This window comes from Trichoplusia ni, chromosome 8, assembly GCF_003590095.1.
Source record: "Trichoplusia ni isolate ovarian cell line Hi5 chromosome 8, tn1, whole genome shotgun sequence".
Classification (NCBI taxonomy): domain Eukaryota; kingdom Metazoa; phylum Arthropoda; class Insecta; order Lepidoptera; family Noctuidae; genus Trichoplusia; species Trichoplusia ni.
Window position 1 is genome coordinate 8,453,559 of NC_039485.1, and position 64,782 is coordinate 8,518,340.

At 33.8% G+C, this 64,782-nt stretch overlaps 1 protein-coding gene across 4 annotated transcripts; it reads right to left on the reverse strand.

The window, feature by feature from the left end:
* Window positions 1-358: 358 nt before the first annotated feature.
* LOC113496454 (homeobox protein abdominal-A homolog) lies at window positions 359-43,549 on the reverse strand. Of its 4 annotated transcripts, none has more exons than XM_026875683.1 (3): window positions 42,009-43,549; window positions 35,706-35,738; window positions 359-4,599 (listed from the first exon to the last, which is right to left on the reverse strand). In XM_026875683.1, exons 1-3 carry the CDS (start codon window positions 42,607-42,609, stop codon window positions 4,202-4,204), a joined length of 1,032 nt encoding a protein of 343 aa, XP_026731484.1. In that variant the 5' UTR covers window positions 42,610-43,549; the 3' UTR covers window positions 359-4,201. The 4 variants fall into 4 exon arrangements, with proteins under 4 accessions (XP_026731484.1, XP_026731482.1, XP_026731483.1 ...); XM_026875681.1 differs by having other exon boundaries at window positions 35,706-35,753; XM_026875682.1 differs by having other exon boundaries at window positions 35,694-35,738; window positions 42,009-43,548.
* Window positions 43,550-64,782: the final 21,233 nt, after the last annotated feature.

Here is a 64,782-nt window from a genome sequence, read left to right on the forward strand (position 1 = left end):
TTGATGTATATCCGTGTTGCCTACAACCGGTATTTGAAAGAACGTTTTAGTATGTAAGTAATAGCGTTAGTTTTTCTGTACCATTTTGTAAGTATATAGGACCTTTGGTAGTTGCTGTTGTGTTTGATACACAAAATCGCTTCGATCAGAAATCTCCAATGGTGGTAGACAGGATCTTTGTGGATGAATGAAACTCAATAGTCGTTCTTTAAAAAATGCAAAAATACAAAGACAGTTATAGACGTATTTTCTTGCTAAGATTGAGGTTGAAGACATAATTATCATTTTTTTGGTTAACTTGCATAAGTACGTTGTTGATAATTGGAGTGGGGTTTCTAACACAACAAAATCAAAAAGCCATAGTTTTATTAACTCTTTATTCTCTTGAATTTTTGAAATTAATATTACAATATTGAATGCGGGCTTCATATACAATCACCCAACTATTTGCTTATATAACACGACATAGTCACGTTAAATCGTACCATTAGCTCACACTTGACCACGTTAATACAGATCACCAATGTACTCAATCGAAGTTCAAGCTAAGTTAGACGGCAAAACAATATTCACTACATCCATTCAAATAAGACCTTTCCGTAACAGTCGCGTACGACTCACAACCATGTCGGAAAGAACAAAAACTCTTGAACTCTGCACGCTTAGTGCTTACTAGATATCAAGTGTCCTTTTAACATGGTCAAATTGTACAGGCATACGACACATCTCAATACATAAATACATAACATAAAACAAAAATATAAACAAAAAATAATGCGCCACATAAAACTTTCACGACTATTTACAGTTACTTAAATTTAAGACGATTTTAATTACTATATTCAAAAATATAGATATAGGTACATAGATACATAGCTACATTTATATTAAAGATAAAAATTGATCGTTTTTAGGATATAACAACTAATAAACGGAAGTCTTGTTATTCATAAACTTATAAAAGAACATCCAAAATGGAAATACTATAACTTGGACAACGCAACAAAGATTAAAACGAAACGAAACAGACATGACAAAACGAAGTATACAAAGATGAACATTTTGGAATTAAACTGGGAAAAGACGAGATAAACTAATGTAAAAGTTATTTTTAATTAATATTAATATTGATATATTTAATGTTCGGTTAGGTATATTAATACCTGCAGTCTACAAAACACTAGCAATATGGCAAGACAGCATTATGGATGGAGGACATATATAATCTATTTAGCAAATTGCTCATTGTTTCACCGTGAATTACAGTTCTTTATGAGGCAGAAACAATAAAGTGTACCTGGCATAAATCATCGGACGTACATACCTACACACGAATCGTTACTATGTTACAAGATTTACCTATTGTTATACACGAAACTTAATTGATAGTTAAAAGGAAGATGCTTGACACTTCGAAATCCGTCATCTTTTTGCACAGTCCCAACAATAATTGAAAACAGATAAAACAACCTTGTTCAATCCAGTCATAACAATTTATTTCGTATACACACTATGTGTATTGTTTAATATGTAAGTTCGTTTTCGTATGGGTTTACAGTGTGTACGTCTCAGAAGCTATTCACCTTCCAAATGACCGTCTACAATAGATACTAAATAATTTTTAAGCGCTTTTTTAATTCAATTACTAACCATCGGATTTACGCTTAACTTTTATTACAAGTGTCTACGATATTTTAATAACTATGCGTTTTATAATTTATAAAGCCTACTTAACTCGAAGTTACTTAAGTACATTTTGTTCGATTTTTCTTCTCGATTTTTTTAATATATATTTAAAAATAAGATGGGATAAAGTTATATTACTAACGACAACCTTATTATGTACGTAATCTTAAGGGGACTACGGGTTTAATGAATTAATGTGGGCTTGAAGTTATTGCACTCGTACTAGGGTAAATTTAACGGGAAATTATATAAAATCTCATAATCTACCTACTTATCCATTGCTTTAGGTGCACAATATTGAAATATAATTATTAATTATAAATAATTACTGTAAAGTCGCCGAGATAAATCGAATAGACATAATTTATCCAAATTAGTATTCTGATGGCCATTTTTGCTCATTCAGTGAAGATATTGTATCGATTATGGTCTGTTTTCGATGATATTTGATGTAAAACGATTTATTATTAATCTATAAATATTATCAAATGATTTGAATTTCTGATGATAATATGTTATGACCAATTTTTTGGCTAAATCTGTCAATGTTGACACATTAGCTAACGAGATGCAAAAGCTTGTTTTTACCAACAATGATTACGACTTGACCTGTTAATTAATTTTATGTAGATTTATAGAATGTGGTAGAGACACACCTATTTTTATTTGTTTTATTATCTATCGACGACTTAAATTTCTCCTAATGATATCACGACATAAAATATTCATGTTACCAATACATACATTTTCGTGTAGCAGTGGACAGATAATTCAGAGGATGATCTTTATAAAAATTAAGCGAAGACTCCAATTTTCAATACAGTTATCTATTAATTTATCTTTTTAATTCTACCCTGACATTAATTTACGTATAATGGTGACTATCAAGACTAAGTTTTAAAATTCTAATTTTTGCTCAGTTATTACGTATAGAGTTAGAAAGAATAGAAATGTATAAACAGTTTTTTTGGACGCGGAACGAATAACTCAATGTTCGTGTTAATAAATTATTTTAATTATGTATTTTGGCACAACGTGGAATTGAAAGCGAATAAGGTGTGTGGAGTAATTTCAAAATCTGCTATGTTAAGAAGCTCACGTTTTCGCGAAAAGAAATACGCGGATATTTTCGAGCTTCATTCAAGCTCCATTTTGTAATACCGTTTGTAGGCATTTTATGTATGAAATTACTGGGCTGGAAAATTCAAATGTGCATATGGCTACGTAAAATTGCAGGAAACATAATTTCGCCACCGTTTCGCACTCGACAAACGGTGTCTTTTTTAACTTTCGTTGAAAAATAAGGAACTAACGACATCGACTTTGCGCCTTGATAATTTGCGACAACTGCTCATTCCGCCGTACATTGGGTTATGTTGTAGGTACCTAGTCTTAGCAATACTTCATACAAAGTCGAACCTATTTACCTATGTATAATACACTTAAACTACTCAACTTTTAATATTACGTGTAAAATTTATATTTAGTCACATTATTGTAATTTATTATATGTATCATCGTTACGTATATAATTTTGAACATCAGATGACTCGGGATTGGTGGACAACACGCCTTATGCAGTACCGATCCACAATCTTGTTCGTTTTGTTCGTTAGCTATTTCATGGACATGGTATTTTAACTAGAATTATCAAAAAATACCGTCTACATTTAAATATTCGTAATTATTGAAGACGAAAATATAAAACACAACGCTCGTCATGACGAAGACCTATTTGCAATTGTACTTCCATACGTATTTTGTTATAAATATACATTTTAAGTTCTTATGGAATTAACTACGCAGGTATTTTTATTAATATTTGTCGATAATATTACACTATAGAAATCAATGGATCAAACCAAACAACAATTTATGGACTTAAACTACTGAAGTGAATCACAATCTGGTCAAAAGGAAAAAAATAAAAAAGTAAGAAACTCTTTTCAAATCAACTGATAAAATACAACAAATTTTACAATCATAAAAAAATGTGACCATCAAAACATAACCAGCCCGCTAACAGCGGACAAATAATAAAATATACATCAAAATGTACATAATATAATATCTATTAATAAAAAATATAACATAATGGATTAAGAGTAAGTGGTAGCAATAAATACTATGAGATTCACAGATTTAAAATCTTAACTAACAATACCGAAGTTCACTCGGGCTCCTATTTAAACCTTAGAGCGATTCTAACACGTTTTTGTATATTTTAGTAAAATATTATTGCAATACAAGGTGTGGTTATGGCAACAAAATAAATGCTTAAAGCAAATCACCAGCCTGTCCACCCAGCGAACGACACCGAGGCAAGTCCTTCGCACTAAAGGAACATATTCATAAACCGAGAGGCCGCTCTCCATAACGAGGGCGACGCCGCCGCGAAAACATAAAACTAGTGGATACGAATCGACTAACGCCCGCAGGTCCGTATGGACGTAACACTTCCTTTCACACTATATGATACAGAATCAGTCAAGATTTCCTAGGGCGCCACGACACCTTACGTAGGGACCTTGTTCACTTTGAGGAGGTCGTTGGAGCCCTTGTCGATGGGCATCTTCATCGGGTCGTGGTGGTGGGTCACGTGGTGCCCGTGGTGCTGGTTCTCCAGCTTGGCCTGCTTCTCCTGCTGCTGCTGCTTCATCCTCTCCTGCTCCTCTCTGTCCCTGCGGGCTTGCTCGTTGATCTCTTTCACGGCTCGCAGCTCCTTCTTTAACTTCATGCGTCGATTCTGGAACCAGATTTTGATCTGTCTCTCTGTGAGGCAGAGCGCGTGTGCTATCTCTATCCTGCGCCGGCGTGTCAGATAGTGGTTGAAGTGGAATTCTTTTTCTAGTTCTAGTGTTTGGAACCTCGTGTATGTCTGTCTGCCCCGCCTTCGTGGACATCCGTTTGGACCTGGAAACAAACAAAAATCATAAATTTAGTTTTATTATATAAATTAATTCAACTTTTTCACTATAAAAACAACGTTAATCTGTAATAAATTATAAGTTACAGTTAAATCGGAGCTTTAAAGAAATCATTTATTGCATCATATATCACGTTTCTGCTTCGATTCGCAAAAGGCTTCAAGAGAAACCATTAAATATCACTTTTATACCATTTTAGATTTTAATGGCTCATTATTATTTTATTGAGCACTAAAGTTAATTTTAAAGTTATCTGCCACTGCGACCAACCTCAACGTGAATTAATCAGAGCGGCCGAGGTCCGTAGTCCTTAAGGAATGGATGAGTACCGACTCTGCTATGTCCCTTAAGATTGTGCTTACAATAAAAATAAGTAAAAACAATATCGTCAAAGCAAAAAAGTAACGGAAAGGGTTAGAAGCCAACGGTCCGCGAACAATAGTGTCCTTTCTAAAAAGAAATCGCTACAAAAAACTCAGGGATGCGTAAAGAAGGGTTGCGCAACTTTCTAATGCTTTGTAAGGTGTCCCTTTATTTTGTTCCTGTATAAGACGTTTTCTGAGAAATCGTGAAAGTTTACCCTTTAACGTCGCAATACTCGCACGTAACACATTTAACATTTTAACGGTTCATTTAACTTTCATAATTTTACCTACGTAAAAATTCACGAGCGGCGAATTCTTACATTCAACATACACCTCGTAAAGTCGAGTATACATAGACGGGTAAATACCGAGTTCCACAAAGCGATCGGGTCCCAAGACTGGTTTTCGAGTCAGCCAATAAATAAGGTAAGATAAATAGCCTTCCCACCGTGTATAAAATTGATAGCGGACCAACAGTGTCTTGGAATGCTCGGCCGTGTAGGCTGGCCTTAGTTACCTGATCGCTTTAAAAAAATATAGATGCGATACCGCTAATGGGTTATTTTAATTGGTGTACAAACACTTTTAGTTGTAGGGCTTTCAATTGAATAAGGTGTTCTTAAAAATGTAACTCAATTAAGTAATTACTAGAAAATTATCATCATTAGTCATACCATGAATTTGTGTCTACGTGTTATATTCGAAATTTATTTATGGAGGGTAAATAGGGAAATTAATTTATTTTCTTTTTCGTGTTTTAGTTATCATATATTACGAAATTTATTTATTGAAATGCTCATGTTTATTTATGCAGAGACATGATAAATTATTATAAAAAGTATCGTTTAATTAAAATTTAAAAGTCTTATTGATTCGTAGCAAGCTTGAATGAAAGTAATCGCCGGTAAACCTTTAAAATCTTACGAGGGCATGCTGTAACCCAATATTTTATGTAAGTAAGGCGCGTTACAATGTAAATTTATGATGATAAAAAAATTAAAATATCATTCCTCTTTTTCGTTTTGTTCATTACAATGTAAAAAAATATGCAGGAACTTTATAAATCATGTGTCTCACTCGAAATTCTGATACCACGTTTACATGAGCAATAAATTACCGAAACTGCATTTTTACGGCCGCAATAACATTTATGGTTCGTGCTTATTTCAACAAAAACTTAAAAACTGTTTAAAATGTCATAAACAGACAATGGAATAATTATACAAGTGTGGTTAGACGAGCAAGGATAGATAACGCTTGTGTGATAGAGCGAGAGAGCAATAGACATTCTAATTTTAAAAAGCAAAGATGGAACCCAAATCACAATACACGCATCCCAATAATGCGATTACAGAGAAAGGTCGTAACTGGCTTAGGATGATGCGTCAAAAGATCCTTATGCTTTATGGAGTAGAGTCCAAAATCAAATATCAGGAGGGTGACTGTGTCTGTTTTTTGTTGGGGTCGGTGATATGTTAGGCAGGTTCACCCTTCGCACGGTCGCCATGACAACGGACGTTAAGGCACCTCCCGTCAGCTGGCTTCCATTATGCTCCAGCGTATTGTTGTCGCGAAGAGGTTTGACTATCGTCGCATTGTACCTGTAAGCGCTCGTCTTTTTTAATGGGAACCGCCAAATGGTTCCCATAGATATGTGATAACAATCAAATCAAATACAGCACAGGATATAATACATCAGCCTCATTTGCATTGTTTTTCTGGAGGTAATTTGCGGCTGATCTGATAACATTATATCTGTATAAAAGGATTTATTTAATGTTTTATTTGTGTGTCTTGATAATATATTGTTGGTACCTAATCTCGAGATTAGAAAAAGAGGACCGTGAGTTAAAAAAGACACTGGCCACGATATATCTCTGAGAGCGAGGTATAGCATTAATTAGAGCCGTACATTGTGGGCCGACACCGGCGCGGACAATAAACATACTGCGACATGACCCGGCTCTTACCCTGCCTTTTTTCTTCGAAATAAATCTCACGGAATGCTGCTTATTTATTATTTTATTTAACTTGCCCGCCTTTGTACAAACCCGTTCCATGTATTTGATTAATGCCTACCCGTCGGATTGGGATATTAAAGGTCTGATTGTGAATTATAACAGAAATTTTGTCCAGTAAGAGGATTATTTATGGAACAAGTAAGCGTTGGTCAGTGTCTCGGGTTTGTAGAAGTCGTGCAGTTAACCGAGGCGGGGAAATGTAGCCGAGAGATGTTTTATCTCAGTGAGGTGCTTGATGCCTTCCTTAATGTGAGACGAAATTATGTTTGGCGCGTTTGAGTGATGCAAGTATGTGTAAATAATTTGGAGATAAAACTGGATCATATAATTAAATGCTGGCTATAAAGCTGACTGTAAAAGAAATCGATAGCATTATTAAGTATAGCTTATATCAATTAAACGAGCATTAAAAGCTTTAAGGGCTGTAGCGGCGTGTCGGCGACACCGCACTTTATTGGCTCGTAATTCGCGAATCGTCGTAAACTCTCGTGTGCGTTCGGGACGCCATCTTAAAATAGTTCGTGTTCGAAATTCAAATGTAGACTCTCTTCTATTGTTACGGATCGATGTTTGACGTTTCGTAGTGTTGTGATGTGCTGTTTCCTGCGCTTTTAAGCGCCAAACTCTTAGATGCGGAATACTGTTTTGAATACAATGAGTATCCTTTGATCTATTTTAGTTTGGAATCACGCTTCACGTAATTTAATTATGAATAGTATCTATAATATATGTAAGTACTTAGACACTAAATATTCATAACACAAATTATTACTTTAAAGTAGTGTTTCGACGTGATTATCTTCGGTAGTAGCGAAGATGAAAAAGTAATTGCTTTTTAATATCGCATGCGTCTTAATGCGAGATAAAGTAGAAGTGTTTAGCATAACGATGCGTGATAATCAATTTTCTTGGATCTATTGTAATTATCGTTCCATATCCGACTAACAACATTATTGGCGCTTTTCTTTCAATGACTATTTATTAGAATTGTGACGAAACACGCACGATTGCAATTAAAGACAAAAACTTAACGCAAATTACTATAATTTCGTTTCGGTATAAACAAATTAATAGGTCATAGAGCACTGTTATCCGACAAATTAATTAAACGTTTGCTATTTAAAATTAGTTAGGAATGGTAATGTATACGAAGCTTGACATATCTTTCGTTAATTAGTATACATTACGCTAATTGAATCTATGTTTCGTTAATTAAAAGATTAAAACGCACTATTAGACAAGATTACATTGAACGTGGATTTTATAGCTGAAGTTTGAACTAGTTTGACGTCAAATACCTATTACGTGTAGTATTTTTTTATTTTTGTCAAGTACTTTAATCATTGCAATGTCCTGTCGACAATGCTCGAACGTAGTACATTGCCTTGCGTCAGGGCTGCCAAAAACAAAACACAATCGCCAAATCTGTGACCAGAATTCCAACGCATCCATTTGTTTTTATCAGATGTTTCGTTTTCATCGCTAAATCAGGTTTCTATGAGGTATGTAGCTCAGAATTTATGTTATGCGTTGCATGTGTTCTAAAATTCGTGGACTGGTTATCGCTATCTCGGTTGTATCAAAACGAGATGAGAAACGGTGCCCTTTGCTCCGTCTTGGGCACCCACCTGAGTTTAGAGAATTTCATATTGATGCTGAACAAACATATTAGTTTTTAAAAGAATAATGATTTTAAATATGCTAAATATGTTCCATAAATAAATTGTTACTTTTATTTGATAATTGAGCATATTTTTATGTACCCATTTTATGTGAATTGATTTCGTTTAAATCAATTTGTCCACAATAACATTAAATTTATGGAAATCCTATTTTCAGATTCAGTTTTTCATAATGTAGAGCCATTTCATTTATATTCACTGACTTGGCGTATAGGTAATTGGTTTAATGTTTACATACAAAGTCGACAAACTCCAAAATACTTATCTTCAATGTCTGTAAAGGCAAGTTAAGTAGCGTGCCGCTGTAGGGAACAACAAAGGGGGACTCACAAACATATTTTCCCTATCTCAAACTCCTGCAAAGTTTGTCTTTGACACAATATCATAAGTTTGAGCCGAATAGAGGCACAAAACTCCGGAACTGTTGTCTGCCATGTTAGAAAAATTATATAAAAGTTTTCAAGCTTCGACAACATTATGTTTGAACTGTTTGTTGAGCCGTGTCGTAGCCAGCGGCGACTAAATTGTAAACTTAAACTGCGATCGTTTTTTCTTTCTCATTTTGAGCACTCTCCCAATATTTTGTATTTAACTTTTTTTATTTATAGGGTTGCCAAAAGCATTTACAAACGGAAACTTCATGTCCAGTTAAAATAAATAATTGTATAATAAGCCCGGAAACCACATAAAGACACAAAATTTGTGGAAAATTTGGATACAGGAAATGTTTATAATTCCATTCCCATTATTAGCATTAATTATATATAATACGTATTCGATTTTTTATTATGTGACATCCCTGTGGCAGTTGCGCGCACGCACATTGGTGTGTTGAAGCGAAACGATCTTTGATCCAGGGGCGGCGCGCCTTGCTGACGTCACCATTTATTCATCCCGATTAACTGACTGTTAACTTAGTACTAAAAAACATGCATTATGTAGGCGTGCTATGTGGGGGAGATTTGATCAAATTGATTATAGAATAACAATGCCTTTGGGGAGTGAACACTTTTTAAAGTAAACAAATTAATATTTGATAGCGGATTTTATACGTTTGGGGTTTTCTATAAAATGATAAAGTTCAATTAGTGATACATTTTCGAATTCGAAGTGAGTATTTTGCTTTCAAACACTTTTTTTTATTGATAATTGAAGATCTTAGTCTTTCGACGCCTTAAAGTATTTTATAAGCTCCAAAAAGGTTTACATGATAAAATAATTCGTAATAATAGTGTGAAAATTGCAGCGTTGATTTCTTAGCTATCTTTCACATAAATATAAATATGTTTTTCTCTAGATTACCTTATATAAAATGCTAAATAAATCCCTTAATTAAGTGCCTACATTCAAATGAGGAGCGTAACGTGGATATAATTAGAATGTTTAACATGCAATTAAAACTGTCGTCACCTTTGACTTGGAAACGGTGAATGAAACAAGTTCTACATTAACACTACCTGCTAACGACAACATATTGTAAACATTATTACTCTTGACTCAAGAACGAACACACTTCATGTGACCACAAACTTGGTTGTGTGCTGTTTAAATGGTCAGCTAGAGACTAAACATGCTGACCACATTTTTATAAATATTCATTTGTTTTAGTTTTGTAAAACGAACGGTTCATCGTTGCTCATTTTTTTCAGATATGAAAATCTTTCGATGAACTGTTTTTCAAAATTGTCTGATATTTTTTTTTGTGTTTGAGAACTCTATATTTTATTCATTAACCAATTTTCATAAATTCAAGTGAAACTTATATTCTAGAGTATGAAGGTACTGTGTAGGAACATATTTATTGTAATTTTGCAACTAAACAAGTACTTGGCAAACGAGTATACACGACACACAAATTTGCATAATTGCAAAGGTTAAATTAAATTACATAGATAATGTATTCATTCGCGACAATGTAACACAAGCGCGGTGATCGAAAATAGGACAGTACTTTGTTTTCTCTTAGCATATTCTAGCGGCCTTTGATCTTTTCAAAGATGAAAGTTTCTGGTAAATACATATCTTGTATTACAAGAAACAAAGAAGATCACAAACTGGCCAATGTAGGCAACTCCGATACAACATTTAGAATTGTAAGTATTCTAAAAGTATCCAGTGAAAATAGATTGGTAGCAATGATACTACTTCTATGGACATAAATGTTTTTCCTGTTATGTAAATTTGCAATTTCTGTTCGAGGCATAAAGTTTAAAATTGCATTTTCGTTCGTATTTCATACTTCAGCTTCTAAGATTAGATTGTAGGCATTGCTCATCATTTAAAATTAAAATAGAAATGACGTAGTTACTATATTATGGCTCCTACCTATTATTTATGGTCGGACTTTGACGACTTAGTTAAACGGAAAATAACTGTGTTAACATACCTATGTGTATTTTATACGTTTTACAAATGTTTGAGTTTTACTTTGTGGCTTTTTTTATTAAAAATATACTCAGGTAGGTATGTACTAAAATGTTACTTAAAATTGTTCATATCTGCTAGAAGACACACAAACTTCAATCTTTTGTTTACGATACAATGTAACGCGTCGAGGTTAATGAAAAACAAAAAGAAAACAGCTAATTACTGTTCTCAGTTATTAATTCAAATATAATTAAACAATTGACCGTTTTTATTCAGTAAGTGTTGACACTAAAATAATTTACAAGTTGAAGTTTAAATTGCAACGTGATTAAATTAATTAATATTAATGAGTAATTGATCTCGTGTTTGCAATTTTTATTTGAATAAAATAAGTATTAGAATTGCTATTTATTATGTGAAAACAGTCGCCATTAAGTTATTATAGGACTAAAGTCTGCTCCACGTTATAAAGTTGTGTGAATGCATATTGCATACCGAGCCATGCGTTTATTGAATAATTTATTTTTACCAAGAACTGAGAATATTTGTATTCAATATAGTTTATTTACATTGGGATGTGTTTAAGTATAAATGTTTGAAAGGTCTTGTTTTGTAGAGTTTGATAAGTTAATCTGTATTATTGAATTGTTATTTGAAAATTTTACTAATTTTCTTTCGGAGCATTTCTCAACATTTTGTCGAAATCGAAATAGAACAAACAATATTGTTTACGGAACACTATTTAAGACAAATCTTTTTGTCAGTCTCTACATTCTACTTCAGCTTCTAGCTTAAACATTTTTGATAACATATTTTGTACGACGACGAAATATTTACAACATATGGGACCCATCGTAATCCCGATTCGCACATGACCGGTTCCTTATGTATTGACTTGTCCCTTGAGAGCCATCACAAAATATAAGCAAGGGTTGAAATAACATGAGCGTAATTTTATACATGAAACTTATAAGAACACTTTTTGTATGGTAGAGCAAAGAAATCTCGACTCTACAGGGTTGGACGAAAGTTCAGAATTGAGTGCGAGTTGGGGATGCTAGGAAGTATTGTGTTTTATCATCTTATACTACGATATTGTCTCGTAGATAAATTTCGCGATTGTCAGAATAGTTTGATTGAAATTTATCTCATGTGGTTATCAACATCGAATTATTTTGGATAGTAATTTCATTGAATTTCTTTATCCATATTAAAGCACTATACAATTCTGACCTAAAGATCCTGAAAACCTAGATAGCTATTACATTTAGAATTAAAGCTTATTCTTGAAAGCATAAAAACACTATACAGGTCGCTAAAACTCGAAGTCACTTAAGCCACAAAACGGTCTCTACATTATCCTTTTTCGTCTCAACAGAGGGCTATTCATGGTCATGCATTCACACTATTATATTGTTACTTGTATGTATAAGAGTTAAGTGCAGCTGCGTCCTGCAAACTAACAACCGCAGACAACCTGATTTAAGGCAGGCGGGTCGATGGCCCGCTCTCTCCACTTAAGACCTCCACAATAATGTGTGTCTTGTAGTTATGCGAGTCATATTGATTTGTAGAAAATGTTCAGTAGTTATGTCATTGAAAATAGTTGTAGTTTATTGCAATTCTAGTTATTATTAAAAGTCATTAAAGTTCAATATCGTGTGAATAAAATCAACGTTCCATTTATTTTATGTTGCGATATTTTCTAGTATTATCCATTTCAACGAATGATTAACACTTATCTTTAATTGATCGTCAATATTATTTTTCTTCAGTTAATTCCAAGTCGTCTGATCGTTAATTATAATTATTTTTTCCAGATAATCCTACAATTACTCAAGATTAGTACGAAGACAGCTTTTTACTTAACATTATTTTTTGTAGAGCCAAGAAGCTAAAAAACTTCGTTCCATCTGTTCGAGTTATCTCCAAGCGTCCCTTCTTCGTGGAAGACGATCGATTGCAGTAGATACCCCATATATTATTCGCAGTTTTCTACGTGTATCTATACAGAATTCAAGGGAGATGTATTGGGTAGTTTTTACGTAATTGAATAAGAACCGACTCGCTTTTCTGTGGATCGGATAGTAGGTAGCATTTTCTTTCTAAGACGAAGGTCACTGTGAAATATCTAAATAAATAGAGTATTTTGACGTAAGCAACGTTTTTCAGGCGCTTTGTTGCAAGTAAGATCTTTGCAATGAACAAAAGAATAGAGTGAGAGAACATTGAGACGGTCCGTGACCTAAATCTCTTTTAAGAAATCATGTTTAATTTATCAAGTAGTATCAAACCTTTTTGGAGTAGTCCAGTAGAGTTGTAGGTATTATATATATATATCTAATGTCTAGTTTACCTTGAGAGACTCGGATATTTAAATGAGAACAAATTAGATTTTATACCTTTGATAACTTGATGTTCAGACTTTCTATACCTTTCTAATTACTTTGAATAGGGCTCTTGGAACGGTTTTCATTAGAATGCTTTCAAAGATAACTTTATAAGCGTAAACAAGTACCAAGTCTTAGTTGTGAATAAGAAATATTATAAAAACTGCCAGCTCAATGTGAAGAGCTTAAAAAATTAAAAAAGTAGAGTTCGTCAGTTTTAAATGGTGTTAGTTTATTCATGTTTATTGCATGAATTTCATTCGATTTATTAATATTCGTCTTATTTTTATTGAATTACACTTTTATAAGAATTGAATCAATAAATTTCTTAACTCACAATCTATTGTTTTATTGAATTCAAGCTAGTTTTATTACGTAGCTTTATCTATGGATTTGCTTGGCTTAGATTGGAAAATCCAAGAAAAACAAATGGGATTGAAAGCGTCGTAAATAATTTTGATCGTTTCGCATTGCTGATATGAACGATATTAGAAGGCAAGAGATATATTTAATAATTATTTTAATAGCAATAACGAGTCTTATTTACGGTAATTAACAGTTATTTAGCATAATTAACTTGTGATAATTATGCGTTTCCCTGCCTAAATAATAAAACCGTATAAACATTATCTTTGTATTTACAGTCATTAAGTATTTTGTATGTCAATACATATACATTAAGTGCAGGTGTGTTAAGGTTCGAAGAAAATACTTTTACTGTGCGCTTTCTGTTTTTATCTTTACCTAAATATTGTGTCTGGAATTTAATTTGCTGATATGATAACGTAATAATAAACAAGCTAAAGGAAGAAAGTTGACCTTTGTATTAATATTTTATGTAACAAAATGAGTATTTTTTTTAGTGTGAGGTCTATTTTTACTAAATAATGACGTTCATTTTTAATTAATGTTCTATTTTTTATAATAACCCATTCCGAAAAAACAATAACTCAAACCTTTTAAACTTCAAAAATAATCTACAAAGAGTGCTTTTAACGCCCTTAAACACTAATGAATTCGCGAGAATAAAGTATAAATTATATTCTTAGTTATGCATTCATAGCTTACATGAAGTAATTAAAAGGGTACATTGCATAAAAATACACAGGGAATACTAATCACCCAAGCTTCACCGCGGGAATACAAGACTGTATACAAATGACAAGTAATTACAACTGTATTCGTTTTTTCATGTCGGTACTACAATCAATACTATTTCTTACCGTTCCTCTCATTATAAACCAGTAAAATCGCATTAAAAGATAAAGAAAAACACACAATTACGCCTAGTCAGCAAAAACCATCCAGTCACATGGTACTTAGCAATAAAATACGTATAAAACATCACGTAAGTAAATAAACAATAAAAACCGATTATCGTCAATGAGTCAATTATGCGTAATAATAAACTGTTCATATATACAAAGGAGGTTTGCAGATTGCTTGTACATAATCGTATTATTATAGAACGCTATTTATTAAACTCGATCGTACATTGTGGACATTATGACAGCTATTATTGAAATGGATGACTTTATTCAAGATAAATAGGTCAAGCGGTATCGCAAACGACATATAATGTTCGATTTAATTAGTCTGAATGTTTCCATTATCAGGTTACCTATACGTTATTGTACCTATTTTAATATCTAAGCAGAAATACTTTATATTAATTAAGTATTCCTTACATCTTCATGTTTGCTACGTCGGTTCCGTACTCGACTTTTTGAGGTAGTTTGTGTGTCTTCCATGTTTGTCGGCAACTAAGTTTTTAGTGCATAATGTATGGCTTCTGGAAGTTGCTGTAACTTTGTACTTTATAATGCAGAAGTTAAAGTGTATTTAGGTAGAGACTACGGTGGTTCGTCATAGACAAAAATAGTCACAAATAATTATTGGTACAAAACGTTTTCTTTTTTGTTATTTAGCTATGTAATACGTTTCGGTCCGTTTAATTTTTTTCTCATAGTTTACCGATATCAAATACGTCAAAGAGAATTTTAATAGCATAATATTTTTTAATTCGATTAGAACAAATATTTATTTTCCAATCGTAACCTCTAAAACTCTCTGACGATCTCGTTATACGAGTTCCAATTCTTGGAAGAAAGCTAGTTCCAAACAAAAATACTAGATCAGTCCCTGTATTATGTGTTCTTCAAGCCAGATCGTTGCGATCGTCGAAGCGAGATGGCACTACACTCCCCGTAGCGGTATCTCGCTCACACAACGGCAACGCTCCTGCTGTTAGATTTCATAGTAGGCGAGCATTATTACGACTTATCTTATTTAGCAACGATTACATAAATTGTTATTGCTCGTATGATGCATTTCGATAATAAAACCAGTTTGAAGTGGCCGGCTGTTGCTATATACCTTCAGATCTAGTTCTTGACAGTTTGCTCTCAATCATAATTATGATACAACTACTTATACCCCGTTCCACTGGCCTTTTAAGTTCCATGTAATAATATTTCAAATAGAAAATTGTCTGTACAGTTCCATGTTTTATTTTTTCGTTCGGATTATTTGTAGAGTCAGATAGCTGTTAATTAAAAAAATAATTACTAACTTCTTCAATTTTGTGATTAAAAAGTTAAACGATGTCTCGGGTAGCAACATAAATAGAAAAAGAGGCAATTCAAACACTTTAAATTCAATGATAACGCACATAAAGACATATCATAATAATTTTCCTGTAAGAAAAACTGGCTCTATCGTAACGTTAAGGATTAAAAGTGAGAAGGGAACGTTTCGATTTATTGTTATTGTCAACAGATATGGGAATATACGAGGCCCAAACACAATGTTTTTATCTACGAGGATTAAAATTCGAAGAGCACATTCTATAAATTGGGCCATTACTCTTTATAATCCTGGCCATATAGAAACAAGATGTACGATGATTTTAAACCAATTTCGACGGTGGAAAAAAAAACATGAAACAAAAGACGACTGTAATGTGTCCTTGAAAGATTTGAACATCGAATGCAGATTAACTGACCTACTGAGTAAAACTGTTCTAGTTGTATACTAGATTTAATCTCACTATACCTACGTATATTTGTACCCATATGTGTATCAACATTCGCACGAATTGTAATTCAAGCGTCCTATTTAGCTAAAAGACGTAAATGGTTTTACTTTTCTTAAAAGCAATGGATCATGTCTGCAAACCAGTAAGTTCTCGGTAGCTTAAAAACGAGTTCTTTGGTAAAAAAGTAATAAGGTTGCAAAATCGTCAAACGAAAACGCTTCTGGGGAACACGCGCGGACAATTATGTATAATTTTGTAATTTTTTGGGCGTCTTCTGTTTATTTTTTATAATTGGTTCGTAGCCGAGATGAGTTACTAGAATTATTTTCTTGTTTGTTTTTTCGTGTTAGATTTTAAATATTTTTGCACAGATTATTTGTTATTAAACTATAAAGTAAGTAAGGGTGATTATTTATTTCTGCTCTCTTATGTGCTTTTTGTGTCATTTTTCGTGAACATTTTTCGCTTTTCTTTCAATTCCTAGCTTTTATTAATTTCATCGCACAACTGACACTGCGAGCAAAGTGTAGCTATAAAAGCAATTATTTTAATGCACACTGAACACTCACAAACTCGTCATTGAGCAATGTATTGCGAACTTAATTTAATATTTTACATTCAAAGTGCTCACTAATTGCCACAACAACGCCTCGCCCTAGACAAAAAAAAACTGAGTGGTCGGTGCATGTGTGTGCAAGTTATAATTACATTGCTTCAAAACGCCAAATCCCACAGAACGTAATTATACAAAGTCTGCACAGGATGCGCGCCCACCTGACAAAAGTCACAACTACAAACACTACCCAGCCAATTCTAGACTCTATTTTGCACGCTATAAGGATCTTTTTTCCACAGGAAAATAACAATAGCGAATTTCCAGCAAGGATTTCCCCCTTTAAGCTGCGTCTGAAATATACGTTAGCGACACAAATAAAATAGGTGCAGTCTACCGCCCACCGCAATGTAGGGATTAATTCGCTTTGCCTCTGATGTTTTAATTAAGAACTTTTTTGCATTCCTTTAGTACTGAGTCAGGAAAATTTGTCTGACTCTACAAAATGCAAACATTCCGTATCTTCAAAAGGACTTCTTTATTTAAACATAAGCCCCAAATGTTTGAATTATAAGTCCCGGAAACAATTGACTTACACTGCTTTAATTTTTTCGTCGTCATTATTTATATTAGGAGCCCACGAGTTAACACTATAACAGGATGTTTGAACCACCAAATTGCTTCGCTAAGTACCTACATACTTCATTTCCTATTAGATATTATTTGTGAGTATTCGTGTTTGTAGATAAGCCGCTCGCTCGTGAACACTCGTGGCTCAGAAAGCGTTATTTTGATAATATATTAATGTGAAGTGGCCGTATATTCTCATGGCAAGAGGAGAGGGCCGTTTTATTTTTGAAAATGACTCCATCAGTCACAGATAACGTTCCAGGGGCGTCACAAAAAACTGTAATGCTTCGTATTATGTGTCACGAACAATTTTAAAGTAACTAAATATTGTACAGCTGACTTCTCTCGTTAATATTGTCATGTTCTTGTGTCTCAATTGATATACGCAGTGCTAATGTTACATCCAATGACGTTGCGACTTTAAAATTATAAGACGGTCACGAATAAAATAATGAAAATGTAGTTTAAAATTAGCTACAAAACATAACTCACAGAAAAATATTATGAATGAACCTTTGTTAAGTAGCAATAAGGAATTGTAAAATGAGGACCGTGCACAAGAAATAAATGTGTTATAACCAATTACGGTTAATACAACAGAGCTTTATTGTAATTAAAAATATTATCGTCGCATATATTAAGAAATATTAGCACTTAATGCCATTGTACGTTGTAAAAATCCCGAAGAAGTTATGAATCACAGTGACGCTCGATGTTTCTTGCCTCCGATTGTACGGAGCGATGTTTTCCGAGCAAACATCGGTTTTATGTCTGGCATTGTGGAGCACAGAATACAACGGCACACAGCAGTCCGAGCGCACATTATTGTATTAGGTATATCGGTCTCACAATAAAAGAGCTTTTAAAAACATCGTGTGGTATCTCTGCGGCCATACAGACGGTCGTGTTACGCGTTGTTTTGAAAGCGCATAGACCGATTACGATTACGTTTCCAACGAAGTGTCGACTTCGGGTTACGTTTTATACCGTCATTTGAATCTCTCGCTCGGATGTTTGGTCCGAAACGCTCGTTCATTAGCATTTTATGACTGATACGACCGATAAATGTGTAATAAGACGCATTCAGCGGGTCATATGATGTGATAGACGTCCCGGCCCGGCACGCTGCCACACACCAGAGGAAGTTTAGTTGGCACTACGTTATTGATCCATAGTCATTCACTCCGACGCATTCTGATTCACTCAATGGAATTATTGTACACTGCACTGCAGATGCTCCGCCGCTAGTTTTGTTTGTTTTATGCTTGTGGAAGCTAATATTCGAGTCTAATATCCCATATAACTCATCAAACATGACTCATATATGTTGGTAAAATATTTGCAATACAATTTATACCTGAGCGTCATATATTTATGATTCAGTTAAAAATGGAATTTCGTCGGAAAGAAATTGAGCATTAAGAGCAAATTGCCAGGCTTTTAAAATAATTCAAAGAAGTAAATAAACATGAAATTTAAATTGTAATAAAATCATCGCCACTTCACAGGTCGCATGTTGCATCGTAATTGCTTCATCGTCGCGTTTGAGAAACATGCAGAAATGAACCATTCATATGCTTTGAATTCCGTTTCATATCCGTTCGTTCATTTCGTAGGTAAATGTAGAGGGTGTGCTGAAATATCAGAAGGCCCTTTGAAGTTCTCCAATGTTAATGCCAATGTCTGCGCTAAATGTACTACGTGACACTTAGAAACAATTATCAGATCTTCATATAGCTTTAGTACGGAATTAGGCAGGTGACATCAATTCGTGCGCCATCTGCCAGCGGGCCGATTGTCCACGCTTCGATCAGTTCTGAATAGCCTCACACCCCCAGCTAGACATAAAGTCAAACGGACCAGGGGCGCAGAGGATCGTAAAGTTTTTTAGAACGTCTCTCGACAAAACGCGAATCGTAAAAGTAATTGGAGCCCATTCATATTAATAGACATTTACGAGGTCTACACCATAAAACAGAGATTGTCATCGCGACTTACGCAATATCAGCGCGAATAGGCGATCATGCTTTATTAATTCGTTTTGTTTGCTGAATAGTTTTTATTAGCTTTAAATCATCACACCGGATACGTTTTCTTGAAAATAATAGTCGACGTTCATTTGAAATTGGCACGATTTCTTAGTCACGTTTGGCATGTGATGCTAGGGGCTATACGTCGATTATGTTATTAATCGTGTTTATTTTATATGGGCCCATCTGTCTGGATCGTCGCGGGTGTCGGCGTTTCGTATCAGTAATATCACATACTTTACTGTTATGACGTAGTATATATCTATACAGCTTTTCCCCGATCACAGATAAATAGAAAGGACATTAGGCCCGCAGCTGTCGCTCGCCCACCTCCTTTGGGACTCTCGCAATTTTCTTACCCTTAGTTTAATTCGAATCCCGAAAGGTTTTCCTCCGAATATTTATTATTATATCTTTATTAACGTTCGCGTTTCGTTTCGTCTCGTTTATTGCGAATAAGATTTGTGTTCCGGACTCGCTCGGTGAGTGTCAGAGTGATAGTTTTTATGTGTTGTTTTACGTCTGAAAGCTAATAAAATATGCACCTGTCTAATAAATATCAGTGCAAACGTGTTGCGATAACAGGGCTACACTCTCGCCGTAATAAATTATGTCAGTGGGTGTGTACCTTGGTAATGTACTGTCCGAATTTAAATAATGCTTCAAAGGTGGGTTATGGGTGACATGGGCAATAATTCTCAATTATTTTTTCTTAACGACCGATATACTCTGTCTTCGTACATTTTTATCTAGTGGCATCATTATGACTCGTTTATTGTTTTTATTACACAATTCGTTGCGTAGCGTAGTTATCAGTAATCAGCCAACAATAACAATTTCTTTAAAATGAATAATTATAGCACATTATGAAACACTAACTGCCTAATTACCACCGTGTTACCCGTTTAATTATACTTATTTATAATTTAGAATCACGTTGAATTATTTAATTGAAATAACAAACTACTGTTTACATTTTATTAAGTAATGTTAATTAAATTTGGAATTTCTATACATTGGAACTTGGGTAAATGAATTGTTCACATACGCTTTGAAATCGTTTTTGTTTCATGCTCAAGCACTTATGAAAAATGGCAAGTATTTCATTGTAACATTCTCAACTACGCGTGGGTGTGTATCTAATAGTAATATAATTGCGCGCGAACCTGAGTGCCTTCTAATATATTATTCGAACCCTCTCCTTGTTTATATCAGCTATATTTTAAGTCGAAATGCAATATCGTAACGTAATTTAAAACGAATTAGTTTACCCCTGCGCAGCTCCGAATTTGAATACCGCATGGATGCTCGCGCCCCAAACATAGACATGATACCTTTAAAAAACAAAGGGCGCAATGCTGTTATATTTTATAATTTGAACGCCGCCCTCCCTTGGCGGAAAGCGCAAATGTTTTTTAGAATAGACCCCCTAATGTACTGAATGTCTAGGTAGAGAGCTTTTAGAGAAAAAACGAGCGCTTTTATCTTCGAAGAAATCGTTGTTTTGTCTGATAGTGATGAGATGTAGGTAGGTACTATAATTTACTTGCTTCGTTTTTAAGTGAAGGTTTCTCTTTAGTAACTTAGAAAAAACTCTCAAATTAAACTTTTTGCTTATTATGTAACCTATATTTATAAAATAAGAATATCCGGATAATAGGTAAGTAAGGAAATTAGAAAAAAATGCCATCCTTTTGTATTCTTACGTTAAAGACAATTAAAAAACGAATTTACGAGCATAAAACGTTTCCAATTACAAAACTAAATCCAAAAACAAATTGCATGTAAACCATATTATTCCCTAGCGGTTCACCCCACGGTCAGACTGGCCAAAAATGGCGGCAGTTACTAATAACTCCCGCACCGTCCGAGGGCGGGGCCAAGGGGGCTATGGGGTTGCAAACATGCAAATTTAATTTGCTCGTATGCACCCCGACGCCAACTGAGCTCGTTAGCTCCTCCATTGTACACTTATTAATTCAACTATATAATTTATGGCGATACAATTTTCTACGTCTGAACACTGGGTGCATAAATTGTTTTAATTGAAATTTAATGCGGGCGAGATACTATACACATATCCGCAGTATCTGCTGTTTTTAATTAAGGATAAGCTCGACTGTACCATATTGATCAGATAATCTCATAAATATTTAACAATGCACCCATATTACGCAGTTAACGAACAATTTTAAATTAGCGATTCTCAAAACAAAACATTTCATACATGAAGAGATTAAACAGTAAATAAAAACATTGCAAAAACTGATATAGCCAATTCCTATGATCGCTAAAATCTAGACAAACAAAGCATACTGATCTCATAAAAACACAACAGTCGATTTAAAGCTTTACGAAAACGAGATAGAGTCGAAAATCTTTCAACACCACATTTTATTTAAAGTTCGATCCAGTATATATCGTGAACGTGGCTCAAATAAATAATATCGTTTTACATAGAAGACGTTTGAGTAAGAATTCTCAATCTAATGAACAATTGATATCTACGAACGACCTCTGTAATGGGTAGATAGTAGATATGGGTTTCATCGCATTGCGGTTTCCACGCTATTAAATTTCATAGCAATTTCTCTAGCAACTCCAACTCGTTGAAAAGCTCATAGAAGGCCAGCGTGTTATTTCCATAGGTACTTCGTAATAGTCAGTTTAAAGCGTTTTAATTACAGAGTTGCTATTCCAAGGGTGTAATGTGCCCTTAAGCGCCCGACGACGGAGCCTCCCTTATGTGCTTGTAAACTATGATAGGGCAACGTTCCGCGCGTGTTGCCGCTTAAAAGGGCCAGTTACGTGTTTGTATTACTGCGTTAAACAGTCACAGTGTTTACTCAGTTAATTGTAATAGGTAATAATTTAACTGTTTATAGGCATTTAGTTCATCCTATGTAATTATCTGTGCTATCATTAGGAGCTCGAGCGTCACGTCTTTAATTTAGAATATATCGCGTACAATGTAGATAAATAACGCAACTCACTGTTTAGTTTCGTTTTTGTCTGCCGTTCTACTCGATAGAAAGCACAGATAATACAAAAGGAACTCCAACGTTGATATTAATCACCCCATAAGATACCTCATTCCCGTCACGCTACTTATCTCGTTCATTCAAGTATCTCGTTATAAATCTTAAGTATTTAATGAACCAGAAAATATCTAAGCGCAATTAAGGGGCTTTAATAACTCAAGAACGCGCTTAATATTCCCCCCCAGCCCCACCCCTTGTTATAAGGCGAGTGATTAAATCGCGCCTCTCACGCGTTCCTGCGACGCCGTCCGCCATTTGCAATGCCGCAATTATAATTAAAAATTAATCCAGATTCATGAAAAGTTTCATTAAAAATCTTCTTGGTAAATTTTCTGTTCTAAATCATCGCATTAATATGAATGGAAATGTGTTTAAGGATCCCTTTTAGATGGAAGAATACTTTGCACAAGTCATTATAGCTGAAAAACCGTGCAGTATCCCTCTGGCTTATCTGCTTCTATTTATTGTATATCCAAAATATGCAAAATAATAGAGAAATTCAAATTTGGCGAGTTGTTTAAGGCGCACCTTTACTTACATTACAGGGTCGTGATATAAGGCCCTTAACGCAGAATTTCGAGCACACATCGCGCTTGGGTAAGCTGTTATGTTCATAAAGCTACACGTGGAATTGCCCAACATACAGTTATGTTAATGTTAGACCTCCCTCACCGGGCCAAAAAAGATAGGATTGCAAATTTGCGGCGGACAATTTATGATGGCCGTTCAGCTCCCCTCGGGCCGTGGGGGTAAAATAGACCTATTGGCATTTGGGTGAGCTAGGCGCGCTCGTTGTCGGTCAAAATGACCCTAAACATTTTATTTGGTAGCGTCGCTATTCACGTAACGTGTTGGAATGGCGTCGACTAATCTTGAGCTTCTATTTAAGGGGTGTTTTCGCGCGTTTTTCGAATAAATATGGCTGGAGATTACATGAGTTCGCATAGGGGTTTAACGAGAGTACCTATAAGTAACATAGAAATATAGGTACCTTTTATTTTAGACAACGTATTTTAGTCACACGTGGTCAATATTATGAACTTTTGAATACGTTTTACATGCATAAGTATAATAAAAATGACATAAATAATTTTTGAATTTTCTATAAAATACAGATTTCAGTAGTGCTCGGGGTATAAGTTAGCTTTAACGACGTCGACTTTTTTCAGTAATCTTGAAAGGGATCAAAACGCTCCATAACCGTAAGATCAAAAAGGTCACATTGAAGGTACGTGTCTTATGTATTATGGTGTAGGTAGCGACCCTACAGTTTTATCAGTTTCTGCAGCTAAGGCACGTAATTCGCAGATTTACATGCGTTTACACCCCAAGGCTACATCGCATTACGCAGCCGCAGGGTGCAAGAAATTATGCGTTCGGTGCTCGCTCGAATCCCAATTTATTGGCAATCGATTAGCACCAGCCAGAGGGCTTTGTTTAATTGGAGTGCTACCGTGATTGGATTAACAGGCTCAATGTAGGCAAGCCCCTATTACTCCCGTAAGTAATGAATGAAAAAGGTAAATGTACATCCACAAACATTACCCTCGGAAAATTTCAACCGGCGCGCACCTAATGCGGTCATTTTATCCTATGGGCCACTTTATCTAATGTTTGTATCCGGAGATTTATTTCACTTTAGCAAGTAAATAGAAGAATAGTAACATATTGTGTTCGCCGCGTACACTGAAATGAGTACTTATCTGTATTCCCACGTCGATATCTTCCCGAATGTAAATATGACACCCCATAAACTGAATGTTTTATCGGCTGCCACTACCATTCCAATTTATTCTGGTCATTTTTGTCTATTTCGAGGGTGACCAATTTTGAGGGGAGAATTTATGTATTTTATTATGATTTTTTTTTGGACTAATACCACCTTGAAACAAGATTCATGATACCGGCTATCAAACTAACAAATAATGTTTACTGAAACCTGCTTCACGTATTGTGAGCTCGAAGTTATTGAAACGATCAAATGAGTTAACTTTACGGGTCACTGCCCAAAGTTAATCAGTTAACAGACTTATTTACAATGTGACGACGTCTATCAAAACTCTGACAAAAACCTTTTGTACAAGGATTTGTAAACTAAATTAAGTAGGTATCATTGTCCGAATTAAAACAAGGTAGAATCGTGTGAAACAAAACCAATTATTATGCTTACTGCTCGTTTAAATGTTAAATACTCATACGCATAAATGTTTTACATTTAGTGTCAAGCGACACGTAAAACCCATAAATTTGTATCAGCTTTACAATTTATCAAGTAGATACGGATCGGTATCGTTCAGTAGTCGCCTTCCCGCATTGTAATCCGTTGTTTAGGACACAGTACGAAGCGAACTAACAAAATATTCTGATCTCGTAGCGAAGTAACGCCCTCAGCCGCCGGCCCCCGCTATTTATACCTCTGTTATTGGCACTTCTTCAATGTCAGACGCACCCTGCGCCTGTCCCCTGATCCCCTAAACCCTACGGATGCCCCTTCATATCCCCAACATACATTACACAACACCACTCGAATGCTAACGGCTGTATAAAATTATATCAATTGCAAGGATTTTATTGTCAAATTACAATTTTAGATTTGGCACCTCGTATATCATATGCAGGGATAGGGTTGGGTACACATCCCCTCCGTTGGTCAACAACAAAGAAATAGTTATCTGCCGGCACGTCGAAATCTTGTCCGCAAAGCAGATACATATCGTAATGTAAACATGGAAATTATCGCAACGTTGTATCCGGTCGGTACCAAGAAACATGCTAAATAACCAGTATTTTTTTTTAAATAGAGCTGCTTCGCCTTAATTAAGGCGAAGGGCCGGCAACTCATATTCGAAGGCATGCTTCATTGATGTATAAAATTGTTTACATTATCGATTATCAAACGGAGCGTATTTTAAGATTACAGATGTAAGCAAGCATTACTATTTATATCGAACGATTGAGCTGCACCATGCGTATCATGTTTGACTACTCTTGATGAAAATACGTTGTGTACGTATATCCGCAGGTATCATAAATTACATACAGTTTTCTTTTTCTCTAAGTAAACGTTTTAAGTTGTTCAAATAAATTCTAAGAACAATTCTTTTTCGCAATATGTTAGGGCAACTTCAATTTACCTTCAACTTTTCTGTATAAATCAAGAAACAGCTTTTATCTTTACTTTCAAATGAGCAAATAGTTTTCTTCGTCCAAAAGAAAAAAACAACAATAAGTTATCTCTTAAAGTATTCAAGTTAAGTCTACCGGAAAGTTATGTTAACTGCCAACGTAGAGTTATGTAACACAACTTATATAATGATTCCCTTCGGTATAAAAAATGAAAACGTATCGCGAACATTCAAACGCAATATTATTTCCTCTAAGTACATAAATACTAAGAAATATGAATAAGTATCAAGTCGTGGGTGGTAACCGCTTGTAATTAACAATTCTTGATTACAATTTTCCAAGCTTCATTTCCATAAACTGTAGGCAATATGAGCAAGGCCTAGATTAAATCCATAATTCATGTTTGCAACATGAAAACAACATGAGCATGACATTGCAGATGCCATATACCTAGATAAAGTCATTAAAATGTTTTAATTATTTCGTATAGTTCGCTCTAAAGGGCCGACAGAAGGCGGTTGACCTCTAAAGGCAGGCGCGTCAAAAATCTCCGTATCGTACAATTAAGCTTCTCTACAATAAAATCACGTTTTAATTTCTTATTAGTGGCGATTAAATTACTTTAAATGTCGCCGTAATTGGTCGGAGCGGCAAAGTTGCTTATTCCAGCCAGAACCAAGCGAAGTTCGTTTTCTTTAAAAAAAGAACAAAACATCTCGTAGGTATTCCTTTTGTATTTTGTGAATGGTACCGTACATTTTTAGGTCACACGAATTGTGGTTAATTATGACGTCATTTGTTATGTGTAACGAGCAAGTGGACTGTTTGACGGTGTGAAAAGCCCATAAAAGTTGTTGTATATAGTTTCATAATACCTTAACATGCATATCAACGCATCTGTTTGATTTAACTAAAGTTTTGTCATAAATCTGGACAAAATGTTCGCATTAATTTTTATTAGACTCTCTAGTAGGACGGAACAAGAAACAAAAACAGTTATTTATAGTACGACGATGTAAAAATAATGTGTCAGACAGTCGTACTGTATTTATGAAAGGATGAATGTAACTATTGACTACCACTCGTAGTAAAAATAATACTAAATTTTGATGCGACGACAATAACTGCTCGTTTTAAGAACTGGAATTAATGTAACTGTATCTATTTATGTTTTTTAGATTGTAGAGTCATTATTTTAAATGGCCTTAAAGCTATTTATATATATTGAAATTTTACATACAAATGAATGAGAAAAAAAACTTTAAGAGATCATTAGCACTAAAAAATATTTTTATTTAAAGTAACTCCATAGTTTTATTGTTCAATATCGTAAAGAAACAAAACGACGGACTAATACGATACGATCCGAACAATGGCGGCCCGTATCGAGGGCCGAGGTGTCGCCCCATTCCGCAAAAGGCCTTACAAAGGTGAAGTATACCTCCCCCCCCACCATACGTCAAGATACGTATCTGAGATTTATGAAGCTCGCTGTGACCGCGATGGTATCTGTCAGATTAATGCGCAAGAGTGTCGTAGTGCCCTAACAGCCTGGTAATATTACCTGCTGGTTCTTTCTACACCTTATTTACTGATTTAATACGTATTATATATTATTATTATCACATGCCGTTGATACTAACGATGTAGATAGCGCGGCACGTTAAATTTCTGGTGTTCTATAAGAAATAATTTAACAATGCACATTAGTTATGTGTGAAATTGTCTGTGCTTTATTTGTTCTTTTTTATTAGGGAGATACGTTGTTTGAACTCCACTGTAAAATTAAAGTATTGTGCTTACTACAGTCATTATGAACATATCTGAAACTTTTCGATTTTAACGTTGAAACTTTTATATTGTAAATATTAAATATAACCTTTGGGATTGGTCATAGAGAAACGTTTGTATGTATTAGTAGTTTACATCTATTTTCCATAACTGTACCGGCTTAGTGGCATGAAATGTCAGTAAATCAGCTCCGGGCATGTCGCCCGGCTTCCTCGTACGTGTGTAATGCGCAACTCTGGTCAGCGAGCCAATTTGTTTTTATTGAGACTACCCTCGAGTTATGCAAACTGGTCGGAAACGCTGAGCCCAAGGGCACAACTAACATTTTTATCTAAATCGAGTTAAATACATATTCGGAATCAGGAAAAAAAGGCCTATCTGCCTAATTTTTTGTATATTTCTAACAATAAAACAAACAGAGATAGCATAAGCATAAAGGGCACAACTGTACCATTTTTTAAGATTTTGTAAAGAAAAAGGTCACATTGTGATATATGTCTCCTACTTCACATTTATGTCTTTAATATATTTAGTTGAAAAGGCATAATTGGCGCACATTAAATATGAAGGGCTTATGTGGCAATTGTGCTATTTTTTTAAACCAACACCTTAGCAAGAAGTGTAGAAAGAAAGTCACAACTGGCGATTGTGTCTTTACTATTTAACCTACTCCTTAATATTTTGTATAAAAATAGGCAATATTGTTTATATTTCTTACTGGTTGTGTTACCTGACTTTGAAATAAATGTTTGATTTTCTTGTCATTACCTTGTTTTATTCAAATAAAAGTCATTTCCAATATTTTACTGTATAAATCTATGCTAATAATATTACAGTGTAAAGGCACAACTGAATAAATGTGCCTTTTCATTGTAACATCAAAAAAATGTTACATTAAAAAGGCGTATTTGGTTGTTTGTGCCTTTTAAACGTAATATTATTGTTTCTAACTTATTTTTTATGTTAAGATGAAATAAATTAAGATAATTATCTATTATATGCATAAAATTAAAAATTTAAAATGGTCATGGTCTTATATGTAGTATATAAATGCATGTATTGACATTCACAAAATTTCGAAAAACATAGTTTAGTAATGTAATATTCAATAAAAACTAAAAAAAAATTCAAACTTGATTTTTTTCAATATTTGCAAAATGTTAGTTGTGACCTTCTTTCTTATGACGGCAGCGCTGTAAACAAACTTAAACGTGACTATTATAAGCTGACCTCCCCGGCAGCACGCCGCGATACCGATTGGGCGATACTAAGCGGGTCAAAACGAGCCGGCACTGGTGGCCAGGTCTACCTTTAATCTCAAAGCGAATGTTTTCACAAGCGTCTGCGTTTGGCCTCCGAGGCCGCGGTCAGACGTGTGTAAACAATACTCTACGTTAATAGAGATATAAATTGTGCGCATTCCATTTAATCCCTTTGAGAGCAATCGAGGCCTATAGCGTTACGAAACGCGTTATCGGGCGGAGCAGACGTGCGGCCACGATACTTCGTCGCCTACATGTGGACTTTCCGGCTTGAACCGCTGCGGTGTGTAACAAACGTCAGATCAAACTCTCTCAGTACTCGAGCAAATCCTAAACCAACATCTCGTTCATGTACCGTACATAAAGCCCGCGATTTATTTGTAGCGCCATACGTTCTAAGTAATGATGGCGTCAATTTTGAAATAACTAATAAACTGTCTAGAAAGTAACATTAGCATTAGTTGGTTCCTAAATTTGAAGTCATAGCAGACGAATAAAATAAATCCGTAGTGGAGAAATGGCAGACGACATCGTATCTATATTAGCATAACGTAGTTGGCATAAACGGAGCAAACTAAAGCTTTCAGAAAGTTCGACGGACTGTTGAACAATGCCTCCGTTCACATTCTTGTAGCTATTGAGTCACGTCTGTGAGCGTTATGTACTAATAACACGCTGTATAACGTACATAACCTATGTGTTACTGCGCAGTACATTGCAGAGTCGATGTTTCAGAATTAAAATAAAATTGTCTTATATGAAATTGAATAAGGACGATCATGAAGAATATAAATCTGTCAAAGGTATAATTAATTCGAAGGAATATATTACAATATTGGTTTCCAGGTAAACATGTTGACTGTTTAATATTAATGTCCTAAGGAGATGCTAAGTATATCGATATACCTAGGTACATGCATATATTTAAGTATTTTAGTGATTCTTTTGTATATTTTAATTGTTTTCCTAGAAAAAAATCAAACGACAATTTATTGGATTTTCCTTCTCCAGTACTAAGTAAGACATTCCTATCACGTCTTAAACTAATAATTCCTATTCCATGCCAGATTCTGTTCCATTCAATCGTCAATACATCTTGTAAACTTGGCAATGTACAGAGTTGAGATTGTGGGCTGGGTTACAATCGATACACATTATTTTAAAGTCACATCCAATTAATCCCTGTCAAGAAACTGTCAATGTATGAATCTTTAAAATATATCCATTTATATGACAATACTTGTTTGTATGTACGAGAGTTATAGCGTATTCATAGCATAGAGATATGACTGTGCCAGCATTCGTAATAGTTCTTACAATATAGTCAGACAATATTGTTTTAAAAGTATTGCTTTCTTTGATGTAAAGATAAAATGATTTTTTTGTCAGATATCACTGTTTTTTCTGGATTGGAAATCATCATGAGATTGTGCTTTGGGTTGAGCGGGAGTGTCAGACTTTTACTAACTAAAACCCAACTGTGTACATATTTTGTCCTATGTTAACTGAAGCCGTGGTTAACCTAAATTTATAGCTAACACGTGATGAAACAATGATGATGTTCTCAATTTTTTCCTATCAAGAATTGATATTTTATTTCAACAGTAAACGATTCAGAAAATAGTTTTCGTATTAGCAGATAATAAGTTTTAGATTAAATGTACATTTACATGAACAACATTTAACCAGACATTACAAGGATTTAAAATTCATGGATATTTTCAACTTACAGGTGTGTTACCTTCATCTTGAGTTTTAAAAACCTACAAAGAATTAAATCACGCGACACTCATTTAGTATTTCAACGAAACCAAAAGAGGAAAACATTAATTCAAGAATAAAAAAAGATTTTCCAAGAAAATTATAATCTGATGAATAATCCCAACTGTCGCGGCTGTTATTTTATGTACAAGGCTTAAGACTCGCCTTTACATCACATGCACAATAAATGCATCACTTGTTTGCAAGACGTATTATTTAAAATTAAACAAAACACGTTGATCGATAGGCGTGTAATAAAAATTACTTTTATGCCAACAGGATGCAAATTCAAATTGAAACGGCAATGTTTTACACCATTAAATATTCACGTTCGTACACCTATCTAAAGTACGTACGATTCAAACAAAAAACTTGTCGGTTCGAAACCAGCTTATTTGGATTGATAATGTAATTGTTGGTAATTTAAGCCAATTTAGCAATGTTAAGAATAAATCTAAGAGAACAGTTTCTATTTAGCCTATTTGAAAAAATCTTTTAAATGTTTTAATATATTTGGTCAGTTGAAAACTTTCGAGTGTTTCAAGGTCCATGATTCAAACGAATGCACGTTGCGCCGTGATTTCCCTTTTACCAAAAAAAAAATCCAAGAATCGTGTTGTTGCCATCCAAAAAAACAGTGACATCGTACGTGGTGCGTTTGCAGTATTAATAAAATCATTAGTTCACTTGTTTCCCCGAAGCCGTTAGAACATAAACTCAGAGTAAATTCGACTGTGTTTATATAATTTAAAGAACCAGTTTCATTCATAAAGTGTAATAAAAAAATGAATCTACGCTGTGTTTGTTTTCGTAGTCAGTATAGCAATTTTGTTGGATAACTAACCCGCTAGCAGCTAGCACGCGTACAATTAATACATCATATTCCGAAAAAAGTTGTGAGTGTAGATAAAGATCGTATCCAAACCCGGCCAGTAATTTTCGAGATCTTGAACATACATACTGACAGACATGCGCTCGGGAACTTTGTTTCTTTTTAACGTATAGTGTTGAAGTGTAAAGCACCGTAGTCTCGGACCGCTTAACAGCTTTAAAACCTTGCTCATATGAATTTGAGGGTAATTTTAAATCAATTGGAAGAACACTAAAACTGATTCACATTATAAATACATGAGAGTCACTTGTATGATATTCCTAGTTCCCTAATATCAATTACATTACGTGATAATTAAAGAAGTATAAATAAGCCTTTCAAATTGGTGTTAATTAAAACCAACCAAATCACTATGAATAAATATGTACTTTGTTTAACTCATTAACGCCAGTGTCTGGTTGTGTATAGGTAACATTATTTTAATATATCGTTTTGAATATTCATACGCGGTTCCAATTTTGAAATTTAATATAGTACCGATTATTTATCTTAATGTGTCGGCAATGATAACGGGCATTTACGGGTTTCAGTTTTAGAATGTTCATATTTAGACGTCTTGTTTGTGGATTTGAATCGATTTAGAAATAGATCATGTTTAAGAACTTTATACGTGCGTTACTCATGTTTTATATTAAAATTAACATCGTAGGATGACGGGACGGATTTATTACTGCTATTAAACACGTAGCTGTCACATTCGACCTTACAGTATTGGGAAACAGAAACAAAATTAACATTAATATACTAGCGAACGAATTAAAGCTCGTAAATTAAGAAAATTAAAGTCATAACGGTTTAACATGTTTCTGTTCATGTCCAGTAAATCAGTGTTATGACAGTGCACTAGAAAACGTGGGGTCAAAGCACTCAGTGTTCGGAACCAAAAATAGGACGTTACGTAATGTATTGTGGAACCAGCATCAACAAATACAGCCTTGGTACGTGGAGTAGGCGCAAGCGAACAATTGTCTTGTTCATTTAATGAATAGACATTTGGTGTAAGGCGAGTACGACCGCGACGCTCGGCGCATACAGCTGTGTATAGCATTGACATTATTCGTGGCGAACTTGAAATTAAAATAGAATCTCAAATATGTTTTTATTGTATAACTATAATAATTTATTCCTCTATAATTATGTACCTTTGTTTCTTGCAAAGAGAATATGTTATGATATGTTTCTGTGTTTAAAAATTATCTTTAAAGTATGTATTTAATTAAAACGATTCCTGATCTCAATCAATTTAATTATTAATACCCTACAAACAGATCATTCGAAATAACCATAATATTGTACACGATTATTTATAGTTATTAATTAAGTATAGAACCGGCTGACCTTAAAAATATCTACTGTTTTAAATTATTCGAGAAACGAAAAGTAACTTATAAAGCAAACAAGAAAATATATCTCTTATATTGCTTAATAACTCGAAGTTGTGTATCTCTTTAAACGGAGTAAAGGAACAAAATAAGACGTTTTAATGTTAAAAAGCATGCCTTGAAATATCAACACAGTGGAGTAAGGCAAGATAAGCAGTATAAGGCTGTGGTATCAACAATATTATGCATGAACAGAATTAACTTATTTGGCGACGCGACGCGACGCGCTGGTGAGTCGTGCATCTACGCATTGGCAATGCGCAACACGCCAACGCGACTTGGTGGTCAACGCGACCATTATGGAAATTAATTTCCGTGTAAAATACTATGGCGCCCAGAGCCTGCCAACGTCCGCTACTCATAACAATCACCTATTAAGTATTCTATCACCGTTAATTTGACTATCGAATAAAATATTCCGCTTCAAAATTGACAATAGACAGCTATGATAGCTCGTTATAAATCAAATAGAATAAAAACTAAAACAATAAATCTTAAATTGGTTATACCCGTTTACGCGAAGAAAATTAAATAGCGTGCATAAATCAATCGATGCTTCCCCAACTCTTTACTTTTTTAATGACTTATAAACGTCTGTGAGCGAGTCGATACACAGATGTGGGCCCAGCTGTTTCTATGACAGTCACGTTCACGAATCTGACAATGTGTTTGTACTACACTACGCCACGGGCTTGGCTCGTTAAATTTTTATTGCCACAAGGTCGCCACTTTATGGTCAATTCTCAACAGTTATTGTTCGCGGACAAACTTTTTTTACAACACTAGCGTCAATCACTTTATAAGGGTGGAGTTACGATTGACAGTGATTAAGCCTTAATTGTTATGATGCTATAAAATTCGTTTTTATATACTCCGAAAGTGTTATGATTATCCATTTTTTCACGTTGATATATTGTTTGTAAATAAATTGCTGATAATAAAATGTGTAGCCGCACTTTAATGTCGGAACATATCTACGTAAATAAAATGAACTCCACAAGTGATAGATTTATGTTACGAAAATTAATTTCATGATGACTCTTTCAAACATTGAAGACGAAGCGCTGTATCGTCGCAAGGATATGTTTATTGTGCTAAGATTCGGGCCTTACTTCTGCTCTCGGAGCACGGTGTGATAACAAACGATGTTTTGACTACGATTTTGGCGATATCGACTTTCGCACAACAGCCGCAAAGCGTCCGTAATAAAGCAATTTGCGGGCGTGCCAACAAAACAATGGACCCCTTTCTAAGCTTGTTTTAAAAGCTTTCGACGCCGTGATTTAAAACCCTTTGACTTATACCTTATTTGTAAACATCTTGTAAGCACAAAGGATCGCTGTTTACAACAAAAACGAGAATTTGCACAACCCTATTGCCGTGAACCCTTTGTTTAGATTTTTCAATAAATTTGCAAAAAGTTGTGAAAGTAGCTTCGTAGCAAAAAATGTGGTTCCGTAGGCCAATGTTACACTACTTCAATTGCTAAAATAGGGACAAGTATAAAAGTTTCCTCTATAGATACCCAAAATGGTAAATCGTTTGCAAAACACGCTCTTATACAAGATTGCGTTCCAAGGACCGGGATGTTGCCATGAACTAAAAATTTATTGTTATAGTTATTAAAGATGGGGGATTTAAATGCTACTCGGGTGCTCCCAACTTGCTTATTTATATTACTTTGGGAGGAAAATGTTGTAGTATTATAAATACCAGAGGAAAATTGCAAAAGGGAATAATTGTGTGGCTTATCTGTACGGAACAGATTTAGCAAACGTTGAAGGTCCCTGACCATTTGTGTACCTTAATGGTTGGTTGCATAACATTGACCCACTATTCAAGCTTTTGTTCTTGGTGAAAGTTTGTGTTTATTGCGAACCTTTTAAACCCTTTTCGTCACTTTTTTGCAATAGAACAATACGTTGTGTCTAATTGTTTGTTGTCCTGTTTAAAAAACTTACAATACTGCAGAAATTCGGTAAAGGTAGCTAACGAACAAACGTGATATATGATGCAAAACACAGGTAGCTGTTAAGGGTTATTGGACGTATTTTTCGTACTAAAAAGAGTACAATACTGTTTTTTTTACAAACACATATAAAAACACAGTTAAATATCATAAACAGACCTTTTAAAACTCCAAGAGTCAATTTGTCAATTAAAAAAGGTAAATTGCAATAATTCCACAAAGCTTTGTAAAATGAATAATTGCAACATAACTTTACGACAGCCATCTAAAGATTTTAATTGAAATCTTAACACACAAGACCGAAAACTCTTCTTACGTCAAATACAATTTGCGAACTAAAAATTAATAATTTCTTAATATTAATAAAAATAGGTATATTTTTTAAGCCAGTATGCTCCGTGACAATATTATATTTAGACTATCACGCGACCTAGTTTCGAACAACACCGCCGGTTAGAAATCCCTCCGCCTATCATGTAAATCCCCACAAAACATTAATCAAGACAATAATTAGGCAAAACATTGTTTACACGATTTATTGGCCAATTTTCACGAAGTTTATTTCAAACATTCTGCACTTAATCGTATCACTTATTCACAAGTGGTTTTAAAAGTTCCGTTATAAAAGCAATAAATATTTCAGTTCCAAAATTAAGAATTCCAAATTTTCGAACTGGCGATATGCCATTAAAAGCGTTGTTTAGTCGTGTGTGTGTTAAGATTCCTTCCTAAACTAAAGATACTTAAAACTAAAAGAAAATAAATTTGAAACGATAAATACCATTGAACTCACCGCAGACCACCCGGTCGAAGGGGCTCATCCAATCTGGAAATGGAAAATCTATTATCAATCGTATTGAAAGTTCTTTGTTTCGGCCAAGTCTCATGCATAACATGTAAAGCTAGATACACAGATAAAGAAAACATAAAAAAAACACATTTAGTAACGACGGTATGAAATGTAGAGCGTCGACACCTTTAAAAATCTATTAGGAGAATAAAGTTTTATTACAATCAATCTACTTATTTCACATCACACAATTATAAAGCAAAATAAAAAATAATGAAAAAGTAGAGACTAACACTAGTTATTTGTAGTGCAAATATTGTAAGAAACATAGATGTTGTCCGAACAACTGTAATATCGATAATTATTACCTACTTAAAGTATAAAAACTCCTTTTATAATAAAAAAAAAACAATCTAACGTCTAAGATGACGTTTTAAATTCAACTTGTGTGAAAATTGCTCTACATTATACAAAATGATGAGAATTCCAAAAAAAGTCTCTATAAAATTATTTATTTTGTCATAGAAATAATTTTTGCTACTTAAAGAAAGCTTAAGGTCTAATTGACGTACTTACAACAGTTTAATAGATAAATTGGTCGTTAAATTTTTAATAGTCTCCTTTTTTTAGAATTTCACATAGACATTGCTCATGTGAACCGAGTTAAACCTAAAACAATCGACTGTTAATTGATGACGACGACGCTGATTTGACGACCTCCGTGGTCGAGTGGCGTACGCACCGGTTTCAAGGTGACGCTATCTCTGAGGTCCCGGGTTCGATCCCCGGTCGGGTCAATGTAAAAATTCACATTTCTACATTGTCTCGGGTCTGGGTGTTTGTGGTACCTTCGTTGTATCTGAATTCCATAACACAAGTGCTTTAGCAACTTACTTTGGGTTCAGAACAATGTATGTGATGTTGTCTGCATTTATTTATTATTATTTTATTGTTAATTACTTTTTATCTTCCATCTAAATTACGAGTAAACATGTTTAATTGACTTTTATCAATTAGAACTATTATTTAGTTTTTATTGTGTCACTCCGTTTAACAATGAAATATACTGAGAGATATGTGAAAAGAATTGTGTCTTAGTTTTATGAAAATTGGTGCTTGGTTTTAGTTATTTTCTTTTTATGCAATAATAAATATAAATATTGAACTGTTTCATGAGCTTGCTCGTCAGAAAAATATTATAAAGCTGTTTAAAATAATTATAAGTTCAAATATTGTATGTAAGGATTTATAGACACAGATTTGATTAAAAATTCTGTGTTGCAAAAATAAATGAAATTAGTATAACAAACGTCAAAGTATCGAGCTATTGTAAGCCACGCCGGTGCTGATGCAACGTTAAAATCAAATGAGTTTTACCTATCGGAAACATTTAAATTCTCTGAATTGAGTGCAGTCGTTAATTATACTGTGGCTGTATAAAAATATCGATTATAAGAATCGTATGTCGTTCCTAAATCGATACTCGAATTCACAACTCAGTCCAAGATAACAATTACAGGCTTTTGATTTCAATTCGGGAACATATTTAATTCACCTCTCGAAACTTTCGAAAAACAGTGTCACTCTTAAATGAAAAAGGTAGAGTTTCATATCGGACCCGTAACTCTTTTGGAAAGATAATGTTATTTTACAACCTAAACGATTTACATTGTTTTTAATTTATAATTACACGATTATTCTATTAAGCTGGTCGTAAATATGCGCGAGTGAATCAAGATTTTTTTGGTTCCAACAATGTACTACCCAATTATAACAGGCACTTACATAGTCGGTAAATATTACCTACTTATGAAATATAACAGTTTGTGTAAACAATACGGTATTAACGATTTAATGAATAACGTGCTACAAATAGCAGTCAATAGTGTAAAGGGCTTTTGATGGCATGTGGGTTCCGATTGCACACGGCGGCTTGTGATTGGTCGCGGACGCCGGCCATTTTTGTTCGGCGCATGCGCTCTGCGCGCCGCACACATGTGACTGGCGCTCTTCTTTTCCGCGGTACACAATGTTTACCGTCAAGTGTGAGTCGCGTTTGAACATTAAAACTATTATGGAATAGAACAATAGTCGAATTTAGAGAATTTCGAGATGAGCTTTGTTTATATGATTTAAGTGTTTGTTAGGAATTTGAAATGTTTTAATTTAGAGAAGTTTTATGGAGAATTTTACTCGTAATCTTAAATAGTTTAACTTAAACGTGTAAGCGTTCTTATTATTTAAATATTGTATGAGTATGTTAAGTTACTATTTCAAAAATTATTGTGTTTTGTTGTTTCCATTGATGAGATGTCTCTAACAAAATAGATGAATCGAACTAAATTTCATTCAAACTACTCGAGTAGTGTTTGAACGTAACACGCTCTTATACTGTCAAATTGTTGTAGAATGCGGCGCGTTACGACGTATAACTGTCGGCTACTGACAGGTCCGCCATTTTAATTTTGTGTGCGCGCGCGCAAGCACCTGCCACCTTATTTTTGTCTTCGCGAGACGGATTTTCACCTACATCAGCCCGGACATTTTAATATCTCAACATTGCCGACAAATCACGAAAATAGTCCATTTCTAAACAAATACAACACGATTATAGGTCATTATATGATTTCATAGATATACAGCGCTGTTATGACGTTCCATTGGCTTTGATAAACGTTTTTTGCGTGACAACAGTCCGCGTCAGTGCCAAGATGAGCAGATTCAGTGCTAGATATGAAAAGCTTTGATTCACATGTCTTATCGCCGTCTCAGCTTTGAGTTATTTATGTGCAAATCTTTTGCGCGATGAATCAGTTTATCAAATTAAGTCGTGCGGCAATATTTTCGTAGATAGAGCTCTTTATTCTGCAGTATAAACAGTTTTGTGACGGAATAAATGCGGCAATCACTCGGATTATTTACAATTGTATAAAGAAATAAGAGTTTTTAAAAGCTCTATGACTCTATCTCAATTAAGCTAGGCTTAAATGCAACATTATTCAAAGAAAGCTTAGTTATTATGTTAATGGATGTAAGGTAAATAAAAATTATGTATATCGCCTATATTCATAATTAATTTAGTGCTTCAAGAACGCGGTTTTGTAAAATACATATCATTTCTGTGGATACACTCAACAGTGCCTATAAATATTAATGTTTTCAAATAAATTTAGTAAGGTGATTAGGTATAAAACGTAAAAATTGTTGTTAATTTTGCCTAACCCTACGCAAACGACTTTTCAATGTGACATTCATTAATAAAATTATCAAATAGGTAAATTCTTATTTTACCTGATGGTCGTTAGTTTTTATTTTTATTAAATAATCAAGCGATAAAATTTGTTTATAGATCCTTAATGTGATAATTAATATTATTTAAATTTTGTGACTGCTAGTTTTAAATGTTATTTAAAAAGGGTTTTTTATTTTCTACTTTTTCCGTATTTCCTATGTCACCTAAACCCGAGAGACTAGACCTAGTTCGTGCAATCGACTCTATCTGTTTATTACAGGACAATAAATGTAACTATTTATTTATTTACACTTTTTATACATTAAACATGTACAAGGCTTGTAAGATACGAGAATGTTACCTAATATTATTTTTTTAATATGTATATTACTAATATGTTATTATGTATAATCAGTTAAATAAAGATAAACTCTATCTTTTCACAGGGACTCTACAGAACAATAGACTTGTTAGTATCGATTATGAATTGATTTATAAAACATTTTTTTCTTATGGGAAAATAAAAAAAATAATAGAAGTAAAATAACTGGAAACTGATATATATACTAATCTCATTGAAATGTTAATATAAAAGAAACTATAGAATTTATTTTTAAGTCTTATTTTGATGTATTTTTTATGATTAAAAATATACAATAAATAACTAATTTATCGCATATTAATGAAGCTCTACAATTATTAATCTGTTTAATACCTTTTTCGTGGGATTCTAACAAATATAAATTAATAATTTGTCTCATTTAATTAAGCTACAAATATTTTTTATTTTATTTATTTAGTGTTAAATATTGTTGGTATTTTATCTATTTACAGCCTATACTGTAAAGAGATAATTGAAAATAACTGTATAGGTATAGTTAATTCAGTATCAATACTATAATCTGTAAAAAAACAAAGATTGTTAAATTGTTCTGTTAAAGTACTAGATTTTTCAATAAATTTTAAAATTATGAAAAACTATACTATTTTATTAATTATAAATGGTAATAATTCATAATTAATTAGAGAAACATCAAAATAGTAAAATGCGTATCATTGGAGATCGTTACCCATTTATTTGATTGATATAAGATCTCTTTATACCAATTCATCAATTATGATAACTGGCTATATTTGCCTTAATACCTTTTAATTAGAAACGAAATTGCAAATCGTCAATAAACAATTAGATCGTGCAATTTAATTGATTTCGATTATATCCTGTCGTAATCGCGGAAGACTCATTGCTGAGTAATAAAATTGCGTATAAAAATAATCGCACCATTGTATGCTAAACATACAGGCAGTTTAATTCTGTAATGGTCACCTTTTTTGAGTACTAAGTAGACCTCACAAGTCTTATACTTTTACCCTCACCTACATGAAAGAAAATGAGTTATTGAGAATATACAATATTTTTATTTGTACCTCTTTGCATAACAATTGAAGGGATTCTAATAGAAATGTAAAGTAATAGAGCTCATTTATTAGAATAATGTGTAGAGTCTTCTTCATCGAGTTTTGGTATTCTACACAGTCCTGAAAACCGATGTTAATTACTTTAAAACAGATAGTATTTGTATTTTGTCTCTTGCTTAAAAATCAAATCATAACAGTGTAACAAATATTTATATTTTCAAAAGAGCTTAAGAGGGATTTCCATTATATTCTAATTGACCTAGAAATCCATTTTCCCGGTTTTGCGTGTAAATAACTATTTATATAGTCAGCTAGACTATTTCTAATCGATTTGGATATCTGTTGAATTATTAAAAGCGTTCTCGTACTGAAATCTGTGTTGTATACGTAATAGGATATTGGTTATTGTACTTGAAGTTTTTAAACGATATACAAGTATTATATTTGTCGTTATTGTAATAGTTTTTATTTATCTAGATGCCATGTAGGTTGTGTTATGTGAAAAAAATAAAGTAATTGAACTTTATAAACTATTTTTTTAATACCCGAATATTTATTTCTTTACTAAGATTCAACTTTAATGAATTTAATTTCAATTATAAATAGTTAAATTGTATATAATATATAATGTTTTAGGCCGAAGTGGTTTGTTTAACTTTGATTCGATTCGATTGGATTTATCATTGACTACTTTATTTAGTATCAACCATAATGATATTAAGATCCTATCATATGTAAATAGGTAAACGTGACTACATTTTAATAGCTATCATAGGTATTAAAATATCATAAAATGGCGTCTTAGACTTAGTATAAGTTAGTCCCGCCCCTCACCGTCGGCTCGGGGCGTGCCGAGCGCCGACGGCAACGAACGAACGATGTCCGAAGGAAAAACCACCTACCCGGAGCGCTCGCGCAACATTTACGACCTTAGCTTAATATTTTATAGTTTGTTTATTACAAAACACTTTAAAACATAGTTTAATTACCTTTTGAAATAAAAAAATGTATGTAAACAAATGTGTGACTGATCTGATCTGAGGTAGAGATTTTTGTTGATGTGTTTTTGTTTAGATTGTAAAATGATAGATGTTATATCTATATTTTAGTACATTAGAAATATTAATTTAATTTTGTTTTGTAATTGTTTGTCGTTCATTGTTTTTTATAACTATGTTTATTTAAATTTTCTTTGTAGAGTCATATTAGAATTGATTTAATTAACAATAGCCAAATATCAATAATTCTAATTAGAATGGGCAATTAATGCTCTATTTATGTATTTTTAAAATACTAATTAAATTTTGGTAATTACGACGCAAATGACGTGAGTAAAAATACGAATTAAAATAATGAAATAAAAAATGTGTCTACAATAAGCATTTAACTTAAAGGAAACGAAATACATCGGCAGTTTTAAGTGTAATAAAAATAAAGAGCATCAAATCAACTTAAAAACAAAATAGCTAGCCATGATACGACCACAAAAGCCACGAACGTACTACTATTTAAAATGAATATCAATATTTTTAAACACCATCATAAAAAATACATCTTGTGTTTTATAAGCAAACAAAAAAGAAATAACATTGAACTAACTTTTTCAGGAACAACCAAACGCAAACTGGCATGCAGTGAAGGAGTAAAACATTTACCAGTGATGGACATCCAGGGGTAACGCGGTATGTCTGGCAGGGGCTGAGCAGAGGGCTGCGAGCAAGCAGCTCCCATGGCGTCCACGGTGGCGGCGGACGCAGCTGATGCCGCAGAAGCCGCTGCTTGATGATAGAACTGAGCAGCGGCTGCCATGCTGGCCGACGCCGCGGACACCGCCGCCCCGCCATTGTGCTGGCCCAGCGCGTAGTTCACCATGGGGTCTCCTCCAACTGCCGTCGGGTACCGACAACTCTTGTCATCCGCTGCAGACAGGCCGCCACCAGCCGAGAACGGCACCGAACCTCCGAACTGCTGGTGGTGCGACACGTAAGGATACATCCTCGCCGGCGCGCCCGGCGATGCCGAGGACGAGGACGAGGACCGCTGCGGGCTGCCGGCGCCCGGCGAGCCTGCCCCCAGCGCTGCCGCTCCCAGCCCGCCAGACAGCGAACTTGACAGCGACGTCGATAGAGACGACGACAGCGAAGATGACAGCGACGCCTCTATAGGCGACGCCCCAGCACTCGCGAACAAATTCTGGTGGTGGAATTGCTGGTGGTACTTCGGGAGCATGCTATCGATGATGAACTTGGAACTCATCGCTCGGCGGCGACGCGGCGCGCGACGATCGCCTCGCGGGAGATGCGTTTATCGCCGGCGATTCGGATCGATTCTCGCGCGTGCACCTCTACTATGGCCGCGGATCGTTTATGACCCGCGTATGAGGCTCTACGACTCCGAATTCCCCGTCGTGGCGAGCGTTACCGCTGCCGCGCGCCGCGCTCGAGACAGCGAAACACACCACGTGCGTGCGAGCGAGACGCAATTACGATCGAGGCCGATCCGCGAGAACCCTCTCCGTCTCATTAAATCCTACCTGCGTGGCTTATATTAGAAAGAGATAAAAGCTATTCGCTAACGACCATTCTGACGGCCATTGTTCGTAATGGCGCCGGGCGCCCCGCACCCCCGCACCGACCTCGTCTACACCAATAGTGATCCGGTGCAGAACATTCACCGCCAATCACAAACCATTCCGGCACTTCTAGCTGTCAAATTGAATGGCTTTAAACAGAATTGCAACATTACTTTTAATATTAAGTGTAATATTTGTAATAATTATCTGATATTGAATAAAATTTTATTGTATATAATTATTTGGTAATCCTGAATATTTTTGGAGATTTCGTTTTTAACTTTACCAAAATATTTTTTTTATGATCACTGCATTTCCTGTGCAAAACATATCGTCATATTTAGCAAGTAGAATAACACTCTACATTTGTTTAGTTTAGTGACTAAATTTTTTTTACGTAATTTGATCCCTGTATTTTTAGATATTTTACTTTGTTCTTGGCATTCGTCATTCTTGGAATCGCTTATCGAGATTAATAAAACACACTATGTTGAAATATTCAAAAAAATTAAACTTAATTTTGGACTAGATTACTCATAAAGTATTACAGATCAGAACACTTCGCTTAACAGGATCATTTTTACCCATTATTATGCGGAACAGAATAAGTGTATAGATGAAATAGGTACGAATTAATAAGTCTTCTTTAGTACTACTTATTAATATTAAATTTGAAAAAAATTAAGTACCATCCTAAATAAGTATTATTAAACGTAATATTTGGACAACTGATTGATTTTTTTTTATCAAGTAGTTATTCCTTTATTATCATCTTCAAAAACTTTTTTTATCAATAGGTAGCTATAAAAATATATTTCAAACATCTTCCACTACTTGAGTTAAAAATATAAATTCAAAACAAGAATTGCTCTGAATTGCGTTACGCCGGCCACGTGGACGGACGGGTTCTATCCATCTCGTTTCTTTGAATGTCCCTTTCTCTGTCGCACGTTTCATTCATACGCTTAGGTCGTAACAACTCCGAGCACATGTGCAATAACAAACTTTACGACTATTAAAATAAAACCGTTTATTGCCTGAGATGTTTATTTATTTGTTACACTTTTGATTGTAAAGCGTGTTTAGTGCATGGTTTTTATAGGCTTAAGTTGCCTTTTCAGCTTTATCAGGTCGGTGGTACGACTGTGAGGCAGTAGAACATTGCATAAGTATAGGTTTTATGTTGTTATTGTGATGTTTTCGCCGTAAACGTATGGAATGCATGATATGGCCAGTTAAAGACGTTTATTTTGCGATATGAGCCATTTTTATCGATTTTTAATGAGGTTAATGACAGTTTAATGTATCGCTCTGTTTGAGGAAACTCTTTGGACCGTTAGTGTTTGCATTTTACGTAGATAAATCTTTGAACAGATAGATACTTATCGCTCACAAAACATACGACCTAAATGGGTATTAAAAAAGATATTTCTTTACTTAAAAATACCAGTTTACACATTTCAAAATACAAAACTAAATTATTTTCGTAATTTAGATTTCATTTAATATGAATATAAAATTTACACGATTTAATTAAAATCACTGGTGTCAATTCACCAAATGGAATTACTAACGTTATAAAAGTAACAGTTACTTGCTATACTACCTAGTATTGGTGTAATAGATATTTTTCTTCCTAATACTAATTGCACTTACTGAATTGCTAATTCTAATAAAACTTGCACAAAAATGATTCAAATAAGTTTTGAGATAGACTCTTTTTTTAATGGAAGAGCTAACTTTTCGATACGTTTAAATTTCGGAATTTTATTTCTAATATCCTACTACTATTATAAAGGTGAAAGTTTGTAAGTGTGGATGTATGGATGTTTGTTACTCTTTCACGTAAAAACTACTGAATGGATTTGAATGAAACTTTACCACAATATAGCTTATACACCAGAATAACACATAGGCTACAATTTTTGAGGTTTCTAATGTGAGGTCGTAAAAAAACACATTTTTTGCGCTTACATTGCAAACGCTGACTGAATCCTACAAGATAGATAGAAGGCAGGTATAAATTATAACTTATATCTTCTAACCACGCGGACGAAGTCGCGGGCAACAGCTAGTAAGTTATAATGCTATTAATTGTAATGAAATTTATTTAATAAAAATGTTTCAAACAGCCAAAATAATATTTAAATATAGAAATGAATGGTTAAGAAGTAATATGTAAACGTTTTGTCAAGAATCAACTTACAAATGAATCCATACTTAAATACTAGGTAAGTTCAATATCAGGTACTTTAGTAATGTTTAACAACAACAATTACGTCAACTGTTCATAGCTATCAATATCTTAATGGGTACCTATCAGTACAATTGGATAATAAATAATAAAATAAACTACTTAGTAGTTACGAACACCACTAATTGTCTTTACATAGTATTGAAACAATACTGGTACGCGATACCAAACAGTATTTATCATCTAACTGAATACTAATTACTTAGATTCATTAAATGTTTTACAGCAACAAATGGGTTTCCCCTCAAATCTTATTAGAATTTATGTATTCTTATTTGATTATTAACTACTAATCTCTATTATTTGTATATTTAATGCTGGTAGGTATATGATTTTCATAAAAACGGTAAAGAAAATTAACGTAAGGAAACCTGATTTTCAAATATTGGAATGCGAAATCGCCAACCCGCAGGAAGCAAGCGTGGTGACCAATGCTCAAAATTTTCCTATAAGGGAAGATGCCTGTACCTAGCAGGGGAGTGTATATAGGCCGGTATTATTATATTTAAATATGTACATAATTATGTACCATATTACATTTTATTTACACGGCGACCTCCGTGGTCGAGTGGCGTACGCACCGGTTTCAAGGTGTCGCTAGCTCTGAGGTCCCGGGTTCGATCCCCGGTCGGGTCAATGTAAAAATTCACATTTCTACATTGTCTCGAGTCTGGGTGTTTGTGGTACCTTCGTTGTATCTGAATTCCATAACACAAGTGCTTTAGCAACTTACTTTGGGTTCATTACAATGTATGTGATGTTGTCCGCATTTATTATACGCATTTTTGTGCACATTTTACCGTATAAAATTTTATACAGTAGATAGTTTTAGTGGGGATAAAATATTTTGTCGACACACCAGATTCCTTATTGACATTTATAAAATTGAAAGACAGCTTACTTGAAACTTCTTTTACCTGTTTATATTTATAAAGCAATAAAACAATAATTTACTACCAAACGACTAAATTGCCACCAAAACAGTCAAATACTTAGTAATTTTTTTATGCAAAAAGTTTTAAATACTTACTTATAAGAACTACTTCATATATGGAACGTATTCCAAATAAGGTTTGTGCCCTAAAAAGACTAAGAGCGTTGGTGCAATCACCCTTATTTTATAGATGTATCGGTGTACCACTGCCTCTATATTGCAAGCCGCAAAGTCGCCGGTGGGCGGAGCAACGTCCATCGTAAAACTGTTTCAAGTCTTTGGAAAATTTACAACTATCGCTTGTGAGATTTAACGACCAGTTTATAGATCCAACGCTTTTAAATTCGATATAAACTTGCTTTGTCTCAATGAAACAGCTATCAATGTGACAAATGTACCATTTGTTCTGTAAAGTGGGGTAATTGTGGCAAATGTTTTATGTTGGATGATCATCAGTTTTTATATTCCAGTCTTGTAACTCTTTTTGATCAATTTTCCTCAAAAATTATGAAAAAAATTGGTTGTCATTACTTTCTGTCCATTGAAGTCCTTTCTTTTTACATTTTCCGAGAAAACACTTACACTATTACGTTTTTTAAAAAGCTTTTGCCATCACTTTTGAAATAAATTTATCAATAAAATATGTTTAAACAGAAAGATGAATGGAATGTTAACAATTCCATCAAATATTTTATGAGTGAATCTGGTTTTATTAGCGTCCTATATTGTTTGATTTCTAGTTTGAATGAATATTTAAGAAGCGGTAATCAGACACATCATATTTAAACACCTACACAATAGATGTGTATGTGATATCGTGTGGTGATAGGTACTATAAAATATATTGCTTAATAATAAAAATAAATCAGTTCTAATATTGTATTTATTGAGCATAACATCATACAATAGATTATGAAAAAACGCGGGCCTATACAATAGATTCATTTAAAATTATTCAGACGAAAAAGAATGTCCTTTTTAGTCTTATATGACAAAATTTTAAACAAAGACAAATCCCTATTTTTACCAATAAATTATTTTTCACTCAACTCACCCAAGCAGCTGTAAGGATCACCTGAAACAAATAAAAATAAATTTAATAACATTACACAGATTAATAATGTAAGAAATTTAAGATATATTATACAATATTATGTGTATTACTATACACAATAACAAATATAAGAAATAAAATCTTGTCCATGCTAAGCTTGTTTAAATGAAAAATGCAAACCGTAATTCTTTAAGATCTATGAATATTGAGCATATACTTGGATGTCAAAATTACTAGACTAAAATAAATAAATTAGTATCGAATAAGACCAAGAAGACATCGAGAAGAATAATATCAGCCTTTATTGGTTAAAGATCTCTCTCCATATGAACAAGAAAAAGGATTGAACAGTAGTCAACACAGTGGAATACAGACAGATCAGATCAGATTGGAAGATCCTATTTTTGAAACAATTAATGTTTTCCTCGCTGTTTGGTGAGGTGAAGGTGAGTTTCCAATGAGAACATACTAAATTAGCTTCTTATTTAAAAAGTATCAATCACTTTGAAAAACTTTCTGATATTGTTGTTACTTGGTACTGTTGACCAAAATATCTACTGTGATCAGAAAAAAAAGAAGCTTCTAATTTTCGGAAGAAAGCCAAACAAAAAAAGAACAAACCTTCGTTTTTAAATACTTGTTTGAAAAGCTTCATCTAAAGAAATGATCGTGCCAAAGAGATTCTGTTAATTATGTGTGAAGACCGCAAACCCATACTGTAAGTCAGTTTGAGCCAGTTTAGAGGGACTGTTTAATCCCTATTATTATGAGGAAGGATCCCTACTTCAGTAGATAAATAGGAGCATGGTAGCAATATTGTGTGATAAAACTTGACTGAGACAAACAGCATTAAATTTGCACAATCCCGGTAACATGAGGAAGATTTTTTTCTGTTTCTCTATAGCTATCATCTACTATAACTAACACCTTTTTAACTAAATCTTTTTGGTGACTTTAGTCACTTTTTATACAAAGATGATGATCCTTTTATGTTCTTTGACTCTTATGAACTGGTCTGTTGATACAAGCAGACATTTCAAGACGTCCTGTCTCTAAGAAGATTGTCTATTGTGAATCCAGAATAACCAACTTAGATAATATTGATAGGATGGAGAATATTCAAGTTAGACTATATTTTTATTACTTTCTTATTCAAGTTCCAACTTGCGAATCAAAAGTGGCGAATGGGACAAATATGCTTTTGGATTTTTATTCGAAATTACTTAACACTTCTTTTACACAAACCGCTTGATTAAAGATCAAAGAGAAAATTTGTAGTTTTTTATTAGGATTTAAAACTAGCCAAAAAATCAGCACAAAACTAGAACAAAGAGAGTCTAGAGCTAAAATTCAAATCGGCAGATTTTGTCATGTATCATCATAATTAACAAAAGCAGCAGCATATTAGACAATGAGTGCATAAAAAGTATTTATTTAATCACCTTACTAATTGCCGCCAACATCGACCAACGTAATTTCTTATGAGCAAAATGCAAAATAACCCCCAATTCCTCAGCTCAAAACTAATAAGTACAAATCCTCATAAAAAGATAACGTACCCCGCGTACTAAAGGTTCTTAAGCAGCAATATTTATTTAGCTATTCGGCTCGTATCGTATACAAAAAGGGGGGTAAGTAGGAAATTTTAATTTCACGTCTGGAGTTGGGCGGGGAACGGAAATTTGTGTGGCATAATAAGTGAGATTGTTGCGAAATTTGCTACAAGAAAAAGAACGAGGGCCCCATCGCAGCACTGCGACGTTGGATTTGTATGGATGAGACGGGAAAATGTTGACAAATGTGTTTGTTGAGAAAAAGAGTTACATTTTAAATGATTTAGCAAGTGTTCTGGTTGAAAGCAATGAACAAGTTTAATAAATACAAAGGGACATAAATAATAATTCCTTCTTTTTTGTTTAAAAGTTGATAGATATAGAAAAACAAATGTTGTTTTATTTAAAAAGGGGCAGTACGGCGACAATTGAATACTGTTATGGCCTCAGCAGATGGTCTATAAACGTCGAAATGTTGAAACTTGGCAGATAGAAGAGAGACAACAACCGTCTGCGCCATCTAAACGGCGTTTAAATAAAAGAAATGACATTCGCTTGGCAAAGCCAACAGCTGACGTAGTCACAAACGGTGGCACTTTGATAATTGTTCCCTGTAATTATTTCAAACACTTAATTGCGTGTTCAGTGCCGAGTTTCACCAAATTACAGCTTGGAATACTTTGTTTTCATTTCTATTTTACAGTTACTCTGTGTGCTTATGTATGTATTTTTAATGAATAGTCATTAGAATGTATTCTAGTTTCTGACCTGAAAATGATTATAAACAGTGTCGCCTTTTTTATAACAATCGTTTTGTCGTTTATACATATTTGTTTTGTTTATTTTGAAACAGAAATACACAATTATTATACGTTGCTTACATAAGTGGTATTTAATAAACAAATTAGTATTTATTTCGTATTGTTTATATTTAAATACGTTGTTCCGTCATAAATCTTAAAATACTCATTCATATCTCAAACATTTAATCCATCTTATTGGGAATCGAATCACAATCTGACCAAAAAATCTACGAACCTAAGAGCGGCACAGAAATCCTTTTGCTTCAAAGAAGGATTCAAGGGGATTCTGCACTTAGTGAAAATATTTGAATCCGGTCATCGGTGAAGTTCCGCGGGGAGCTCGAGCACTCGATCGATGCACCTGAACATCTCAAAGCTAAGAGTTCTCAAACGAATTTCGTCATAATTTTATTGTACTGCGTTTTAAATTATGAATGAGACGTAGTCGATTACTTTAATATAGTCCAAATTTTTATTGAATCGCGCTCTACGAAACTACATTTTCGTGTTTATGAGGGTTTTGTAACCAAAGGGATAAAGGTGGAACTGTTGCTAAGGCTCCGTAGCCTATTCGTCTGGTTTTCTGACCGGTTGTCTGTCTGTTTGGCACCAGGCTGTTATCACAAATAATATATTTTCTGCTCATTTTGTACTTCATTTACTAAAAAAACACAATAATTAAGTAACGTTAAAAAATCCTTCTTTAGTTTATTTATACGTATCCCACAGTGCTGCGAATCCCGACTTATCGGTAACTAAACACCCATAAAACAGTTAAAGGTGATCTTAAAATGAATGCTAGTACTTTATAAACTTTTCTAGCCATACATTGTCAAATTCATACTTAAAGCACTGAACTGTGCGTTTAGCTGAACAAAGTTTGACGTCTGCTCCAGTCGACACAGGCGCCATTATTGAAGATAACTAACACGTTCATAAAGTATGGAAGCCACCGAGCGAATAAAGATAAGGCTCGTACGTGGCTAAAGGCTTTAATAAGTGGCAGACAATTCCAACGTACGTAATTCATGTGGAATTTTCATTAGATATGTTTCTGAAGAATGTTTTGCGCTATATGAAATATGTAATTAAATGGACGAAATGAGTCTAATGACAGCAATCGTGATAATAATCTCTTATGAGATTCGTATTTTACAGAATTGAGTTCTGCGTTATTAAATTGTTAATCTCATTCGGTATTTTGTATTGCTGTACTGAACAGTGTATTTTTAATAGTTATACTCGAAACAATTTTCAATTTTTCATTCGTATAATTATAATCCAAGCGATTAAATGAGTGCAGATAATAATTTCTATAAAACGATAACCAAAATTATATCATAAATCAATGTCAATATAATTGGTTTTGCTGACCAATTATTTACAATAATACGGATTTCGTTAATTAATGTACGTAGTTGAGGTATTTAAGGGGAATGAATATCATGATCAGTGTATTGACGTTTGACTGGGTCCTCCCTATCTGACCATCGCAATGACCGTTCGTAGGGCGGATATTGTCATCATCATCACGTTTGGGAATTTAGGAGTGTAATTGGATTAGGTAGTTATTACGCAGTGTGTTGGACCCCTCGCGGCCTTGCTAGGCTATAGTTAGGTATGCCAAAGAATAAGTACGGTAGGTAATTATTACTCCCTCTTATATACTAATGTAATGTCACTTAGTACATGAGAGGGATGACTTTTTTTATGTTCTTCAGGTATTTTTCTTCTGTTCAAATTACTATGAATGATACTTATCCGTGACGTCACTTCTATGTTTAGATTTTGCTTAGTCGATAAATATTATATCTTTCACCTCAAAGCAGACTATCTCCGTCAAATTTACTTTTGTGAAAAGGTAAAATACGGGTATGTTTTTTAATTATCTATCTAAATGGCGTAAAAGATTTTGATTTTTAGTTTTCAGTTGTCACCTCGATTCATCGTTAGGTTTTTGTTTCAAACCCTTTCACATATTATTCCTAATTTAAAATAAGTGATTTCGCAGCACTTAATCTGTGATAGTTTCGCTGCTAATTACTCTAAGACGCCTTGTTAACGTGACAACGACGACTATTTCGGCTAGTTGGTGAGAAGTAGATATAGAAATAAATTAAAAACAAACCTTCAAAAAAAAACCTTCATCAATGAAACCAAAAAACATTATTGAAAAACCATTTAAAATCTTTACCCTAATTTTAAAACGTCTATACAAACTGTTATTAACACTCGTTGAGACACACCCAACTTTCACCTCCAAGAATTTAATATAGTTTCAAATTGGCAAAACAATAAACCGGTACGTCAGTTGCAGGAAATGCAATCACGTCAGTTATGGGGCCGTAATTAAATATGAAGCTCGTTGCGATAGCTGTTCGCCGCCATTGTGGATTTTGATGTCGCGATTGCCTACGATTTGTTGCGTCACGAGATATATTCGTATGAAACGTGCCATAAGCAGAATAAATCAACTCGCTGATAAATGGCAATTAAAACTAAGTCATTAATGAAAAAAACTAGATTTCAGTATTGTTTTATAATATAAGGGGTTCGTTCTTGGTTATACAATTCTCGAATAAAGCTAGTCATAATAGTAAGTCTAGTTTTTAACAAACGAATTTTACAAAAAAAAATCACTTACTTTAAATAAAATCAATGGCATAAGGTATTAAAGTACTAGAAAATATTAAACTTAAATATCATGAAAATTACAATTAATCTGTCTGGTTTTATAAATTTATATAAAGTCGAACGCTTTTATCAAATACGTAAATTAATCATTGATATCAAAAATAGATGTTTCCAGATGTCTTCGTTATACGACTTCATAATAACAAGTAAATTTATTTTCTCCCTCCATACCAATTAACCAAAACCAATCCTTCCTTTTTCTGACTTTTTGTAGCGATAATTTCATTGTTAGTAAATTCTGAGTGTGCAAAGTTGTTTAATTTTAAAGACTCATCGCTTAGTGAAGTTAATAAATAGTGGAAAGTTGCGATATGCCGTCACTCGTGCCTCGGTACAGCGCAGAAATGTTTCTTTTGTGTTCGTACTTCTATGACAGATGTTTCTCGACTAAGGTTTTCTTTTGTGTGTAGTTTGTTTTATATTAAAATATACAGTAGTAAAAAGATATACTATAAAGGTAAATTCGTGAAATGTTGATTCAAAATGGTGAAACGTTAACAGTTTAATTATAGTACGTATATATCGATTATTCGATTGATTATTGATTCGACAAAAAAATACTTATACCCGTTTAAGGATAATAATAGAATTCGATACTAAATTCTTATTGTTTTATAAGAATTTTAGTGAAGGCAATTCAAAATAAAGAACTAAGGGTGGTCAATAATGTAAGTTGAGACTGTGTTTGAATATCATTTGACACTATAAATGAAGATAACAAATTCATGTTTATAAAACTAGTTTCACAAAGTCCTCGGGCTAACTTAGTCGTATTTAAACTCCTTATTGAAGTAGGACTCTCAATGCCTCTTGCAATCCTTTCGGAGCTCTTTGCGCATAACTACAAAAAATATTCGAAAATAAAATACTGACAACGACTAGGAAGTAGTTTTTTAATTTTTTTACTCTGTTTTATATTTGCCAATAAGTGGTTAAGCTGTTTCTCTTTAATTAACTGTCTATTTCATTTAGTTTTCAAAGACCAGTTTCTATGTGTTTTGTAAATTTTTGAAATAAAAAAGGACGGCTAAGTCATTGAATAGGAATAATGAATACAATAAAAAAAAAGTAAGAAAAATAATTGTAAAATCACCGTCGATCAACAATAAAAACCTTCACGAATCCACTCAAAAGTACAAAAACCTGAACAGATTTAAAAACAAAATCTAAACAGCAGACACATAAAATAAAACTTCATGAACATAAAGCGAAGAAACGAAGCGTTCTTTAAAAAGCCAATAACAATATGAGTTTAACAAACTGCAACATAAGGGTAGTTTAAAATCGATAAAGCCTTTTCCGCTCCATCGATTTGCACGTACGAGAAAAGCCCGCGAAAGGCTGGAACCCCCGCCGACTTGCCTTTGTGTCTTAATAACCGGTACGGTCACAAAGGCCCCTCAAAGGAATTGACAGAAAATTAGTATGAGCTGTAATTTAATTGTAATTAGTAGTAGTACTAAGTAAAGGGGAGTTATAATCATATCTCTGGATGTATTTCTGAGGATTAACAACGAAATTAATGTAGTGTGGTTAATTGAAGGACAGACACCTTTAGCAGTGTAATTGTTGTTGTTGAGGAACCCATCAAGTGCGAGTTGTACATGGAACAAGAAGGGTTCCGTACAAAAAGGCAAAAGACATTTTTCCTATCTAAAGAGGTATCCTCAACGAAAGTCTCTTGTTTTTTTCTTATAATGGTGTATTTCATTGAAAAAAGGAAAGTTCTTTATTTCTAATATAATTGGTCTTAATATGAAAAAATATAATACACATACCACACACGCCAAGGACACAATTGTAATAATAATATACGTTCAACATTTTGTAAAGAGAATATTTAACAAGAATTTCTTTGGAGATAAGTTTTTCTCTCGTGTATTATCCTGTATGTTAATACATGGCATAAAAAACAAGTCTTCCTTCCACACAAACGTACGTAGAAAACAACATAAGTACGCCAAATAACTGTTATTAAAGAAATGCAAACAACTTTTTTACGAGAAATAAATGTTATAGCGAATTGTGTACTGACATCGCGGCGTGGATAACGCGAAACGCAATGCGAAACCGTATAAAACCTTCCCGTGTTTTGTTAAGAAATTATGTTTTGTGTTTATTATTTTCGTGGAATAAAATCAAAGTTGAGAAAGATACCAATTTATATGCTGAACATTTTAACAGTTTGATACTTCAGAGTAAATCTAGTGATAAGGTCATAGGATGACTGTCCTGCTCTACACGAGGCAGTCTAACAGTAGCTATGTTCCGTTTCTCATGCTAAGTTAATCTCGTCATCCAATTTAAATGATGCCGGAAAGTCCTTTTCTTTACAATTGTAACCTATTAAGCTCTATCTAAAACTCAAATATTGTTATATTTCTGTGTGTACACACATTTTGAGACCCTTATGGCTAATTATGGATGGACTTTTTTGATAATTCATTGCAGAACGAAGTTTCTTTATCTCTTTTTGTTTTTGGATATCTTCCAATATATAAAATTCCCGTGTCACGATGTTAGTTACCGTACTCCTCCGAAACGGCTCAACCAATTTTTAACAAATTATATATGCGTATTCAGTAGGTCTGAGAATCGACTAACATCTATTTTTCATACTCCCAAGTGTCAAGGGTTGCTCACACTAAAAAGAAATATATTATTTTTTGGACAAATTTTTTTGTTTTTGTTTTTTTTTATAATGTGGCATTAAAAAATACATACAACTAGAAATAATTTATAAGGAAAACAACGTTTGCTGGGTCAGCTAAGTAAATATATATGAAATAGTTTCTGAATTAAGGCCCATTTAACAAAAAACTTTATCGTTTTTTTTAAAGAGATTTTCTTGAATACTTTGTCGATCTATAAAGATAAAAGTAATTGCCCGAAAATATTATTACATTTATGACAGCTTAAAGTACCAAGTTGTCCCATGACTGTCTCTCAAAACTTGTGTAGTTCTAACCCTTTTGTTGACGGCCTGTACCGGGCGTATAAACCCTTCACAACTTCCCTCGTATAAGGAAATTAATTTTGACCCTTTATAAAATTATAAACGCTTAATAAAATGCGAAGTATCCATTCGAGTTTCTAAAATTAAAAATGAGGACACGTGTTTATATGACGATGACTTTAAGAAAGAAACGCTTACAAATTTGAATTTATTAAAATGGAGAGTTTGTATAATAAAAAGAATTATTGTACTCAAGAATGAAATTGCAGAATGAACTCTAAATGGGTAAGTAGGTAAATAAAATGTACGAGGCGTGGTATTAAAATATACATATTTTTAACTTTCCACAAAGTCTTTCACAGAATTTGCCCTCACAACTTATCCACGCTACTGACAATGTCAAAATTACGTAGGTCACAAATCATTATAACTACATTCTTAGTAAAGAATGATATTTATTTAAAACTGGCTTTAAAACCTTGTAAACAATTACAATACGTTAACGTGGCTAAACTAACGGACATTCCTTTAGGGAACAATTAATTCTTGCTTACTTTAGACAAAGCTCGGAGGAAAACCTAGACCACTGCAATCTTAGTTGCTTCTAACCAATCTAAACGTGCAATAAGGTACTAACACCTTGTCTCATTAAATCCTTTACGAAAAGCATCGAAATTGTACGGAGACCACTGTTCCAAGACTGGCTTTAGTGAAAAGGAGAGAACATATTTGCAGCTTATAATCTTACGAGTGTCCAAACTGTGTAGACTGTGGGGACGCTTCTACAGTTATAGTAAAACGCGTTCTTAGGAATTGAGTTACTGGTTTAAAAATACAGAAATTAAATTCCATAGTATTTTCTTTTAATTTATGTCTGAAACCAACCTCATGCAATTTGCCTCAAGTGCATGAAATTGGTTTCATTTTCTTATTAGTCTTAAGCCATGCAGATAGTCCATATTGCTACGTAACAGAGACCCGATAGGTATTTTAACGTATTTTCATTTTTCCTAGTTTTAGTCTCAACTGCGTTCAGTTTATGTAAATAAAACGCGTAGCACACTTATTTCTATTTGCAAATTGGAGCATAGAACGCAATTGAACGCGATTAATGAGATTAGGTTCAACTGATCCCGTTTAACCGCTCCTGTGATATCCGCCCTTAGTCCCTACACTTAATAGTTTACTACTACTAACACAATCTGTTTGCACATTTGTAATAACTAAGGCGGCCGTCTTAAAGCTATGAAACTGTATTAATTGTAGCTTGCAGGCGCAATCTGGGAAACAGTCGTTACACTTACAGCTGTTGTATAAATAGTTTTAATTACCTGTATCGATTGCTGGCTCACTTGACATCTGAAACAATACAATATATATTTATAGAATTATAAATCTAGGATTTTATAAAGAGAACTTGTTTTTCTTATTTTTCTAGGCGTAGTGTGGCTACTTCAGGTTAGAAAATGTATTACACAATCTTAATTAATGAATGCGCAAAGTATTGTTCACTGTTCGAAAACCAAACAAAGAAATCCAGACAGTTACCGTCGCATGCTAATTAATTAGAAGATAATAACATTCGGCTATCTATGTCTAAACGCCAGCTGATAAACCCGCACCCTATAGGTAAGGTTCTTTGACAAATGGTAATATAAATGGCATGTCAAACGTAACCATTTTCGTGTCAGATGACTATCAGAAAATTGCTCACTTTTTGTGGCGACGAGTCGACGCGGAAGCGCCCTCTGTCGTGACTGTAAAGGCAGGTTCATATGGCAAAGCACAGGACAGTGGATTGTTTCCGACACTCAAAAACTGACTTTAAAACTGTCGGTGTAAAGAGATAATTGGGTTGAAAATTGTGATAAGACAAAACATCGCGCGTATTCGAAGCCAGTTTTTTTCAAACAATTATGAATTTCATACTCATAATCTCTCTTTTCAAGTATCATAACAATCTACTGTACTGTGACTTCACAAATATGCGCCTACCCGAAGTCTCCTCTGTCGTGACTGTAATGAAATCACAGTGTACACAGCACAAGAGCTCACGGTCTGCAAACTCGCCACAATCAATACAAAAGTAATCCGATACTGACATTCAATTTACAAAGTGATATTCAAAGTTTTACAATTTACATACTCGACGTATTTATGACCGAGATTCTTTGATATCAATTAAAATTAATTTTGTGATATGTCGCGGTAAATGGAATTCGGGTTTCGAAATAATTACTGTTATCTCTTATCTTGAGTCAGCAAAGTTATGAATGTCACACGCGTGACGTTTTATGATGAAGTTACTTAGTTAAGTTATTAATGGGATATCTTACGTATCTCTTTCATAACCTAACTTGAAGCAATTTACATTACATGATATTTTTGAAGAGGTAAATCTAATTTGATTACTCAACTTATTTTTTAATACACACCATTAATTTTAGTACGTACAAAATTATATAAGTTTTTTGTTGGTTATCGATAAAGTAGTAAATAGCATACAGTAGATTTACGAACAAAGGCTTTGCTTTGTGTTAAAAAGCAAAAAATATAAATATGTCTAAATTGATTACTTGGACTCTAAACCAAATCATTTAAATGCTGTCTGAAAAAATTATGACTACAATGTTTTTTTTTGTATTGCGTGTGCGGACAATACATTTACTGTGTCTGTGTTTTAATTCCAGTGTTATCTGGTAATTACAAGTCAGGTGTGTTTCAACGCAGGGGTGACTGTATACGAGTGAAAACAAAAAACAAACACGTCAATAAAAAGAAATAAAAAAAGGAAATTGGAGGTAAATTCTTTAGTTACTTTAACACGTATTTATAGATATTTAATTCTTTTTAGTTATAATATTACATCATTCAATAACAATAACACGCAATGTGAATATTGCTCAATAAAATGAAAATCGAACGCTAACATTAACCGTATCAATTATTTATCAAGTGTTAAATTTATCAGCCATTTGAAATAATTGATAGCAAAACATAGAACAAATATTATTTAGAGCGTTCGGTAATTAAATTTAGTATCGTTTAATGGCTTTAGTATCAAGGCAAAACATGTAAAGCCAGCGAGGTAATGTTTTCAACGGCTATCGGTATTTGCATTGAATTAACACAAAATAACCGTTAAACAAAAACAATCCGGCCGAATATTAATATGGCTTTAAATCATATGGTAGTGAGTGTTTCTGCAATTAATTGTGTGAAATAACGTTATCGGTAAACGGCCACATTATACCGTGAAATGTTTGTAAGCATGTAGCACATAAATAACGGACACTAAGCTGATTAGCATAACCGAGTCGACATTCACCGAATTACCCTAAAATCTGTTAACAAATGGTAGCTTTGCATAATTGAATGAGTCGAACGCATATTCGGGCATATGGAGTGCGAACCAAAATATTCACTTTATTTTTTTTAAACAAATTACAATCGGCGGATAAAAATGGTTTTGTTTCATATTCGATAGACAAATAACAACAAATTCTAAAATTTGATTTGTTCATTTCATGTTTGTCTAACTGCGATCGGTGATGAATTGTTTATGCAATCCCGCTAGAAAAATTTTGTGCTGTTAGCATAACTCTGAATTCCAATTTATAAATAAATAAACATAGTTAATGTTTGTGAATTGTTATAACGTACATAACTACAAGTGTATATATAGAATAGACCAGAACATAAAAGTAACTGGGTCCAATCAACAACTTTAGATCTTTTAAGTTTATTCCAAATTAAAGATTACTAGAATAAGCGGCCGTTCAACATTGACCTATAGATTTGTTGGCATACGTCTGAATCTACGTAGCAATCGCATTCTGAACATTTCGGTATCTGTTAGTGCTACGGACCTACGCAGCTACGTCGTAGTCGTAGCTACGTGGATTGCGGTGCGTTGAGTTCCGTTTACGTTCCCGCCCGTTCGGGACCCCGCAATTAGATCCCGCCCATTGTTTCTCCAAGCACTTTCTGTTAGCAATTCCAGTTTCAATTCAAAAGCTGCGGCATTCCCTTTGGCGTCGGCCATGGCATGGGTACGACTGCAGAATAATAGGAGATATTAACTTGTCTTTCGATTCTTGTGAAATTCTGATCTATTGAGTGCGAGGTATTTAATTGTAACAGCGTGCAAAATTCGGTTTACTGAGACGTTGCCCCAAACTTTGAGTTCACAATATTTCATAATTTACTTCTGTATTCTCGATTTAATGGTTGGATTATATTATTGAAAATTCAATTTAGAAATTCTTTAACTATAGTTACATGGTACGAAAAGCTTCCTATCGAAATAATTCTCATTGTTACTGATTTGCTTTTACTTACATATAGTTATTAATTTCAAGTATTATAACACGACGACTACGATAAACGCACATCATAATTCAAGATTTCAATATTTATGTAAATAAATTTTGCAACCAGCATAACAATAAAACAGAAATATTAAAAAGCGCAACTGACAAGAGTACAAACAAAACCCTGTCTGACACACACTTGCCAAAGTACATCGGCGTCGTCACGTACACTGCATGCGGTATGCGGAGCCACTCGTCACAAACTCATTTCACCAAACTTTGGGCCCTGCGTCATGCACAATCATATTTACATAAAAGAACCGCTAGCCAGCCCCGCGGCCTACCAGCAACTTTTAAACCAGTACTGTTGCATCTGTACAAGCGAGACAGCACACTATCCATCGTTAACTCCGTCTCTTTCACACGCTGGCTATTGTTTTGAATTGAGAGCCAGCGGCAGGCCCCTGACGTAAAATATAAATAATGAAATTTCACTGACAGCGAATGTCCGGCTTTTAATATTTTTTAATGCAAATTAGGATGGGCATGTTACTAAACTGCAGTTTTTGGTAAATGTTTTTAAGTGTTGGTTATACTTTTTATGGAGCTAATAAGTCTATTTTAATCACATTAATTGCTCTTTTGGGTGGTAAAGTCCGTTTGCATAAGTAAATGTTAGGAAAAGTAAAAATAATTCGTCATTATAAAAAAAAACTTTTCAGTAATGTGGTACTGACTGAATAAAGTTCATTGTCATGAGCCTGTACTTTTATTGGGCCATACAAATTTCTGTATGAATATATAATTATTAAAGTTTCCCAATATTTGAATGTTTTGAGGGCTAAATAATAGTTTTATTTAATTGTTCACCTGCGTAGAAACATCAAACTAACCATTTTAATTTGACTGTTGTTATTTAAAAATACTCAAACAATAATGATAAGACCCGTAACAATATTACAGTAAACACAATCGTCAAGCCATTTAAACTAGCTAGACCCATTGAATTGCAAATTTAAGGAAATAAAACGATGTTTGGCGTTTTCTGTTTTCTTCATTTTCCAAGTTTCAGAACTTGCATGTAATTGCTTAATTCCAGTGCGGCTACGATAAAGTTCCTCTGTGGTACCAACAACCGTCCTATACAATATTTATAGGCTAGGAGCTAGACACGCTTGGCAATTATTATGGTTCAGTTTTCAAAGTGTTGGGTCACTCATATCACGATTTCCATTTCGTTGTGTGATCTGAGTTTTCCTTTTTGAATTCTGATTTGTTTTTTTGCGGTAGAAACTTAAGAAAATGTCAACAAAGGTTATTTTATCTAGTCTAGTAAAATAGTCAAATCCAGTAAAATAAGACAACAGAACAAAATTTTCTGCTCACTAGGCTATCAAGTCTTAATTAAATTTCTAAATACGTTCATAAACTTCGATCCCTAATTAAAATTCAGCGTCTTATATCTTCACAATTATGTACGAAGATTAATTAATTAACATTTCAAGTAACCAAAACTTTAAAAGTCTAAATATATAACAAGTTTCGACACCAAATTGATGTAGTAAGCCGAAATATTAATTTGTGCCCAAGAATTTTCAGAATAGGAACTTTGTATTTAGGAAAATTTGATTCATTCAAAGTATTTCTTAACTAAAACAATAAGCGGATTCAATATTAATTTTGTAGCCAGTTAAGTATAAGTAATTGTTTTATTTAATGCGAGGTGTATTTTCGTAAGATGGTGACTGGGGAAATGACATTCGTAACGTATTTTCATGTCAGATGATAAAATGCAATAGAAAAAAAACCATTCATTGTTTTATACTATTCTGTTAGCGTTGTTGTAAAAATGACTTAGTTGGTGAGATTATTATTCGAACCAATAATGAAACAATTTACAATCGATATCAATAGTTTTCAGTTTTCAATTTTCAATATGGTTAATATTGAAAACTACTATTATTGGTATTTCATAAAATTATACATATTTTTACAAATAGAGCATAGGTCTACATCTCAGGGCCGTGGGTCTCTGAAAGTAATGGTTTTAATTAAAACAAGATGTATGGCTTAAATGCTTCAAAATGGGTACCAACTCAAACATTTTCAAGTCCATGTTTCAACAGTTCATTCTGTTTTTTACTTTTTCATTATCTGTTAGACGTTTCAGATTTTCAATTTGGAACTTGCATTACTCGAATTCTAGAAGGGTCAAACAATTCAATTTAAAATTCGAATGGAATAGCATCGCATATTGAAACTCTATTCCTAGCCTATAACTGGCACGCAAGCCAGTAGGTACTTAGTATACCTACTTTTACCACCAAGAAATATAGTAGAGGGAAGTGACGTTTCTAGTAGTGTGACAATTAGTTGTTGATTAACATTACCGTAGCCAAAAAAAAATACTGATTTGTCACGAGCTATTTACACCTAATCTCCTGATATTTTACATCCTGAAATGAAACTTCTTATACGGATTTTATCGCGGTTTAATTTTAGATTTTAGTTTCCAAAGTTTCGACACCTTTGCAGGTGGCAAATTCGCGTAAACCTAAGAAACCACTATTTTACATCCTGATTTAAAAATAGTCTCAATATGAGTTCCTCTTTTCACCATCGTTTTTGAAGTATATTTTGTAATTGATACAAAGGGACAGCATTCAAGCGAACCACAGTACCTCTTCCATCACCTTTTATGATCCGAGGTTAACACGAACTTTGGCGACAAGTCTGTTCCCGACTGTAACAATTTAAACATTTCTGAAAAAACCTGCCTTGTTACGTATTTAATTTTGTAATTGTTACACCAGGGGGAGGTTAGAACGCAGTGGTGTTTTTCTGATCACTATCGCACATTGAAGTATTGCTTTAGTGACTATAAATGTTATAAAGTTGATGAAAGCTCCTGGAAAAACTCATTGTACGTACATAGTAAGCTTGCAAATAACCTATTGAGTGTATAATTTCGCTCTGATAATACAGTTGTAGTTTTTAGCCACACGCGCTGTTACTATGTTAGTTGCTTTTTATTGGAATAAGCAATAATATTTTACTTCAGTTTTTTTTTTATGAAAACAGAATATACCAAAGATTGTAATAAAACATTGGAGATATAACGGTTTTTTTTATAGTATCAAAAAGTTTGGTAAAATAGACTTGACGGTGACGTGCAACACAATAACAGCTGATTTTAGGAAGTCATTATTTATGGATAAATTATTTTCAGTCAGTAGCTGTTTAAAGGCTCTTTTGAAAACGCTAGTAAGTTTATAATTTCTTATGAAATAAAGATTCCCATTTCTAATAGTCCATCAGCACTAGTTACTTATATATTTGCAAGAAGCCGTTCGAATAATTAGGAGAAACAGTTGTTCCCTTTTTATAGCAACACATTTCAGAAGGTTTGTGGTGAAGGTGAACTTTAAAATAATAATAATCAATAGATTTAAAGAATCTAAATACCCAAGTTTTTTAATGTCACTCCATTAAAAAAAATATCAAAATCTGTCCACCCGTTTTTAAAGATGTAAATTGCATTGTCATCGGTTTTGAAGCTACCCTGAAATTTTCAGCCCGCTAGCTTACCTATTGCCTCAAATTGAGTTACAGAAACCAATCGGAATGACAAACAAATGAACAAACAAGAAAGTGAGTGTATAAAAACGTGGGAAAAAAACAAACACTTGTTTCTATTATATACTTACGATAAATATTCGTACCAGCATGTCCGGAAACATGAAAAAGGACTTTTTTACGATTTCTGACGATCAAAGCTAAAAGTAGGTAAAATACATAAATAAAGGCAGGTGACCCAGTGTCCGACGCGAAGCAAAAAGAATGTTAATTAGATTAGTTTAATTAATTCAAACAAAATTGTTTGTGTGGACCTAAGCGCAGTCCAGTTATTAATTTTTTGTTTATTATGGTAGAGTCAGCTTAGCTGCGATTCAATTTTCTTTCGAAAAATATTTTTTTATTACATATAAACTAGCTGTTACCTGCGGTCTCACCTGCTTTTTAATCGTAAGTGATCATGGCAACATAAAATCGGGATAAAAACTCTTTCGTCTTGATCCTGAATAAAAACTATCAAATTATGTGTGTTTAGGTGTATTATGAAAACTATTAATTTAGTTTCTTAAAGATACCCAATCGAAAACTGATTTTTAGAGAATAATATATTAAATGATTTAGAAGCAGTTAGTTTAGCAATAGTGCAGACTACTAACTGTGGGAGATTTTCTCAACGTTCATTAAAACAGTTTGAAGCTACATTGTGGTTTCAGCGCCATCTAACGTAGGGTGGGTGTAGCTACACACGCAACACAAAGCTTAGCGCATGAAAAGTTACGCTCACTAGCGCCACCTCTCGAAACGTTGTTGAACTACTTGCTACAAACGAGTTTCAACAATAGATGGCGCTTTATCAAATAAAGCCGAAAGCTTTTTCGGTGTGTTATTGATTGTCCCTAGTTAGGCAGTTGATGCTTGTTTCCAAGTTTACTACAAGGTTAGGTTAAATGCTTTCTATTACATCTACGTTTGTTTTTTCAATGTTTGTTTATTCTCTATTTAATTCACAGAAATTCATTGATAGATGCTGTAAACTATTATGCTGCTACTTATATTATACTGTTTATAGCTTGTGACTATAATCTTTTCAATATTTTGTTTTACTTGCAAGATTCACTGTATGCTACAAAAATAACCTCAAAAAAAACTGATTTTTGCAACTGCTTTTACCTTAACGATAACAATACATAGATTTTAATTTAAGTACCTACTCAATGTTACGTTACCAATTTTTAATAAATAATATTTAAAAAAGACCAAAGATACTTACATCTCTACGTAGGAATATTTTTCCTGCAGCACATAAATTATTTACCAAAAATACTAATTAGGTATCTACCCAAGTTAGATCGTATCCAGATACTTTCTAGCGCATGTTTATATTCAGACACGTTCTGAAATTTAAACAACCGCTACCAAGTACAAACGATTTTAAACAATTCCAATAACCTCAGACCCAGGACGTCTAAGTTTTATACTCGTAAAGTCAACGTGAAGACAATGCCGTCACCAAGAATTCGAGCAAACATGCCATTACTTAACAGCAGGCGGAAAGGCACAATAAGATGACCCAGTTTCGTGAAGAAAAACGGACGTACACAACATTTGCACTTTTTGTCGCCTCCGAGTTACACTAGACGTTGTGGTCGACGCGATTTCTATGCTGGATAGCATGCAACTACACAGCGACATTGTTTTATTTAATCCTCTAAGCAATGAA

Bases quoted from the DNA above. Each gene is read 5' to 3' on its own strand.
- LOC113496454 (XM_026875680.1), bottom strand. From the start codon at position 42,609: ATGAGTTCCAAGTTCATCATCGATAGCATGCTCCCGAAGTACCACCAG. The intron at 35,754-42,008 runs GTAAATGTTTTA...GATTGATAATAG, and splicing joins CCCCTGGATGTCCATCACTG to ATTTTCCATTTCCAGATTGG. The intron at 4,600-35,693 runs GTATTTATCGTT...GTTTGTTTCCAG, and splicing joins GGTCTGCGGTGAGTTCAATG to GTCCAAACGGATGTCCACGA.